At 37.3% G+C, this 72,089-nt stretch overlaps 1 protein-coding gene across 1 annotated transcript; it reads right to left on the bottom strand.

Annotated features, from left to right (window-relative positions):
- Positions 1 to 34,979: 34,979 nt before the first annotated feature.
- Positions 34,980 to 38,613, bottom strand: LOC149210608 (FCS-Like Zinc finger 8-like). Its single transcript, XM_089396742.1, has 2 exons — positions 36,102 to 38,613; positions 34,980 to 35,796 (listed from the first exon to the last, which is right to left on the bottom strand). Exons 1-2 carry the CDS (start codon positions 37,067 to 37,069, stop codon positions 35,652 to 35,654), a joined length of 1,113 nt encoding a protein of 370 aa, XP_089252868.1. The 5' UTR covers positions 37,070 to 38,613; the 3' UTR covers positions 34,980 to 35,651.
- Positions 38,614 to 72,089: the final 33,476 nt, after the last annotated feature.

The raw sequence follows: 72,089 nt of genomic DNA, 5'->3' as shown, positions 1-72,089 counted from the left end.
CGCTGACAGGGGGAGGCCTTCAGCAACTTTGCGACGTCAGCGCGGAAAGTCAGGGAAAAAGCGCGCTGCCCTAGGACAAACGAGGTCAGCGCGGATATAAGGCACACAGACGCGATGACCGAAATCGCAAAGAAGAGGGGGCGCGATGTCAGCGCGGAAGAACACGAATAAAGCGCGCTGCCCTTGAAAACGAGGTCAGCGCGGCTGTTAGACGTACAGGCGCGATGAAGAGAAAACCAAAAGAACAGAGTCGCGATGTCAGCGCGACTGTTCCGAAATAAAACGCGCTGGGAGTAAAAAACAAGGAAAGCCAAAATAAAAACTTCCCAAACCAAAGGCAGGAGCTTTTTAATAATAAAGACGCTTTCCAGAAACACCCAGAAAGTTCATAAGCAACAAAAGACAATCCCAAAAACCCACAAAGAGATCAATCAAAGCCAAACACAAAAGTGGACTCAAGAGACAAAAAGGCTTCTCCCCAGCGGAGTCGCCAAATTGTTGAGAAGGTAAATCCCCTCTACGGATAGAGGCGATCCCTACTAGCCCAATAGGGGTCTAGCAACAATCACACAATGCTGCCACGCATGTTCCTAGTTACAATTAAACAAGAAGTAAAGAGCACCTACTTGGATTCCTGCGCTGTCGTGTGACGAAGAGATGTTTCCTTCGCTCCTTCGCTTCAGCTGGTCACAGTCCTCCGCGATCCCCGCGAACGGACACCTGCACACACGAAGAGAAGGCAAATGCAAGCGTAAAATCTAGTAAAAGTAACTATATGCCAGTCAGAAAAGACATAATTCACATTTATCCATTGCATAAACAAACGAGAATGGAACAATAATAGCAGTCATCTATTATTAATCAGAATAGAGAAGAGTACAACCAAATGTTCTGACGTCGGTAAACTCCTCAGGAGGGATCAGTCAGCATGTATCTCAAGCATTCACCTTTGAGGATGGTTCTCCCAAGACAAACAACTCTCTCTCTCTCACACAAATGTCACAAACAAACTTCCCAAAGCAATCAATCACTTCCACTCCTAACACACCACACCTATAGCAGCAATCTGAGCACTACAAGCTCTGGACAATCCAAGCTAAGTCTAGCTAGTTTCTAACCAGCTGCTCATGGTAATGGTGGAAGTTTATATAGGAGAATGAGTCTCCTAAAAAGGTGGAAGGATGAGCTTATCTTCAAGGGGAGTAGTTGCAAAGGGTCGAACAGACATGCCACAGAAGGGAGTCGATATTCACAAAGCTAACAACCAAACCTGGAGAGATCTGGAAGGCTGGTTGTTTGAACAAATTCGCCCAAACTGGATCAGCGCGGATTATATGGAGACTGCCGCGCTGTCAGCACATAACAATAACTGAACAAGTCATGTCAGCGCGGAAGGACACGCGAAAGCCGCGCTGTGCGTCATCGCGGAAAAGTGATGTTCTTCCGCGATGGCAGCGCACGAAATACACTGTGGGGCGCTGGTCATCGCGGTTATTTTAGGAACAGACGCGCTGATGCACAAAACTTTGGAAAAATGGGTTTTAAGCCAGTTCAGGGATCAAACACTTAGTGATTGTGACTTCTTGGACACAGCAGGGCGACTGACAGGAAGGCAGTGATAAATTACTGTGTAACACTAGTTGTAGTACATTTCGTAAATAAATTCAGACATTACATCATAGGCTATCAAACCTTTCTACACACTGATCATACTACAATTAGGTATTTAATGAACAAACCAGATGTGAATGCTCGCATTATTAGGTGGTTGTTTTTATTTCAGCAGTTTGATCTAACCATTGTTGATAGCATGGTAAGGAAAATGTTGTTGCTGACTTTTTGTCTAGAATAAATCTACCTGCAGGTGAAGAAGGAATGGTGGATGATCAAATGCCAGATGAACACCTATTCACTATCTTAGTACTCTCTCCATGGTTTGCTGATATAGCGAATTACTTGGTTCAGCACAGTTCCCACCACACTTGTCCCCAAAAGAGAAGAGCAAGATTGTGAGAAAAAGTGCCCCTTTCACTTGGATTGGGGGCAATCTCTTCAAAATTGGCCCAGATCAAGTTTTGAGAAGATGTGTCAGGGAGGAGGAAGTTTTTGACATTCTTCTAACCTATCGTGATGGGCCTTGTGGAGGCCATTTTGTAGTAAAGAGGACTGCCTTCAAAATTCTGCAAGCAGGTTACTATTGGCCCACTCTTCATCAAGATGTGAGGAGATATATCAGCCAATGTGATCGGTGTCAAAGGATGGGGAAACCTACTCCAAAGGATGAGATGCCCTTGCACCCTCAAGTGACTTTTGAGCCATTTGAGAAGTGGGGCATGGACTTTGTGGGTCCTATCAACCGTCCTTAAAACTAGAAACAATACATCATTGTGTGCACCGACTATCTGACAAAATGGGTAGAGATAAAGGCAATCAAGGCAGCAACCGAAGAAAAAGTAGTTGAGTTTTAAGAGAGAACATATTCTATAAGTTCGGGTATCCAAAAGAACTGGTTACAGATCAAGGCAGTCAGTTCACCTCCAATCTGATTGAATACCTGCTCATCCATCATAAAATCAAGCATAGGACTTCCACCCCTACCATCCACAAGCCAATGGACAGGTGGAAGTCACCAACAAAGCTTTGGAGGAAATTTTGACTAAGGTAGTGAGCAGCAGCAGGAAAGATTGGGCAGATCAATTGGTTGAGGCCACCTGGGCCTACAACACCACATGAAAGACCACCACAGGGTTCACACCCTATGAGCTGGTCTATGGAAAGAATTTGAATACAATACACTAAGGATGGCAGCTCAGTTGGACCTAGATCTTAGCCATGCACAAAGGGAAAGGTTACTCCAGCTTAATGGATTGGATGAATAGATATTGCAGACCCTTCTCCACACAGAAGTAATCCAACTGCAGAAGAAGATATGGCATGACAGAAGCATCAAGGAGAAACAATTCCAAGAAGGAGATTAGGTGTTGTTGTATGACTCAAGGTACAAAGATTTCAAGGGCAAGCTAAGGACAAGATGGTTGGGACCATACATTATAGAAAAATGCAATGACAATGGCTCAATTCTGATCAGGACTATTGATGAGGAAGCCATCCCCATGCTTGTCAATGGCCATAGGTTGAAAATCTACAAGAAGCTCCTCTCCAAGCAAGAATTCATTGAAGCGCTGAGTAAAAAAGTGTTGGTAGTGGAGCAAACCTCTGCCTCCACTTCACCCACTCATATATATATATATATATATATATATATATATATATATATCTTAAATAAGGACTCCAGTGAAAACCTCTATGAGGCGCTTAAGTCCCATCCTAGGGCTGAAAACCTCTCTTGAGGCAACCCAGAGATGACAAAAAACAAAACAAAAAATGAGAATAAAGATCCCTGGGTGAAAACCTCCCCTTTGAGGCGCCCAGGGCAGGCAGGTAGGGTGAAAAGATCTTGGAGGCGCCCTAGTTGTCTCTTAAAAAAAAATAGAAAAAGAAAAATTAACTTCTTTTGAGTGCATTGCAGGTTGCAAGAGGACCACAAAAGGAAAGGGGACATGCCACAAGCCTATTACATCTCTTCTAGGCCCTCTTCCATCGTTTCTGTCTTTTTCCATCCCCTGGTATTGCTTTTTATGAAATCTATGCATCCTACAGGAAGCACTGTGTGTTCTACAGGAGGCTCCTGTAGAAATCACAGAGAGCTCAAAGTCAAGTCAAAGAAGGGATTAAAGAGCTGGAAACTTTCATAGAAGGCCTGTGGGCCATCCTACAGCCATCCGTCATCATAACCCTCCATTCCATACCTGCACCACCACATTTCTAATCATTTCTTTCCTCCCTGCAAATAAAACACAGAAATCCTGTTGTTTTTTTAAAGAGGAAATAAAAAACAGCACCCCTACCACTTACCTACAGCCTACCGACTACTTCTCCATGACCATCAGAATCTTCAATAGACTCCTCCCAAGTCTCTGCATAAACCTCAGCTAAAAGTTCTAAAGGGAGAAGCAGCTACAGGAACTCCTGTAGCAGCCGCTCCCCTTAAAAATAAAGCTCCAGAAGCAAAATCGGTGCAGCCACAGGTATGTAAAACACGTAAGAAGCCAGATCCTGATGAAGATCACCTGTACAAGGCAATGGAGCTACCTATCCAGAAGCCACGAGCATATGGCAGTAGAAATACACGGATATAGCACCAAAGTCTAGTCATGCAACAGCATTGTAGCACGCAGATTTCGACTTACAGGTAAGTGTCTAAACCCGTTCCTCTGTTGCATATGTATGATCCAAAACTGCATGACTCGGTGGCTTTTCTTCCTAGTTTAGGCTCTTATTACAACCTTCTGGAAGGAGGGAAAATCATCCCACAAAAGTTTGCAGTCCCTCTTTTCTTTGAGCTGGAAAAAGAAAGAGTAAGGAGCCACAGATGGATGCAAATTGCAAAGTCCAAAGGGGTGGAAGACATTGGCCACATGGAGAGCAAGCTGAGAGAGATGGGAAAAGAGCTAGACACTGTAAAACATGCAGAAGCAATCAAAAGATCTCACTTGGAAGCAAAGAATGAAATGTTAAGAAAATAGCTGCAAGAAAGGGGAACCCCGGTAGAAACTGAAATGTTAAGAAAACAACTGCAAGAAAGGGAAACCCTAGTAGAAACTGAGGTGTTGAGAAAACAGCTGCAAGAAAGGGAACCCCAAGCAAAAAATAAGATATTAATATTAAGGAGACAGCTACAGGAAAGAGAAGCCCAATTAGCCTGCACGGCCAGCTAGGCTATGGAGGCACTACAGTGCAGAAAGCCAGCCAAATCATATGCAGTATACCTCAAAGATCAGTGGCTCCAGTTCCAAATCAAGACTCTGGCCCAGAGAGGCACCATACCTTTTCAAGATTATGGCCAATTCATGGATCTATGTGACCACAGTTCAGTAGAGGATAAGGCGAAGCTGGCATAGTTTTATTTACATAACATGGCCCTTACTGATATGAACCTATGGGACCCCAATGCTGTGTTAGGAGACTTGCAGCTAATGGCCATGGCATCTTGGATGAGCCATGAGGAGAATAGGGCAACAAAAATCAAGACGTTAATGGAAAAAGAGCTAAATGAACCCTTAATGATCTGAGCTGAGCCAGTAGACCCCATGGCTCTCATCAGTGCCCACCACCACCTTGCAGATAATCCTCAAAGTGTTGCTAAGTATATCAATGAGGAGGCCTAGGCTATTGCACATTTTGAGGACATGGAGAGATTGTTTGGAGATGACTGCATTCATCCCTGCATGACAAGGTGGAACACATTTCCACACAACCTACAGATTAGAGAGTATCACTCCCCAAAAAGGATGAGATAAGATTTGAGGAGAGTGCCACTATATAAGCACTCTATGCAAAGTTTGAAGGCCAATTGGATTGGCCTCAAATTCAGTCCTTCACTATTGCTAGGACTACTGGAAGGTGTAAAAGAAGAAGAAGAACAAAAACAATGTAAGAGGTGGATAGAAAGGCAGGATTCCATGATAAAGAGGAGGATATCACATCAGAAGCATGGGCTGTCAAGGAATCCATCAGAGCCATCAAGGATTAAGAGATAGACTAGTTGCTCAGAGGATGAGCAACCCATTCAGTAGGGAGGTGATGATAAGCCCCAAAAATGGGTAATTAAATGGGCTCATTTGGCCTCCTAACTCAGATTAATCCACCATTCTCATTAGTTTATTGCATTTTTTTTACTATATTTATGCTAATAGAGTGAATTGGGTTAGTCATTATGCCATGAAGTTTAATGTGTGCTTTATGCAAATTTTTGGTCAATTTTAGGACAAAGTCAAAGGATTAATGGGCATTTGGCAGCCAATATTTGAGGAAAACAAGGGAGAGGATTTTTAGGAGGGTGTCCCCATCATTTATGACTCCCTACCTCGAATCCTCCATCAGAAAATCGGAGCACAAACAGCCACATCGATGCATCCAAGGGGCAGCCGAGCAAGTTAAGAAGAACGGTTGTCTATCTCTAGTTCTTGGAAGCGGAGCCCCTTGATTTTAGGAGGGTTGTTGGGGGACTCCATTTGTATAAATAGGGGGGCTTAGAGACTGAGTATTTTAGCCAGTTATTAGTAGAATTTTCGCACTTTTGTGCAGCTCTTGTTCAACTCATTTTTGAGCTTACTTTTGTGAATAGTTCATGTAATGTGACTTTTATTTTGATAATGGAGATGACATATTTTCTGAGCCAGCACTGATTTCTTCCATAGGGCTGAAGCTCTTAGGTTAGGGCCCAACACCTCTTTCTTTGTACTTATATTTTTTTGCTTTAGTTCATGAATTAATTTATGTTAGATAGATTCTTTTTTCCTTGTTTAGAATAGGTTGCTTTTGATGGTTTGCATAGCTGCTTTTGTTTCAGTTGCTGAAGTAGGTTAATACAGTGATAGGCTAAGATTCAAAAATGCCAACAACAGGCCCTAATCTCCTTTCTCCCTTCCTGGGACCATGATTTAAGGTCAAGGCACCATTTATGCCACCAAAAACACAGTTTTGCTTCTTCCATGCAATCTCTAGTGTGATGATTTGATTTGAAAAGTTAAAGGGTTGCTTCAGTTCATTTTTCCAAAATTATTTCCTATTTCTATAATAAACCTATTTGCAAGCTTTTCTACTCATAGGGTACTCTTCAGCACTTCATGTTTCTAGTCAAAAATTAGGTTAACAAGAGACATGGTTCTGTGTTCTTGGTGCAACTAGTCCTTTTCTTGCTCAGTTTCGGTAGTTAGATGTGCAGATCTCTTACAACACACCTCAGCTCACAATACATCAATAAAGCAACCAACATCATCTCATTTCTCACAGGTTTCACAAGTCATTCACAGTCCTTCACGAATCTTCCCTAATTTTTGCACTTTTTCCATAAGCTTTCCTCTCGTCATTTGAACAAATCCAACCATCATTTTCTTTCTTGATCCTCCTTGTTAAGCCCCAGACACCTCAACACATCCCTCTAGTCTTCAGCTACCCTTTTCCACCATTTTTCCACTCTTAAAACCTCTAAAAATAGCTCTCGGCATCCTCTTGTAGATCCTCCTGTAGATCCTCCTATAGATCCCCTGCAGCCTCCTGTAGAATTTCCTGTGAGTGATTTTCGAAGTCCGATTGCAGGGGAAGTCTTCAGAAGGTTACCAGAGGCTTCTTAGGACCCCTCCACACCTTCTTACACCTCTGCAAAAACCAAATCCGCCCTCCATCACCACCAAACCTCTGCCACAGTCACAAACAGACAAAATCACATGCATAACAATTTCACATAAAACACATAAAAGCGCAAAAAGATGTTATTTTCTCATTTTCTTCTGGGAATAGCTTGAATAGATGTAATTTACCTTTTCAGTAGTCAATGGCACTCATTTCATCAGTTTTCATCTCTTTTTCTGCAAAAGTAGGGTTAGTTGGAAAAATTAGGGTTTGCTAGGGTTTGTTTTACACTCCAGTCTTCTTTCTCTTTCTGCAAGTAGAATAGTCATTGTAGAGTTAGCTTTCTTTCATCACAGTTAAAAGCTTCTTCTTGAAATTCATAGAAGTTGGCTTGAGCTCCTAGTGATCTTGCGCTAGCTGACCAAGTGACAGCGTGCAGTAAGAGCTAGTACTTGTGCATACAACACCGTCATTTCCAAGTTTGTTACAAACTACCGGGTTGATAAAAGTATAGGAAGCCCCAGGAGTTGCAGCATTATTGCTGCAATACTGGTGCTCACCAAAGGGTATAATAGGATATCATGAAGATTCCCCTTAATCCTGATGCAAAGTCGGTCAAACAAAGACCTTACAAGATAAACCCAAAGTATAAGGAGAAAGTAAAAGTAGAGCTTGATAAGATTATAGTAGCAGGAATTATTGAACATGCAGAAGAATCAGAATAGGTGATTCCTATGGTGGTGCAAGAGAAGAAGACTCAAGGAGAAATTAGGATCAGTGTTGATCTAAGAAATTTGAATGATGCATGTTTACACCCCTTTCACAGATGAAGTGCTAGACAATATAGGAGGTCATGAAGCTTACTCATTTACAGTTGGATTCTTAGGTTATCATCAGATTAGGATTCCACCTGAAGATCGGCATACGACCACATTTGCTACAGAATGGGGCTCATATCAGTACACAGTAATTCCTTTTGGATTAAAAAATGTCCCTACTATATTTCCTAGGGTGGTGGTTCCAGATTTTAAGGAATACATCCATAAGTTTTTAGAGGTATATTTTGATGATTGGAAGGTATTTGGATTCTTGAGAAAACATGTTGGAATTTTAAGACTTATGCTCGACACTTTTAGACAATATCAGATCTCTTTGAACCTAAATAAGTGCATATTGTGTGTGCCTTTCGACATATTGTTGGGACATATTGTCTGTAAGAAAGGAATAATGTTGGACCCTGCTAATATTGCTATCATTGTGAACTTGCCTCCACCTAAGACAGTAATACAGCTCCACACTACGTTGGGACATACCAGGTATTAAAGGAAGTTCATCAAGGGGTATGCTCAGATCACTATGCTTATGGAGAAAATTTTGAATAAGGATGTAACTTTTCAGTGGAATGAATAATGTCATAAGAGCCTCGACATATTGAAAGTAAAAATGGTACCATCACCTATACTAGTGTTCCCTGATTGGAATAAGGAATTCATGTACATGTGGATGCCTCTTGTATAGCTTTGGGAGTGGCACTAGCACAACCTAGTGCAAGAGAGATTGATCAGCAAGTAGAAATTTATCTAAAGCATAAATGAATTACACCACTACAACAAGATAAGGACAATCCATGGTATATGCTTTGCAGAAGTTTAGACACTATTTGCTCGGGTCACACTTTAAAATGTTTATAGATCATTTTGCACTGAAGTACTTGGTTAATAAGCCTATATTAGGAGGAACGATTTGCATATGGTGACTGTTATTCCAGGAATATGACTTTGAGATCATTGTTAAACCAGGGAGACTAAATGTAGGACCTAACCATCTGTCAAGACTAGAAATAGGGGAAGAACCAACCAGCATAGAGGATAATCTCCCTAATGCGTAGTTATTTGCAATCAGAGTGGCAGATTACCATTTCACAGATATCATCCAGATTTTTACCACAGTAATGGCTCCTTCAAATTATACTACATAACAAAAGAAAGAATTAGTGGTTAAGGCAGCTGACTTTTCATTAATAGAAGGACAGTTATATAAGATGGGACCAGATGAGATACTACGCAGATATGTTCCTAAACATGAAAGACAGATGATTCTAGCATAGGCTCATGGGGGTGCAACTGGTGGACACTATGTAGGAAAAGCTATTGCACAAAAGATTTTGAGAGCAGGATTGTGGTGGCCTACACTACATAAAGATGTGAAGGAGTACTGTCGAGCATGTGATGTGTGTCAAAGAACAGGGAAGCCTTCCAGAAGAGATGAGATGCCATTAGTACCACAAGTTACATTTCAAAACTTTGATAAGTGGGCCATTGATTTTGTTGGACCCGTCAACCCACCTGGAAAGAGGATTGGTGCAAGTTACATAGTTATAGCAACTGATTACTTGACAAGATGGGTTGAAGCAGAAACAGTAAGGGATTGCAGCACATAGACTATTGAGATGTTTATTTTTGAGTACATATTATCTAGATTTGTATGTCCAAAGATTTTGATGAGTGACCAAGGTTCACACTTCCTAAATAAGACTATTGAAGAATTGACTCAGGAATTCCAATTTTATCTCCAAAAGAGTACCCCTTATCACCCTCAGGCCAATGGAACAGTAGAAGCATATCATAAGATTTTGGAGAATGCACTTACTAAGTTAATCAATGTGAATAGAGATGATTGGGACCTTAGAATTCTAGCAGTTTTATGGGCTTATAGGACCACATATAAAAATTTGACAGGTCAGACACCCTTCAGGTTAGTTTATGGGTAAGAAGTTGTGATTCTCATGGAGTACATCGTACCTAGCTTGAGGATTGCAGATTTTATAGATATGGAAGACCTTAATATAATGGAGGAAAGGATGTCGCGGTTGCTTTCTTTGGAGGAATATATATTTATAGTAGGATTCCATCAGTAGGTATAGAAAGCAAGAGAAAAGGCCTGGCATGATAGACATATTAAGCAGAAGAAGTTCCAGGTAGGAGACCTTGTTCTCCTTTATGACAGTAAGTTTGTAAAATTTCCAAGAAAATTCAAGATGCATTGGTTGGGCCCATATATTATCAAGCATATTACTGATGGAGGCATAGTTCAATTAGAAAATTTAAATGGAGAATTGGTTCAAGGAAGAGTAAATGGTAGCAAGTTGAAGTTGTACAGGGACAACCCTGCCCCTACAGCTTCGCTCTGAAGAAAGGAGAAAAGTCTTAGTGCCACCTGTAATTGAAAGTGGGAACTGGACTATAAACTATGATGCAGAGAGAGCTTTGACGTAGGAATTTACTTCCCTAACTCGATGTAAGAAGGGTCGCTTCGTTACAATATGGTATGCGTCGAAGTTTTCTGAGAAAAATATGACCATTAAAAAGGAAATTTGTCATTGAAACACGCGGAAAGATGCATTTATGAGGATAGATTGCACGGATCTAGTTATAGATATGCAATCAACGAACACAATCTGAGCTAATGAAGGGGTTAGAAATTCATATTTGCTATAAAAATTTGTGTCACACATAGATTTGGCACTTTGTTGTCCTACAAGTACGAGTCTTTATATTGTGAAGAAGTTGCAGAACTTTTCGATGCCATATGACACCTCAAGAATTTATTCATATATTTAGTGAGAAGGGCTTATCCCAAGTCAGAGAAGCAATATCTAATATACCCGGAGCAACATCACCACCCGCAGTAACATCACCATGCACGCAACAGAGATCTCCACTAAAGAAAATGACCAAAGAGCAAAGAACAAAGAAGAAATAGGAAAAGAGACTTGTTGATCCTCAGAATGATCCCAAATAGGTGAGAGATAGTGAGGAAGAAATAAAGAAAGTGCAAATGGAAACAGATGGCATAATGTTTCCTTCACCTCTCCCACCATATAATCCACCAACAAAACCAGATGCAAAACCAGTGACAAAGTCGGAGGACACAAAGTATGGCACCTTCACACCTTTATTGTCGGAGTCAATGTGATTTACTAGAGAAACCCTTGGGAAGATTTTGCAGCTGAAGTTCGTGGACATTGATTTCAATGACAAAAATCAATATACATGATTCACACCAGAAAAGTATTCAAAACAAGCACACTACCCTAAGAGTGGTGTGACAAGGTTAGAACTGCAACAATGGACGGCTAGATTAGCGCAGTCGGGCTTGTTGAATGTGCAACACTTCAGCAAAAGTCCAAGAAACACAGCTTGTGTGAGACAATTACTCGTGTTGGTGCACGATGGATGCCTGTGGATGGGGAAGAGGATCCCTATCAACCCAATGTTAATATGGAGAATCACAAGACTACCTTATCAAGGGTTGAACCCCGTAGAGGATTTTATTAGGAAAGATCACGACAGAGCCATATCATGCAACATGAATAAGAGGTTTGGAGTGATGAAAGGGAAGCGAGGTTTGGACCAAGGAGTTTACTTCACAATGCATATATTGGCTAGAAAAATCATGAGGAAGTGTTGGGCTAATGAAGTCCCTACACCAGTGGTTTAATTAGCTGCATAGTGTGTTAACGAGGTTCAATACAACTGGGCCACATATCTATGCCAAGAGTTTTTGGACAACTGTTGTGAGGCTCAGGAGAAAGGTACTCCATTTCACTACGCATGGTTAATTCTTATAATTGTGATGTTTGCATGGACAGAGCCGTAAGACTCGCAGTTCCCTCTACTACCCTCAAATGTTTGTGAATTCACGCGATATGCCTCACTATGGTATACCACTGAACTGACGCAAGCACAGGATAACACAATGTTTTTCATTTTACCATATGGACTTACACATGTTGGTAAACCAGCACTCTCACCTTTCACCAACACTATACAATAAATATAGCTTTGTTGCAAAGTTTAAGGCTAATTTCCACAGAATTTACATATAGGATCACAGGGACACAAGGAAGACATGGCATCCCCTGCCATATTTAGTGACAGAAGATGATATCCTAGAATAGATATAGTAGTGGCCCACGGGGTGGATCACTGTGCTGGAGACACAAACAAAGGATACTTCGACAAAGGAGGACACTATGCAGTTCATGTAAGCGAGCGGGAAAGATAAGGACGAGCAAGATTCAAACCAAGAGTAGCAACATGACGAGGTCACCATGATCCTCCTAAAGGTGATGAGCAGAACAAAGAGTTGAAAAGAAAAAGACAGACCAAGTTGTCACAGAGAAGAGGAAGGCACGCACCAAAGCTACCACAAGAAGAAAAAGGAAGCAAAAGGTACACAAGAGAAAGGACGTAATGCCATTGGTCCTCACTGATGGGGACTTGGACCAAATTGGGGATAAAATTCAGGAAGCAACGAAAGAATCATGGAACAAGATAGAATATCGCTACGTCACACAACTAGCAAATGTCGTAGAGCACATTATAGAATTGAAGACATTGGCACAGACAACCAGTGTAGGCAGGGGAGAAGCTTGGAGAGGAAATACTATTAGAGCCTACACTTGCAGCATGATAGCACCGTCTCCTATTAGAGCCCTACAGTTTCACTCTGCCGAGGTAAAGCAACATGCCAAAGAGTGGAGGTACATGAACATGAACATCACAGTAGTGCCACTTCAAATATTACACAAGTTGCATCAAGAGATCCTCACTTCAAAGCTAAACATTCAGGTAGAGAGAGAGTGATCTTCGGTGAAGAAGAAGCTTGACCAGGTGATCCAAGAGAGGGATCAAGTAGTACAGCAGCAGAAAAAGCTGAAGGAGGTGGTCGAAGTAACATGCCACGAGATTCCGTACATTGAGGTCTAAGAAGAGGGACCAGTGGAGCACAAGGTCGCGAAGCTCAGTATTGCAGTAAAAGGATACAAGGATAAAATTGTGGATGTGTAATTTACATATGAGATGAAGATAAGTGAGCTACAAATGAATCTACCTCCAACCACACCAAAGGAAGTACGAGATCAGAGAGAGGCCGACCTGAAGGCTACAATGGTTAGCATCTCCGTAGCAGTGGAAATTTGTGGGATGCTATTGGATGAGAGATTACATATTTTCACTTCACTGCAGGAATATCCAAATGCGCAGAAACTACAAGAGGATATTTAGCAAAAGCAACAGTAGCTAGAGGAGATTTAGGCAACTGTGAAGACCTTACCAATTTCACATAAGCTCGCAAAGATTAATGAGGGAAATTCCCTCCAGAAGAAGATATAGGAGCTGGGGAAGGAAGGGCATACTCTAACATAGAGAATTTATCCATGACAGGATGAGGATCTCCAACTATCCCAAGAAGTGGATGAGAAGCTTCAAGAGCTTCGATAGAGAGAGACAGCAATGATGTAAAAGGCTACGAAACCAGTGATAGAAGCACTACTAGAGGAAGTGTGCAGTCAAGAGAAGCAAGTCATGTACATTCTAAAGCAATTCAACATCACCTACAACAACATTGCAGCGAATACCAGAGGCAAATTGGTTGAGTGACTCGAGACAAGTCATGTGAGTGTTGGGGTCTTGTTGGGCGCAACCCAACGTGGCTTAGATTTTGGCAAAGACTATGCATTTTGTGGGGTGGAGCGCGCAGTAGAGTGTGCAGTGGAGAAGTGGAGCGCATTCTTAGGAATTAAATATACTACGCGGTGTCGTAAGGGCTTCGGTGTGGGTGGAAACCCCTCCTTTTTATAAAATCATGCGATTTTGTAAGGGATCAATGGTTTTGGCACCATAGTTACTTGTTTTAGGGAGTCCATGGTATTTTGATGATGTAACCCTACAATGTAATAGTATATGTGGGTAAAATAATAAGAAGATAAAGAGAATCAATTAGTGTTATGGATTAATTATTGTGATCTGTAATTTGGTAACAAATGAGAGCCTCTACACCTAAGTGCGCAGAGGCCTAAAGAAGAGTCTGCAGTTGAGTACGCAAGCAGCCTGCAGCTTAGTGCACAGGACAAGAACTATTTGGTTTTCAAAGATTCATTACATTAAGTAAAAATTCTTGTGGAAGTAGACCTACACTGAGGTGAACCACATTACATTAGTATTTTGATGTGTATATTTTCTTATTATCTGTTGTAGAGTAGTAGTTATTAGAGTTCCATTTTACTCCAACACATTGATGGTTTATGGTTTTTTATGGAATGTTTAAGTGATTAATCTAATGCGACGAAGTGATTTACAAATGCTAAGAATAATATATCATAATAATACCACATCTCTTAGTCCCTCAAAGTTGCAAAAACCTGGTTCTGCATCCTCCCGTAGTCACTTCGGGTAAGACTGTGATATGCTTAAAGGTCGTTGCCGAAAGGGCCAGTGATCAAGGGTTTTGTTAGTGCAAAGTATAGATTGAACTCGGGTTGGCCCGAATAGAGCCAACAGGGATTTCTATACGCGGTTTTCAAGGAGTCGACCTGCGTACATGCAAAGGAAAAATTTAAAAGCAAAATTCCTACGGTAAAAATGGATTGAATTCCTTCAAAATACAAATAAATGGAAGAGATTACAGATTTAGAATTACTTGGAAGCCTTCGGTTGAAAAATTGGTTGAGGAAATCGTGAAATAGAGTTGCCCAAGGTTTCTCCCAAGCTCTCAAGCTCTCAACACTTGCAATCTAAAATGAATTATTGGTGAGTTGATATGTCTTTTTATATTAAAACTTTAATCCAACTTTTATAAAGTTCATAATTTTTAAACTTTATTATTTCATGAACTTTTTAACTTTTGGCTTGAAGTGTTGAGGGAGGTTGTTTTCCAGGGTAAATGAAGACTTTGTGACATTTTTTCAACACTTCGACTCCACGATCGCAGACCTATCATGGAAGGTATCGTTTTTGTCACTGTCATATAGGTTAGGACATATCACTTTTTCTGCTACATTATGCATCTTAACCTCATACTGCGATATTTTTCCATAGGGTCGACCCCATTATGTTGCGGTTTTCAAACCACTTTCACTCATCGTCTTATAAAATCATAACATAGTGGTAGAGCCATTCCTTACATGGGCTTCCTAGTTAGATCCTTGCTAGCATATGTTTCCCATGCTGCAAGAATTGCTTAGGCTCAGGAGTCCTCTTTAGTCCTGCCATGACTTTGCGATGAAGCCTCATTCCTCTTCTTCTTCGCTATCATTCTGGATTTATACCCTAGAGGCTCCCATGTGTTAAGTTGTACTATTGTATTGCATATTGACTACTTGTACCCTTTTGGCCTTAAGTCGACTTCACTTGGACTCGTGTATAAGCTAATTTTGACCATGACCTTTCTTCAAGTTCAAACCATGCACTCATTAACCTCATATTTGACGGTAACAAGAGTCATTTATGTCGCCCTTGAACAAAGCACTCAAAATAAGTCTTTCCTCCATTGGGATGGGACATAGTTTGATCTTAGGTGAGCCATAACCTTGTCCTTGAGTCATTCCTCCTCCAATTGGTTATCTCTTCCAATCATATGGAGAGTTTGTCAATGCCTCCTGCATTGCAAACTTATACAAAGATATTTTATCTTGCCATAGAGTCACATATGAGTCGTTCTTTTGTTCAAGTGAAGTAAACCTGTGTCGGCCATTCTGTGGTGTCCCTTGACTCATTTTTCAATCGGACATACCCATTCTGTCAAGTTATCTTCAGTATCACATCAATTATTTGGTCCTTCACTCGTGTTGGTTAAGAAGGTCTCCATTAACTTCTTGTTGGTGAGTCTGCTCTTATCGACTCTGACAAATTGCTCTAAGGGTAGGCCTAGAGCCACACCATGGCGCTATTTACATCATTGATAGGTGACATTGTTCTCAACATCAATCAGTGTCATGGGTCTTTGACTGAGCGGTTTTCCTTGTGTTCGACATTAGATTACATTACCACACATTGGGATTCATGCAATACCTTGGTTTCCATTTGACCTTATTAGTGGATTCCTAGTCTCTGTGTCAACTCCCATTATTGGTTAGTTCAGAGGGATTCTGTCGTGCGCTAGCTACATCTTGTGTACACCATAAACTTACTTAGGAATGGTTACTACATATATTTTCGTCTGAGTTCTTCAAAATTATTAGCCTACATGTTAAACCCACGTTGGTTGATGTGGTATTCCTTAATGCCATCCTTCCAACAGATATTTTCCCATTGAATCCAACTCATTGCTCTCAGAATAAGATCTAGACTCCTTTTTTGAGTACCTTAGGGTTTGCAGTCATCAGTGGCAGACTCCTTCACTATCGACAGCGGGAATACATAAATGTCTCTTGATTGATAGATTCTCTCAAGTGTTCGACTTCAACACATTTACTCTCACTTGTTAGATTGTACTAGGGTACCTTAACTTTCATTATCATTATTGGTGATTTGTCTCACGTTTGTTAACAGTATACATCAATGACCGGTAATCAAGCAATTTCTCACATGGTCGACTTCAGCTCATTTATTCCCATAGTGTAGAAATGTACCATCTACGGTCAGTGAATACCTCGAGTTGTGTGAGAATCTTGGTTCACTTGTCAGTCCTTTAGATTTCTGATAGTTGTTATCACTTAGGTAAAACCTTGGCTTTGGGAAAAACCATAAGGTAACCTCAAACCTATTTTAGTTTGAAATCTATCCCTTCAACCCTGAGAGGGATCTCTTCGTAAAACTCAACTCTGGTCATCGTAGTAGTAGGTTTCTGCAATTGAGTTCAGTGGCTAGATTTAGATCATAGGATGAAATTGGTTGGGTAGTTTACAAACATACCATTGGGCGTGGAGTCCAGTTCTAAACTACAAATCTAATGAGAAAGCTATAAAAGACATGATAGCAGCAAATCCTTGATTATTTGAGAAATTGGAAGAAAGAGAAACTGGAATGAAATAAAGTTTATAACTCACTGAGACAACCAATTCTAATGATTCATAATATAAGAAAGCAACATAAATGAAATTCAATCTTAGATACTAACATTTTCATACATGAGAGAAAGTTTGCATAACAAAGAGGAAACTGACAAGGAACTCCAACACATGATTTTCCTACAAAATGTTCATTAAAAACTGTAAATATATTCAAGATTGCTCAAATATACCAACATGAAAATATGTTTTCCAATAAAATTTTGAACCCTTCTTCCTTATTCATAAACTTTTTTATAGAACTTACATAAATTTTTTGCAAAATAATAGTCTCCATACTAATTGCAATAATCTGAGATATCTAAAATATCTTCAAGTTCATGCATGTAAAATATAAAACTTAGATACATTATGTTTTTCCTAAAATAGCTACAAGAAAATATGATGATATGAAGGAGAAGTAAAATATCTCTCAAAATGTCTCCCTTAGAAAAAGAAATAGGTCCCTAACTAATAGTTCAGCATCTTAGCTGGAAAAATAGGTCCCTCTGTAAAACAAGTCAAAAACTCCTCCAAAACCACTTTCCTGTTCATCCTTCTTTCCTTCAAACCTCCTGAAAAAACATTGATACTATTGCTATCAACTTCACTAGTTTTCTATTTATAGCTTTCGCTAACAGGCTGACTGTCAGTATTTTCACTTCCCCTTGATTTCAAAATTGGTGATGATGGGAATGTCGGAATTTTCACCTATCTGAATATCACTGACAACGGAGATGTCAACGCTCCCTGTTTTCTCCCAAAATCATTAATAGACATATTGTCGCCTTTTGTCCCTCTATCATTTTATATCAACCAACAAACATAGTTTTCGCCTCAAAATAGCTGACAGTAGCTCTGTCAACTTATTAAAAATGTTGACAATGGGAATGTCAGCTTTCTCGATTGTTTTGTTGCATATAAAAACTATCAGGCCGACTGTCAACGATGAAATTGAAAACCCTGTTTCATGAAATAGATAGGAAAAAATATAAGTTTAATACCCCAAGCATCTTAGGTGAGGGTACTAGCAACCCTGTGCAACACATCTACCTTCTCCAATATTTGTATTTTGCTTTTCCTTATCTCCATGGGTCCCTTTTTAACAGTTTCTATGCCTTTTCTCTTCTTAGAGTCTGTAGCCTTCTTCCTGTTAATAATGAGGTCCTTCAGTGGCATGTTGTCAACATCAATCACCTCCTTGGAAAATCTGGGTTATTTCTGAGTTTGATCTTGTATCTTCACTTGTTATTTGGTCTTGTATGTCTATTTCCACCCTTCAAGACTTCAAACAGTGTCTCCTCCTCTTTGCTTTCAACCTCTAGTTCTTTGCCTTTAGAAACCTTTGTTTTAGCTGTGTCTACAGGGGAAGTTTTGGAAGGTGGATTCACAACCTGGGAAGATTCGATATCAATAGGTGGGTTCACGGGGGATACAATTTCTAGCTTATGAAGTCAGGCTCTTTTCCTCTAGTAAAATTTAGGGATCTTTGGACCAAAATGATGTAGATGGAATTGCTAGGTTTTCTTGTCTATAAGGGGGCTCAATAGAAGCTTGATTTTAGATTTCTTATCTTTTTTGCAGTCTTTGGTCTGCCTCTTCTTCTCTTAAGCAATTGAGGCTAAAAACCTCCCCAAAAAAGAAAACAATTCAAGTTCCTTCTTCTTTGGCTAACTGGTTTTCTATTATCAGTTTTATCATGGCTTTGTGGTATATAAAATGAGAGGAGGGATTTGTGTGGGCCCTGAACCTAGATGCCATATGTTTAAGGCTCTCTAACAATTAAAAACATGGATTAATTCTTATCTGACCAACAATATGTGCGAAAAAATAAAAATGGTAGAGGTTTACCTGATTAAACTGTCCTTCACAAGTAAAATATTGTTGACAAAGGCGTAAAGGGACATGTCATTTGTCCTGCAACCACTCCTTTCGAACTTCAGACCCACAATTCTACCCTCTGAATTCTTCTTTGAAGAAGAAAGGGACATTGATCCCTGCCAACACATCATTGTGGAAAATCATCTCACCGTCCACTGGTAAGGTTGTGGCCTCACCAATGGTTTTCTCTGTAAGTGAAAATGATAAGCCTCCCACCACCCTCACACGATTTCCATCAAACCCCTGCGCAAAAGATCGAGCCACTACATCGTGGTATTTGGTACAGCAGTGGAAGAATTTGTTCCAACCGTCTTGTTGGAATAACTGGTGAATTTCGGGGTATATGTCCAGCAAATATGGCGCCTTGGGTTCAAACCAATTCACATTACCTCCTTTCCCCATCTCGTTGTGTGGTCTTCCCGAGATTCGATCTTGAATCCATATGAAAAAAATGGTTTACAATGCCAGGTGTAAATGACTCTAAACTAACAACAAACAGTTTATTGACAAGACAAGATAAAACAAGTTGATATGTGGATAAGATAATACAGATGACAAGTGAATAATCACAGTGTTTCACGTTATGATTATGAATAAAGTCTGTATCATATGGTAAGATCATGTTAAATGATATCCATTCATTGCAATGGAGGAAAAATGATTAACCAATACTTTTACCCTCTCAAAACATATGGAGACACGTTTAAATGAAAACGTTGACGCCGATGTGGTCAGCGCATTCATCACTTTTTGAATTTAAAATTTGGTTTTGGCGCTAACAATTGGCCTATCAGCCAAAATGAACAATGTTGATACACTCGTTGTCGGTGAATTCCTTTGCAAGGACATATCGAATTTCTAAAAAAATTGATGGCCCCACTATCAGTAATTTTCCTTTTTTATTACAATTAAGATGTTGTCACTACAACTGTGAGCATTTTCTAAAAAAATCAAAAACAAAGTTTATTGTGATAACACCGGTGTTACCAGCGACCCTTATATGTTGCATTTCATTACAGAAGCATCCTATATGTTGACACCCGAGTTTTATGCAGTACCATTATTCCACCTATATGACATGGTACTATTATGAGGATCAGTTATGCAACATCAGTGATCACGCATTCTTCGAGCATCATTGATCAAATTTTCTTCTATATGTGATATTGAGACATAGCTCTGTTGTGTTCCTTTACAGCTATGATCAAATGATCCACTATGTATTCTTCAGTCTTCTTTTTACACTTATGTATACAAGATGGATCCGCTCTATACTTGATCAGTTTCAGACCCCACAACTGTTGTACTTAATGCACCTTTTTATTCATATGATGCCCTACTTATTCTAATGTTTTACTAGTTTATGAACTCTTTCTACGTTCTTTTAATGCAATAGTGAATATTTTCACTTGGGTATTATTTCATATAAAAATACCTTTGTTATATGCATTTTCAAGATTAAGGCTCATTAAAATGTTGTTAATGTAGATTGTCTTGTTCTTGGATCGTATAGGGATCCTGCACCAAGTATATGTGGACCATTTCATCATTCAAGATTTCCACGAAGGAAAATGCTAGGTAGTAGTACAAACACGTGCTTAGAATGATCTTGGATCATTTTTTACAGTCATAGGTGGACTTATCTTTCATTGATTTGTTCCTGCACTGAAAAGCAGCATCCCTGCACTAAAGAGCAACCAATTTGGGGCTTTAATACATCAGGATATTTTCGAGAGAATACGGGAAAGGTTTTTATCCAAAATGATGTTTTAACACCTCCACATCATTCAAAAAGTACCCGGTTCGTACAGATCAATTTTTAGAAAATAATTAATAATTCAGCGCAAAATTCGACAGTTTTCAAATTGTCAAAGTTTGCCTAGATTTCATGCATATGAAGAAGTATATCGGAAATCTGGAACACGACTTTTTCTCCTAGTATAGAAAATTGAATTATCCTCAAATGGTTTTCTAATATTCATCACGGTTTTGAAGATATGAATGGGTCCTTGAGGCAGATTTGTAGACAAATCAAGTAAAATGCATAATTGCAAAAGTATCCAAACAGTCAACTTTGCACACGATTTATGAGGCAATGGAGTTGAATGAGAAAATTACAAGAGAGGTGTTTGTTTCCAAAATGAAAAATATGTTTCCCCCAAACCGTTCTCAAAAATTAGTCATGGTTAGGAAGATATGAAAAGATCTTTGAGGCCAATTTGTTAAAAATATATAATTTTCCAGAATTAAAATAAATGCTTGTTAGAGCCAAAATTCACCTTGTAAATTTATAATAAGCTTAGCCATGGCACATGTGAGGAAGGAGATGTTAGCCTATAGCCTCATATTTCTAGTTTGCAGCTTGAGGATTTGGCTTGGGATATAAAACACCGAATTTTCTAATACAAAGTTTTTAATGCGAGGTTCCTCTTTTATTTCTTGTGCATTTGATTATCATTGTATCTCTCTAGCTTAATTTCGTATTTAAAAAGGGTGAGATATGGAAAGGTAGGGCCCACCAGACCAACTCAACATCCCTCTAGTCATTTATTTCATGTGTGTTTTGCAAATTTTTTAAGTTGGTGTGTATTTTATTCTTGCAATGGTGTGTTAATAACGATTTTTTTTGGTTGGTTTGATAGATCTATTGATGCATATTTTACGTTTGTTTTCTTCACACGTGAATGGAATTTTGACTTATGTTTGATTGAGCACTCAGATCTGAAGAATTTATGTTAAAAAGAGTGAGATTCTTTTCAGACTTTGCACTTCTTTAAACTATGTGATCAAGGAAATTTCTATGTTGTAGTGATACCATGTTTTCACATGAAAAATAGATTTGGGTCATTTCATTATGAGTATGGAAACCTATTCAACTCTAATATCCCCTACCATTATACATATGCAAGTACTTAGTCCATGAGATTTTGAAATCATACTGTTGTTGTGAGAAGTCGAACAAGATCTTAATGATGTTTAACAAGTTGACAAAACTGTTAAGGTTGACTACATTGGAACTCGATCTATAATTACCTGGAGCTTACACATATTGTTAACGCCTTAGTCACAACAGAATTTGGAATAAATTTGGGATTGTGTAGTGTTAAATTTGATATTTGTTGGTGTGCGGTAGAAAATAGTCATAACTCTTAAAGATCTTTGTTGATAGTTAAGTGGAGGTTTTCCTCAATCTTGGAAACCCTCTGTTATCATATCAATGTATTAATTTGTGAGCCTGGAAAACTTTGTTTCTTGGATTACAACTACTGTTTCTAAATTATATGAAAAGGATTTTAAAGTCTGGCGGTATGTTGGTTGTTTAATGTGTGATAAGGTTTGATCTATATTCATTTGAATTGAAACCTATCATAAACATAATAACCCTAAACATTCAAGATAGTTGTTGCTTAGGTTGGGTTGACCCAGGTTAGGACTTTACTGCGCACCAACAAAACCCTCAATCACTGGCCCTTTCGGCAACGACCTACAAGCAAGTCGTAGTCTCACCCGAAGTGACTATGGGCGGTTGCAGAACCAGGTTTCTGCAGCCTGAGGGATGTTGCGATGTGGCACTTTTGCATTTTCTTTATACTTTAACACTTATAACTACTTCACATTACTTTGCCACATTATAAACATTATTGTGTTGTGAATACATGTAACTGCAATAAATTGTTATACTACACAGGCTAATTTTCATTCCTGAACTAATTCACACTTATATATTACTTCACAAAATTACATTCACTACTTAAACATTCATAAGCTTCATAGTATTGAAATAAAGTGCAGGGAATAAGAAAATCAACACATGACGACACACATTTTATCGTGGTTCATCCCAAAGTAGGACTACGTCCACAACAACTGTTGCTTATAATATAGAATTTTTACAACAAACAGTTATTGAACTGCGCACTCAGCGACAGGTCATTCATGCACTCAACGGCAGACGTAGGCCTTCGCGCACTTAGTTGCAGAGCCTTTCTTTTGCCACAAAACCTGATCACAAAGATTCAACCATTCAATACATGATATGATCCTAAGATGATCCTCTTCTTTATTGTTGATCCTATATATACTATTACATTGATGGATTATATCACTACATTACCATGGACCCGATACCATGGTTTCCAAAATAAAAGGGACTATGGTCCAAAACCATCAACTTTTACAATATTTTATGTTTTTTACAAGAGGGGAAGGGCTTCACCATGAAGCCCCTATGCTACGTGGTGACTTTGTTTTGTGATCTTCGTTGTGCTCTGCTACTCCACTGCATGGTCCACTTCGTACTCCATGGCATCATTTCTACTGCGTGCTCCACAAACTTACCCAAAATATGACCAAGTTGGGTTGTGCCCAATAGGCCCCCAACACTCACATGTGACTTGTCCCGAGTCACTTAGTTGTTGTGCCTCTGATCTTTTCTGCAATGCCATTGTAGGCCTTGTTGAACTGTTGGAGCACTTCTATCATATATTTATCCTTGTTGTGTGCTTCCTCCAACAATGCTTCTTTTACATTATTTGTATCCTTCTGTAGCAATGATGCCTCCTTCTATCGAAGCTCTTGAAGATTCTCATCCACTGTCTACGAGAGCTAAAGAGAAAAGTATTGAAGAGAACTATCCAACAATACCATCTATGGATTCATTTTAACAACATATCTTCAATAAGATATCAATAAAATTCAAGCCACTTTGATGTCTTTTGATGTGATCTTGTCAAGCCAATGGACTATCATACTATCATTGGACTATTATATTGCTTCCTTTGACTTACCTTTCGACATCAATGACACTTGTTTTCATTAATGACAACACTATATCCAACATAAAACATTTTTATGCAATGTATTTAAAATGCAAAGTTTAGAAAACATTTATGAGCTCCTCAAAATCACAAAAAGTATTTTTGTAAACACAGTTATAACAAAGAAAAGTTTCTTTTGTGCTACAAGAATCCATGCACTCAATGCACCAAGCATATGTACCATCATGATTCATAATATGAGTGTCATGACCAAATCATACCATAGTAACGCATGGATGCACCACAAAGATTTTAGTTGTATTTACACACTAATGCCTTCTTTTCTTTGTTGTAACCCACTAGGTATTAATGACAAACTTGTCTTTATATATCAAAAAGTCCACACAGATTTCACATTAACTAGGAAAAACCAATCCTTCAATTACACGTTCATTACCATAAACTCAACATTATATGATAGAATCACTTTGTCTCAATCTTAGAAACTAATGGGCCAATACTCATGGACTCATGTACACAATTCCAGTGTCTAGAATAACTTCATACATCCCACATTTTCATGCACTCTCTTTATGCATTAACAAACATATTTTATCTCATGATTATATTATTCGTTTATTTAATCTTTGCTCAACATTGTCGCTCAATGCATGCACACATTATTAAGATTTAACTAAATCTTTCTGTGCTAATAATTTTTTCCTTAACCATAATCTGTCTTGAGCATCCATGCAATACATGCATTAATTTGAAAAAAATATATATATATATCAAATTCACCTGAAAAGAATTATTACCCAATTCCTTTACATTTTTTAAGCTTTTCTTGCTACTTCCCTACCTACTTAGCTACCATCACATGTATTCTCAGCTAAGATCTTTTCAAGGAGTTCAGTTGGCTTCTTAGCATACTTGATGTTGCAACATTTTGTGGCCCCTAGAATTATCGCAACCTCACATATTAGTCACAACTCTATCATTTCATCTGCCTACACACAAGTTTCAATGAATATTCATAAAGGGAATTTGCATTATGCATTTATGCAAACAATACCTCCAATCACATACCCAAACATGTCCATATACATCTTGTCATGCATGTGTCATACTTGCACATATTCTATGTTATTCATACACATTTGTTTTCAAATTTAATTCTCAGCCTCTCTTGTTTTCAATCATCCACATGACAAGTCTCATAAGTATAAGCACGCTACTTTCTTTCATGTGGTAGTTAACAACAAGAGATCACTCTTGCACATTTGTCATATAAACACTCCATATGATATGGAATTCATTAGGTAGCCTACTTTATTACCAAAAACATAGAAAGTATCAATTTCTATTTGCTTACCATTCACACACTCATATTATTTTCATAGATAAGATATATTATCCAAGCTCAATTTTCAGTTAATGAAAACTCTCTTCTTAATCCATTTTCATAGTTGTGACTTCATTGTCCATATAGTTCATATTGACCCAGTCAAGACTTCATTAACCGGTCCTTTATCCACATCTGCCCTCTAATGCAACTCTGCAAGGCGGGCTTGCAAGCTCATTAGGAATTTCATCACATGAATAAACATAGCGATTTTATTGACAAAGAAATAGATTTTCTCAAATTCCTAGCAAGTTCACAACCCAAGTTTCTTCCTTGTAACAGCTACAGAGTCCCTCCCCCTTGCAGTCACATGCATATTATCTGTCTAAACACATTATATCAATATAGTTATCTTAGAACATGACCATTCCTTCATGCAATCTCATAAGCATATACTCATATCATGCACTTAATTAGGCATTCAAACAATGTTTTAAGTGTACATTAAAGTCAAGAGTCATAATCAATAATTCTTAGAACACTTATCTATAGAAATCCACTCACTAGAAACAAACCTCTTATTTTCTCTTAGCCATAGGCTCTGTTGCTCATGTTATATTCAACAATGGATCATTCTTAATTTGAGCCATGACTCTATAAAGACATTGGCTTACCAGAGCCAAGTATGATACATAACCAATATTGAAAACAAACAAGATCAAGGTATCAACCATGGCAGCGTCCAACCAACAATATCACATCTCCCCAACAGCCCACTCAACCCAAGGTAGTGCACCCCGCCTTTTTCAAGAGTCTCCAACTTTAGGTTGGACAAGGATGTTTCAGAGCCCTTTGGCTTATAGAAGTTTCATCTACCTTCGAGGCTCCAGGTACTCTCCAGACCCCACACACAAACACTTGTCCCTATACTCCTTCCTCTAAGGCCCCATTCTTCCATAAGAAAACCCAAAGAGAAGTGCACTTGCAGCACTATTACAACATGCATATCAACATACATAGGTACCACTTGTACCATTCTCTCGCCATTACATTATCTTCCATAGCCGTGTTTCCACGAGACTATATACAACACCTTTATTGACTTCTCAATCATGTTGTCAACCTGTTTCTGGTTACATGTCCACTATTAACCATTATTAGTCAATTGAACCATGTTATGGCAACAAACTACTCCAAGTCTTTATGCATGCACATCCATTACTATATGAACTTAGCATATCTTCATGCATCTAGAATATCATTATTTAATATCTATTCAACGGACATGCATCTTTGAACTATTTCATCTCTGGAATTTTTATCATGCTTATGCTATTATTCATCATCATATGAGAATTTCTCAAAACATTAAAGTATTAAAACTAGCAAGAGATAAGTTAAGAGATTTCCTCTTATAGTTACGGATGCATCATTCGTCCATAAACTTTTGCAATTATGTTGGGTTGCTCTAAGGAATCTAGTTAGCATTTTGCACATTTATCTTACTTGTTTATCTAGTTGCATCAAACTCAAGTTAATCGTCAAACAACATTAGTATATTCATATATACAATAAAATACTTTCACATAAGTACACATGCATACATAGATATTAATTTAAAACGTAAATTATTTCTTATACTCTAGCACATCCAAGTTCAATGTTGAACCTTAGCTCTGATATCACTCCATCACATACCTAGTGCCCTCAATTACTTATAGAGATTATGGGGTACCTAGAATTTACATTTCCTTTCTACTAGCTTGGAAATAACCTCTAATACAACTTTGTTACATACCCCTACTAAATTTATCCTAACCACACTTGCAAAAACTTAATTTTCCTCTCTTATACATTTTGTCAAACGCTTTACATGTATTTTTTTTTTCAAAAACTTGGTATACAACCAATCAATTAGTCTTTTCCTTGTAGACATTTTGTCAGATATTTTACATGAAATCAAATAAGAAACATTGTTTTGATTCCACTTGTAACATACTAATTGAAATATACCACTCAATCATGCAACTTTTGATTTTTGTCTTTGAGATATTTTATCAAATAGTTTATATGCAAATGGTAATATAACACATTTAACACATGTCTTCAAATTGTTTGCATGCAAATAGACATAGATCAGCTACAGCGATATTATCATACAACAATATTATCCCCATCCAAAAAACAACATTTTCATTGGGGTATTGCATCACACAATTTATATGCAATGAATCATTAAACTATTTAGGCATTTATTCAAACAATTTGTTGCAAACTAATATAGCAACTTCCTCAAGGCATATCCCCTAAATTATAGCATTTCAAATTCTAAAAACTAAACCAGATGATTAATGGGAGTTCCCATCACTATAGTCCAAGTTTCAGCGTCTAGAACCTTCCAAATAAAAATTTATAACATAAATGCCAACATTACATGCTTAAAGCATAATTTTAGGAACATCCAGGAAGCTCGACTTCCTCTGATCATATCTCCTAAAATATCATGACCCAAGTTTTGAAAGTTGAATCAAATGATCAATAGGATTTCTCATCACTATGGTCCAAATTTCAGCTTTAGGAACCTCTCATAGGAAAATCTATATCAGAAATTCCAACATGACATGTTTGATGCAAGATTTTAGGACCATTCACTAAACTCGACTTTCTCTAATCATATCTCCTAAAATATTGTGACTCAAAAACTGAAAGTTGGACTAAGCGATCAACAAAATTTCCCCTCACTGTGGTCCAAGTTTCGGCTTCTAGAACCTCCCAGAAGAAAAGTTATTGGAGAAATGCCAACATTACATGTTTAAAAAAGAATTCAGGAGTCCAACTTCATTTGATCATATTTCTTAAAATTTTGCAACCTAAGATCTGAAAATTGGACCAAAGTATCAACGAGATTTCCTCTCACTATGGTCCAAGTTTCAGTTTCTTAAACCTACTAGAAGAAAATTTATAACATAAATTCCACAATAACATGTTTAAAGAAGAATTTAGGAAACCTATCTTCCTCAACTAGTGTTGTTACAAAATTTAATACATATAAAAAACTATAGCCAAATAATATAACAACTACAACCATGATAAATTTGTTGAAGGGTAAATGCATGTACATATAAACTTGCTGAAAAGAGAAATTAAATAATCATGCATAAGAGATACTTATCTTGAGTTAAATATTTTACAATTTGGAATTAGAAAAGAGTGAGCCACTCTTCACCCAACCATAGGCTTAGTTATGTAGCAGTTTTTCTATCGCTGGCCACCCCTAAGCTAGATATTGATGCCTTGAAGGAAAATCTAAACTAAGAGGTTTAGCACACAATTTTTAGACAAGATTTAACATCAAAATGGGAATGCCACTCTCCTCTACACACAGGAAAGAATATCATTGTTTAGCCTTTCCATTCCTTGACCAGGCCCATAGACATTCACAAATGACAATGTAGGTCTACGCAGCACAAGGGAGTTTTTTTCTGATCTCTGCAATTCCTCGTTCCTCCCTTCTTCAGTGGTCTTTGTGCCACACACAAACAGGACAGCTCCTAGTCCTTAAAGTCATATAGCCCAAAGAGAAAGCACTAGAACACATTCAATTCATGTTACACAAGTCATCAATTTTCATGTTAATTTGATTTTTTGAGTGAGATGCAAAAAAATGAGTGGATGAGAAGAATAATGAAGTAATGCTCAGAACAAAAGACAAAAAAATCCTTCTCAATGGTTTTTCCCTTTCATTTTTATAAACACACCTTAACCTTTTATTTTTCCAATCTTTCATCTTCTTGTGAAGACTAATCATCACATCAAGGGGAAACATTCACCCAAGGTATATTTCTCCTCTTAAGTGAAATCCCCCTCACCCCCCTCCAAGCCATCATAATCTGTTGGTTTTCCCCTTTCTTCAACTCCAACATTTTTATTACATCATATAATAGAGTTTGACATCATAGCATCAGTGTTGGCACCCTTACATTATATGTTCTTAATTACATTACAAAATTTTGGGTAATAAAAGGGTTGTCACAATATGGTACATAACCAATATCGAACACAATGAAAGCCAAGGTACCAAATGCTAGTAGCCTCTAACCAATAGTCTCTCATCCCCGATCAATACACACAACCCAAGGTAGTACGCCCCATTCTTTGCACCTACAACGCATTGGCTTATGTCGCTACTCTTCCAAAGTTCCAAATTCAAGCCAACCAAAGATGTCTCAGAGCCTTGTCGCTTTCGAGAATTCCCACTGTCCTCAGGGTTCTCCAAGCACCCTCCAAGCCCCACATAGGGATACCTATCCCCATACCCAAATCCACCTACGACTAACTAGGTAACAAAATCGCAAGGTCATACCCTTCTTTCCCCATCAAAAAATTCAATAGTTTGCCAAGTTCCTTCTGTGAATGGAATCCCCAAGAAAAACAACATTAATACTCACCCTTTTGCATGCATGTGCTCTTTTTGACAAGTGAATCTTCATGAAGTCATTTTATGAAGTTAGGATTAAAAAATGTCACTTTTGACTTTAAGCATAATTTAACAATGAGTTGGATCTCTAAGCTAAAGCCCCTCATCTCTTAGCACTTAACCCCCCTTTTCAACTCGTGGAATCTTACCCCACCATACTCTCGTCTCACTTGGTCTATAGTAGTGGTTTATTTTATTGCATTTACAGAGCTAGGCTATATGGTCTTTTAGCACATAGGTTCACCAGCATAGAATCACATAGGAACTTCGGCCTCATAACATAGGAAAACTGGACTAAACACATATATACATAGCACACAAGCCCCAGAATATTTTTTGACTCACCAACCTAAACATGATATACAAAATACAACAACGATAATCCTTGGGGGTACTACATATTTTCCTTCATCTCTTCCAACTCCCTTTGAAGATTGGCCTATATATTTTTCTTGACCCCACATCTTGTCATAGTCTATCTACAACTAGCTGACATTTCTCCTCAACAAGTTGCACAATGATTTACCAGATACCTTTATGGTGCTTCCTTCTCCTCCAACTACTAGAATATCTTAGTATTTCATTATTCTTGGATTTGTTGATTTATCTCATGCAATCCCTAAAGTCATTTTCTCTTAATGGCTTTTTCCATCACTAAAATTCGACAACTCACATACTCAATTTCTATGCTCTTGTACTGCATTGATCCATAACCCAGTGGGCAAGTCAAAATCTACTAATCACAATAAACTCTTATTTAAATCTAAACCAAAAAAAAGAAACAGCCTTGCACGAACTATTTTGGCCTAGATTCTACCCTTAAGCATTCAATCGTTGTAAAAAATAGACAACATACATAGAACATTCATATACAGGACAACAATGCTTTCAAGGAAGACCCTTATGCAAACTCAAATGCATTATTCAATCTAAACTATGTCGACTAGTAAGTTTTTACAAATACTATCTTGCATCACCTATGAGATTCCACATCCACAAGGTTGGGAATATAGAAGGACTTACACTTCCAATCTCTTATTGATGTTTGGTAGTCCATCATTATCAATTGAGACTCTATCATGCCCATGGTGCCTTCTAGCTTATAGGGCAACATTCACAATGTCTAACACAACCAACTTATGAATTGATGGTTCCCTTTCTACAAGGTCCTTCTCCACAACAAAATGTCCAATGTCTTGATCCGTCAATGGACATTTCCATAGTGAGAGTGCTCAATCTCCGACCTAGCTTATGGCTTCTTATGGTGGCTCCTCCTTGAATTCCACAAGCACACCAAAAGATCCGTCAATGGACTTTTCCATAGTGAGAGTGCTCAATCTCCAACCTAGCTTATGGCTTCTTATGGTGGCTCCTCCTTGAATTTCACAAGCACACCAAAAGATCATTAGTTTGGTTACAAAATCTTCTCAACTTCCATCTACTACCACTTTGCAAACCTATATAAATTGCACAACACTTCTACAATGTTTTCTCCAACCAACTTAGTCAACCCTTTATCTCTAGCAAAGATCATTGGTTTGGTTACAAAATCTACTACTACCACTTTGCAAACCTATATAAATTGCACAACACTTTTACAATGTTTTCTCCAACCAACTTAGTCAACCCTTTATCTCTAGCAAATCATCTTCTTGTGAACCTTCTCTAAAGGAAAACTAATGTCATTCCTCTTATCTCTATTAGTGGAACAATGGATTTGTCTTGCACAAGGCATTCAATGCCAATTGTGCAATGACAATGAATTTATTTGACAGTGATTATTAATGTGATATACACATAGCATACATGCATTGTTTCAAATCTAATTATCACCCATCCACTTTTCATCATATATAGGTTCAAATATTTGTCCCAAAAACCATTATGCTCGGCAATTTCCATGGTAACTATCAATCACATAGTCAACCTTACTCCACCAACAACTTATAAATACACATTTCTAGAATCTATCAAGTTTTTTGTCAGTATGCATTAATTGCTACAATAATTGCTACAATGTCTTGACGATCAACATTTTCTCCCACTGAACTCTATTTTAATGGAGTAACCCTATTAGCTCTCTCTCAAGTCAATGACTGCCTAATTGATTGTCTCAACTAACCTAGGCTTCAGTGAAACTCTAAACTTAGCGAACTATCCTTCTCTTTAGAAAATGACTTATCCCAGACATTGTTCACTTTCTTTATTCAACTTCCTTCGATATCAATGTCCATTTTTCTTACAAGGAATAGCCTTCAATCTGTAGCTGACGTACCTGATTCCCTCTATTACAATTCTTCATTTTAATATAAAATATCATTAATGATATTTAATATCATAAAAAGCTTCCAATCAGTCTATTGTAAATTCACTAGATTAAAACTTTCAATCCAGCTGTTATAAATTCGAATACGAATATGGATCCCGAGTAAGATTTCCAATCCATTAATATAATTCCTAATACAATTCTTGATCTCAGGAAAAACTTTCAATCCATCTACTGCGATTCTGATCTGCCATTGTGGCTAAAGCATGGATACCTACACATCCAATTTCATGTTTCTATACATTAACCCTTAACGAAACCTCAACTGTGAAAATTTCATAAAATATTCCTACAGACGCCGAGAGGCAGAACATCGTATAGATAGAATTTTTTGTATGAAGCTTTGGTAGAAAATAAAAAGGAATTGAGCTGCCATTCTCAAGATTGTTAGCCTTTCTATTGAGTGAAACCCTGATTTCTGTTCAATTTGGTGTTCAAGGTACACAGCTTTGCTTGAAAATCAATATGTAGGCCTAAAATGATGTGACATCAATGAGGAAAGAATTTGTCAACCACCATTAAAAGAAGATATCTGACCCAATAATTTCAGGGTGATCTTTCTCGAAGTCACCCAATTAAATTCCTTACCGTGTTTGCAGCTTTCTGATAGGCCCAGGTAATGCCTTGAAAAATCACAAATATCAAAAATATCAGCCTAGGTGTAGGGGACGTTGATTAGGTCAATGGTACTATGGTTAGTTTCACTCTAATGAGAAATCCTTCCATGGATAGCTAACCTAAATGGTGGGTTTACAAATGATTCAACATGAGGGCCAAATTAAGACACATATTGTAACTGTACCTCCCAAATCTCCCTTCTCCCTCTAACTGCTACCACTATTGTTTACATCGTGTTTCAAGCTGCATTACTAGCTGCAACAACTCCATGATGGTGTTGCTCACTCGAATCCTGTCAATGTGTAAAACATGGAGCCTGCATTGGGATCATATTGGATCTAGTTTTCCTGCTGCGTGGTACTGTTAGATAGCTCTTAGAAGGGGTAATGGCAAAAAACCGCATATTTTCAACTCTGCAAGAGGCAGAATGTGTAATGGTCAAACTTTGGTGTATCAGTTAATGGATATTGGATCCATGTCATGTGATGTTAGCTGGAAAAGGGACTTGATAGATGTGCAGAGATGAGATGCTACCTATTAGTTCACTGCATATATGCAACAACCACCGATGTTGAAGTGACATAATGTAGAAGCTGGATAGGTTCAAATGATACAGCTTGAATTCTTTTTTTAGGACACTCCACACATGCATCTGATAGACATGTGCATCAAAGCTATTAGAATTCAGGGGCTGAATTAAGAGCTTGATCTGAGGTGTTACTAGTTTATTTTATTTTTGAAACAAATTCTTCATTGATTTGCATCGAGTAATGAGTCTTTGGTATAGATTGAAGCATGAACTTCAAATCAATTTTAACGGCTTCTTTTGTACTTCTGATCTAATTTGGATATGAACAGTTAGGATAGTATGATTTTCAGCGGTTGTATACTGTCACTTTTACCTGATTTAATAAAATTTGCCTTCACAGGACATTCTCATACAATGTTTGAGAGTTCCAGATGAACGAACTGATTGCGCTGAACTTAACTCGATTGCCAATTCCAGGAATATAACGGAATCAGACAGAAGGGAGAGGTCAATTTGACATTCTCATACAATGTTTGTGAGTTTCAGATGAACATGAATGATTGCATTGAACATAACTCGATTGCTGATTCCGGGAATATTCTAGAATTGGAGGGACAGGAGTGAGGTCAAAAAATTCATCCGATTCCAAAATATTACCAGAATCGGCAATCGAGATAAGGATAGATAAATGATTGCACATCACTGCCAATTTTCCCAGTTACCCTCAATTTCACTGATACAATCCAACAGGCAGCATTTCAACAAGGAGAACAAAACTTCAAATTCAACCCCAGAGGCCTAGAATGTCTGGATTGATACAAGGTAAGATGTGAATACGCTGTAAGAAATGCATAAACTGGTAGTACATCAAAATTGCTTTCATATACCATACTCATCTATGTTTCTAGTAACTTATCAAGTGGCGGCATAACCAGGGCAGTTTCCTATCCAACGTGCTATATTAGTCAAATTCATGACTTGGTTGCTTATTTGACAGAACATGTATATAAAAGTTGAGAATCACATAGAAGTCCTATGTGGCACTTAGCATAAGCAAACAAAGATCTCTGAAATACTCTTCATTCTCAAAACAAACCTTACAAACCACGTACAAGAAAAGAAAAACCCCATTTTCCAATTTGTGTACGAGATTCAGTGATATACACGAGGGTTTGCAGTTATAATGGTTGCCATGTGAAAATGCAATAACAACAGGATAAAACTTTCACAAAAACAGCATACACTTCAAGGGATGAGAGCTTGCTAAACTCAGATAAAGTAGCAATCTTTAAGGATCTGTTTAAATGGGTGTCCCAATAAGTAGCCCGGAAGGATTGGAGATAGAAATTCGACAAGACTAATGTCATGTTTGAAACTTGCCAATTGTATCGTATCAAGCCATCTACTCTAGAAGCCTTATTTCCACCAGTTTTTAATCAAAGGTGAGCTGTTAAAGATACGAAATAAGGTTGAATACTGGCGCTTAAAAAAAAGTCTTTTAAGTGTAGGGAAACCAAAAATATTTGGAAGTGGCTATTTACTAGGTTCTTCATTATGTTTCTTGATCAGATCCATTGGAAAGCTGCACTGTGAGGTAAGTGCATTTTTATCATCAAAAGTCACTTATTGGGAACGCACCAGGCTGCCGTGACCCTACTTACTCTTTGCAAAGCCATGTGTGACTCACGTTTTTAATGAACCCCCATTTTGTTTAATGACTTGTCAAAAAACAGTACCGCCAATATTATCAAGCATAGTTATGGCCAATTTTAGGAGTTTTAGCCTTCAGGTAAGATGCAGGTCTTGATATTGTATTGCAATCAAACCTGTTATTTCTTTTGTCTGCCCTGAGTAAGGGATCTGAATCATACTGATGTAACATGCTTTGCTTATGTATAATATCAGTAGCATTTAAAAAAATATCATCCTCTGGGACAAAACTAAGAGAACACATGTAAAGTCTCAATATTTCAGTACTTTGAAACAAAACATCATCCTTGCAATATAATGTGCAGCGATAGCATAAACAAAAGATATCATTCTCCAATTTACTATTCATCCTCAAACAAAACTCAGAGAACACATATAATAAGCTCAAGTTCTCAGCATTTAGTGCTATGTTCTAATCACAATATGTGGAAAATGCGTCAGAAATCTACAATATCCCTACCTATTCTGCTCTTAGTCATCATGACTATACTTGGCCATTATACCGAATATAAGAGTATGGCCTTCTACTGTAATCAGCATTTTCAGCCATCATAACAAAGCAGAAGAGCATATGCCTTAAATATGTCTACCTCCCCTTCAAGATTGCTTCAGCTCTTTTGGCCTACTATATTTCTCTGCCATTAACTGCAGTAAGTGTCTTATTAAGAAACTCATGTACGTTGGGAAGCTTTTGGGCTCCATCCCTGTACATAGCCTGTGAAAATTTACAGGGGGATTGAACTTAAAATATTGTGTCAATATGCACAAAACAAAGCTCGTCCCAAAACAATATGCCTCATAAAAACCCTCCCATTCCATCCCTTTACCTCAGCACAAAGCATACATGTATAAAAATATATATAAATATGTATATATATTATCTGCGGCCGCGTATTTTCCTACAGCTCGTCAGATGCAAACAATAGATACATTGAGACGCCTTTCCTTACTTGCAGTAAGGATGATGGACAGTTCTCATGCCTCTCTATGCAGCAGCAGCAGTACTGGTTGAGAAAATTTTGCCACCATAAGAAGCAATAAATGGAGATGGTGGAGAAAATGTTTCCATTTGTTCATCCATCAAAATCTGTTCGCAACGACATTCCACGCTGCAGAATGCTTTGTCTCCTCTGCAATAATCAGGAAGCAGAGAATGAGACTATCTCTCGAAAGCATAGATTCTATAAAACCTCAAACCCAAGTTTTACATATTGGCACAAACAAAACCTCGAGGAACTTTTGAAAACATAGTCCATTCAACTAGCTTATCCAGACTCTAGATGAACTGAATAGGCTTTTTGGATACAACAGAGCAAAGTATAAAAAGAACCATTGACCTGGCACACTAAGGGAAACTATAATCAATTCAATGTGATTTTCCAAGCTTTAAAGCAATCTCTAAGAGAAAAGCCATGGTATGATCATTATAACAGACCTGTACATGTAGATGTCCTTTCCATGGCTCAACTGCCGTTTGCAGAGATAGCAAGCACTGAGAAAATCAGCAAGAGGAAACACTGGAACATTTACATAGCTCCGAGGTGGTGATGCAACATTCCATATTGCCTGTTCATGTTTTCGAACAGGGCATTCCACAGTTTCACTCTCCATACCACTGTGAGTGTATATGTGTTTTGTGATTGATTTCGGACCATGAGAAGTGACACAAGTATAGCTTTCTGAATGCTCCATTCCAGTCTGAGAGGTGGGTTTTGCAAATCCATGTGGAGAACCAATCGGTATTGGTTCGCTTTGCTTCTGGGGAGAACTCAACTGGGCATTTGGAGAATCAGAGTGCTTATAAGGTGACTTCAGTTGGGCGTGAAGAGAACTCATCTGGGTTTGAGAATACAAATGGGCATGGGGAGAACTCACATGAGCACGAGGAGATTGTGTCTGAGCTTTGGGAGAACCTAAATGATTGTGCACAGAAAACAGTGCTTGATTGGAACCTACCAGGATTTTCAGCTGTGATCCAAGCAAAGGTCCTCTGCTACTAGAAATGGCACCGCCGTTGGTCTCACTGTTGTTGTTGCTGTTGTTGTGGAGTGCTGCAAGGATTCCGAGGCCAATGCCCTCGGAGTCCCTTTTCTCCCAAGGCCTGGGAGATCCACACTGTGAACCATCGAACCCAGACCGTGGGGATCTAACCTGTTTTTCATGCCAATGACTGATCCCAACTCCAGAAAATGTTTTGATATCCAGTGGAGAAGTTGGGCTTTTAGCCCCCTCTGAATCTGAGGACCCCTTTGGATTGAAACCTATGAAGATCGTAGGAGCATTGAAGAACGTCTGCTTGTCTTCAGGCCAGTCTCTGGTGGGTGATGAATCGGATGGGTAATCAGGCATCAGATGAAATTTGCTTGGGGTTTTCTGGACAGGCCTAGAGCGTTTACCAAGCATCCTTTCTTCTCCTCCTACTCTCCTCCCCGATTCCGCTGAGGTCTTACCCTTCACTCCTTGTACTCACGGTTGCTCAGCACAGTTTCTTCAATTGGGAAATAAAATGACGTTCAAACCCAAAAACTCCTTGTACACCCACTCTTCATCCACGATAGCCTATAACTTCGGGTACACACTACCACAAAAAGTGCAGAGCTCCTTGGAACTTGTGATGGATATACTGCACCACAGAGGATCTCACACTAGAAGCCCTGGACTACGCCTCCTTGGACCTAGTGATACATACATTGATCCTAGCGTAAACCCACAGTTAACCCCCAAAACTTAAAAATCCTTCGGACCTTCAAGTGTTCAACAGACACAAGAACTCCCTTGGACTTTGTGACATATACAGTGCTCCACAAAGACTAATATACTATGTACCTCGAGATATATATATATATATACAGTATATATATCCTTCTCAGGGACTGGATTTGTACATACCTTATCACAAGCCAACTTTCTGAACTTTGCTATGCATACAATAGCTCTTCGGAGATTGTATGCTATCCAGTTCTCCTCGACTCCAAGTCTAACCAATCAACAGTTCTTCTTCCGCAACAATAAGTACATTTCAACTCGACACTCAATAAATATGTGTTTCATATGTCACTTGCTACGGATGCAAGCCAGTACCCAATAGCATCAAGCATGTCATGGCCCCAATCTTGCCCAATGCAGGATTTTCTTTGCTGGGTTTCATAAAATACCCAAAAAATCAGAATCTTTTTATGTCTCGTCAATGAAATGGAAACCTTAAATGGGTGTTTTTAAGATACAAAATTGGCTGCAAAACCAGGATCAAAACTCATCGAAATTTCTGCCTTCTCCCTCACTTCAAACAGGCATTTTCAAAACTCGTTATTGACCAGGCATAAATTTCTTCCACACCTTCACAAGCTTGTGTCTGATCATCGACACTGAAAAATTGACAGAGAATCAAAGCAAATGACAGATAATCTTTACCGATATTAATTTACCCCGAAAACAGTACAGCAACAAGAATATCAACAATCCTCCGCTCTACCCCCAAAACTAGCATACCACCACCAATGTTTTCTCCCTAAAACAATCCCAAAACTTTGAGAACTTCCTTCCCAATTATACAAACCCCCTCTTCAATCAATGTTACAGGTCTTACCCCGTTGCTAAAACGGCAGGAACTCCTCTCTGAGCATTCTAATCAATCCTACACAAGTTCTGCACTATTTTAACAACAGGAACCTCTCCTAGACTGTCAGAACAATGAGTAGCCTGCCCTTCTGTGCAGGTACATATACCCACTAACATACAGCAAGAATCTTGCTGAATCTGGAGGTACCCAAATGCAGTAAACAGGATTTGAGCAACAACCAAATACCCAAATTATTTCTGCAATTTCCCAAACTCATTCAAACCCCACTTGCCACTAGGCTAACACCCACCCAGATACAATACTACAGAAAAACCAATAATAATAATAACATATTCCTGCAATACAACTTTGTCTATAGTTACTTGCTCCAATTTGTACAACCAAACCCTTCACCTATTTGTATTTAGGTAGACGGATTATTCGTAAACGTATATACAAATAATATATATCTATACATATGCTTCACAAACTCCACTGCAACTAACGCCAACAGTTCGCAACCCTTGGCAGTTGGTTCATCTGAATCAGAGTTCGAATTATTAAATCCCACATTGAGTCAAAGAAATTCGAGGTTGACGTCAACGGCATGCGCGTGCGGTAAAATGCCATGGGGATCGTACAATGAATTCAAATAGTTTAAGTGACTTTTATCCCATTTTTTCACCTGGCCGGCCAAGCGGGGGTAGAAGGGTAAAAAAATGAGGTCATGATGGCCCCACTATGAATAATGGGACCCACATGACTTGATGTTTGAGCCATACTTTACAGGGTTGGGAGAGTATTAATTTGGTATTAAATTTTAATATACGGATATGTTATTTAGTCCCCCAGACTCTTAATTATTCTTGGATAAAATTAAAGGATATTTTTGTAAAAAGAAATATTTTGATTTAATTATTAATGGATAGTGAGAACATTTATCGTTAGGTATTAGTTGAGATTATAGTTAATTCAAAATTATTATCGAAGGAAAGTTATATAAGGGTTTAGCTTTTTTTATTTTTCATAAGGTTTTAGGTTATATGAGAGGTTAGTTTTTTCACTGGTTCGATGTCATTACGTTTTGGGTTGTTAATTTTCTTTCTTTATGTTTAAGGAAGAGTTGTAGGTCTTATTTCAAGAACATAAGGAAATTTCAACTTAAAAAGTATTTTCAAGAAAGTTAATCTCTTTCATGGTCATCATTAAGGTTATCTTTGTTGACACCTAATCATAGGGATTGGGTGAACAACTGTAATTAAAGTAAATAAATAATAGAGAAGATGGAGAGTTATTGGGAGATGAACTCAACAGTCTCTCCCTCTTATATATAATAATGAACAACCTGAATGAATAATATGCTTTGATTTGAGGAGTTACCTCCTGGCCTGACATGGTATCAGAGCCAGCGCCATTTTTGGCTTCCCTCTGCTTTGTAACTCCCTATTCTTCCTATGTTATGCATCTTGTGCAGGCTGACATCTCTGTCAAATCCCTGTGAAATCTCATTCATTGTTTAATACATTCGTTGAAGTGAGTTACTACATGTCATATTCAACAGTAATGTTATTGTTGAAGGAGTCGAATGGTGCATTGAAGCCGAAAGTGTTGTGGTGTAATTGTTGCTTGGAGGTGCTGTGGTGACTTGGATTTCCTCCTACGTGAATGGTATTATGTTAGAACCCTGTTATTTTCGAGCACCGAATAGAGTTTTATGTGTGATTAAATTACGCAGTGGTATATACCCTTTCGCTGTGAGTTCCATCCACTCTCCATACCATTTAATCCTGATCACGCATCGTTGCTCCTACGTTGCTCATACGTTGTAACGATATTCAGGTTGTAATGCTATCCATTGGACTGCGCACAGCCTCCTCCCACGGCCACGCATACCTTGCTCCCATACAACTCCACGGCCCTCCTCCACGGTGAACGTTGCTCCTATACGACTCCACGCCCCTCCTCCCACAGTGTTGCTCTTCACTACTCGGCTTCCAAAGGCTGCATACGCAGAACGTTGTCACAATAATGTTGTCCACATACTTTATCTGCATATATTTATGTTGCCACACCGACTTCCTACATATACTCCATACTTTAACATTGTCTGATTTAATGTGTATTGAAATTTGAATTTTTTGTGGTATTTATATCACTGTTTGTTATGGTATAAAGTCTTCCGACAGTCATAACCATGCGGCCTCCCTCCCCCACATAAAAAAACATGTCTTCATATAGCAAAATCAGATTTTTTTTTTTTAGGAGTAAAATTTTGCAGCTGAATTATTGTTTCCCACAGTACACAGATTTTACAATGCATTCAATCATATCTATTGTGGGAGTAGTTCTCACTGGCAAGGAGAACTATCCTGAGTGGTCCCGGAAGATAAAACACACCCTCATTTTCAATGAGTTGTGGAAAGGAGTGTGTGTTGGAGACAGAGACAAAGAGCCAAAACAGCCTACCTCAGATAAGGAGTTCGCCATTTGGGAAAATAAGAACAACAAGGCCTATGCATTGATTGCAGCATCAGTAAATGAAGAGGTGAGTCGCCATATTTTATCATTTTCAAATGATTTCAAAGCCTTACAAAAACTGAAGGAACTATATAACTCACACTCTGCACTTGAAGTTGTTCAACTCATGATTAAACTCTTCCCCCTTGAATTACAAAATAATGATCCTCTTGCTCTTGCATCAGACGTAAAATCTATAATGCATGATATCAAAGTCACTAATGTTGAACTGGATATTCCTTTGATAGCTTTTCTCAAGGCACTTTATCCCACTTACTCAAATTATCTTGAGTCATTGCAAGCAAATGGAAACCTCAAAGATATTACCTTTGACTCCCTTCTAAAAAAAATTGTTGAAAGAGAGAAAGCTTTTGGGAAGAAGACAGCTCCTAAGTCTTCTGAAGAGGTTGTGTGCCTTGCTCATAGAGAAAAGAATCTTCCTCAAGATTCTTCTAGAGGAAGAGGTGGTCGAAGAGGAAGAGGAAGAAATTTCAGAGGCAGGGGGGCAGACACTCTCAAGGAGAAAAGTCAGATTTGCACTGCATACACTGCAAAAGAGATGGATCACATGATGCATCCACATGCAAGTTACCTTGGGACAGAATTGAGCAGGAAAGAAACCAACCCAAAGGTAAAACTAATGACAAAGACAAAGGTAAAGCACCTGAATCTGCTCACTATGTTGTGGCACACTGTAATATTGGAGTAAATGAAGACTTATTTAATGCTTCACTTTCATTTTGGAAAAATGATTGGTTGCTTGATTCAGGAGCAACTTGCCACATGCCTTTTAGAAGAGATTTTTTTGAAGAATTTACTGACAATGTTGATGGAGAAGTATACTTTGCAGACAAATCAAAACTCAAGCCATCAGGGCTTGGCACAATCAGGCTTAAATTGGATAGTCTTCCAGACTTTCTTCTACATCATGTTCTATATCTCCCACAGCTGAGGAGAAACTTGTTATCCTTGGTCCACAGATTCTGCCAGCAAGGACACTCCATTCATATGTTTGATGGCAAGCTTGAGATGAGAAAAGCTTCAGACCACTCACTTGTCATGATGGGGATAGAAGAAGAAAGGCTTCTCAAGTTGCAGGGTACCTTTGCTCATGCACAAAATTTCTCATATAAATCTCATTATTAAGAAGGTACATTTCCATCAAGTTTATTATGGCATGCTAGATTTGGACACTTGAACTATGACAGCCTCCGCTTGTTGAAGAAAAATGGTGTTACTGGTTTGCCTACAATTCCTAGGAAACTTAAGCAATGTGATGCTTGCATTCTAGGAAAGCATAGCAAACAATCTTTTCATGATTCACATTCAAGAGCACATAGAAAACTTGAACTCATTCATTCAGATTTATGTGGTCCAATGCTTGTTCCTTCTGTAAATGGAAATAAATATATGATGACATTTATTGATGACTACACCAGAATGTGTTGGGTTTATTTATTGAAGAACAAATCTGATGCTTTTCAAACATTCAAGAACTTTCATACATGGATTGAAAATGATGCACAATCTCATATTGGCTCTATTCGCACTGATAATGGAAAAGAATACACTTCAAATGAATTTGAAAACTATCTTCGCCAACATGGGATCAAACATCAAACAACTGTGCCTTATAATCCCCAACAAAATGGTGTAGCTGAAAGAATGAATAGGACAATCTTAAATATGGTGCACTCCATGATGTTTTCCAAAAATGTAAAATTGATGTTTTGGGCTGAAGCAGTTCTATGTGCTGTATATGTAAAGAATAGATGTCCATATAATGCTATTAGAAACAAGACTCCTTATGAAATGCGGTATGGGCACATTCCTTTGGTAAAGCATCTTAGAGTCTTTTGTTCCACATGTTATGCCTTGATACCAAAGGTACATAGAAACAAACTTGGTGTAAGAAGTCGTAAGTGTATCTTCCTGGGGTATTCAAACACCTCCAAAGCATATTGTCTCTATGATGAAGTTAATAAAAAGTTTGTTGTATCTAGAGATGTAATCTTTCTTGAATCATCCAAAACTAACAATGTTGTTGAGCGACAACTTGATCGCTTGGATAGATTTGCAATGCAAAATCATTTCAAGAATTTGATAATCAGATTCCACATCTTGAAGGGGGGATTCCTATACTAGATCAACCTTTGGAATCTTCTTCTGAAGCACTCTCTCCCCCGCATGAAACTCCAACAACGGATGATACTTTTAGTGATGTGATTGACAAAATTGGGAGACTCAATCTTGATTCGGTCCCAACTCGGTCAACGGAGCAGCCTGGACCATCTGAGAAAGGTCCCCCAAAGTGGCTGACAAAGACACTTGAAAGTGTTCATCATGATCAGGCTTGTGGCAAAAGGTTTTGCACAGAAGGAAGGGGTCGATTATGAGGAGACTTTTTCCTCCACAGCAAAATGGGCTACCATCTGGACACTCTTTGCCCTATCAGCTTAGAACGGTTGGAAAGTCCATCAAATGGATGTAAAAAAATGCTTTCTTGAATGGAGATCTAAAAGAGAATGTTTTTATGTCCCAACCTGAAGGATTTGCTGTGAAAGGACATGAACATAAAGTATCCAAACTTGTGAAATCCTTGTATGGCCTCAAACAAGCACCGCGAGCCTGGCATGAAAAACTAACTGAGCATCATCTGAAACTCAATTTCAAACATTATGATCTTGATGATGCAACTTTGTTTGTTAAAAAGTTGGAAAATTATTTGTATATCTTGTGGTATATGTAGATGATCTTTTGATGACAGGGAACAATGAAAGCTACATTACATCCATAAAGAAGGAATTGAGGAAAGGTTTTGAAATGACTGATTTGGGCTATGTTCATTACTATCTTGGTATTGAAGTAACTCCGAAGTCCATGTTCCTTTCTCAAAAGAAGTACATTGGAGATCTGTTGAACAGGTTTGGCATGACTGAATGCAATCCTCCAATGGAACAAAACTTAAACCTCACATCCATTGAAGGAAAATAATTTGAGGATGCAACAATGTATAGACAGCTTGTAGGAAGTCTCAACTACCTAACTACTACCAGACCAAACATTTCGTTTGCTGTTGGAATCCTCTCCAGGTTTATGCAAAAGCCTTGTGAGGGACATTGGTTTGCTGCAAAAAGAGTTCTAAAGTACTTGAAGGGAACTCAAGACTTTGGAAACAAGTATACATAGGTGGGCGACTTCAGTTTGATTGGATACTTTGATTCAGACTTCGATGTAGACAAAGAAACTGGGGTATCTACTTCAGGTTATGCTATGGGTCTTGGATCCGGAGTTGTCTTTTGGAGATCACATAAACAATCAGTTCCAGCAGATTCCACAACAGAGGCAGAATATGTGGCAGCAGTTGAGGCAACAAAATAAATTGTGTGGCTCAGGAAAATTCTTTAAGATTTGCAGGTAAAACAAGTACAATCGACTCCACTCATGATTGACAATACCTCGGCGATAAAGTTGGCCAAGAACCCAAAGTTCCATGATCGAATGAAGCACATCAATACTAAATATCATTTGATTCAACATCATGTTGCGGCCAAAACAATCCATCTCCGCCATTGTTCCACTAATGAGCAAGTTGCAAACATATTCACCAAAGCGCTTGGAAGAGAAAAGCTTGAAAGATTCAGAATGATGCTTGGACTCACCAACATCCCTTCAGATTAAGGGGGGAATGTTGACACCAAATCATAGGGATTGGGTGAACAACTATAATTAATGTAAATAAATAATAGAGAAGATGGAGAGTCATCGGGAGATGAACTGAATAGTCTCTCCCTCTTGTATATAATAATGAACAACCTGAATAAATAATATGATTTGATTTGAGGAGTTACCTCCTGGCCTGACAACCTTTAGTCGAGTCATGTGCTTTCAAATAACATTTAGCCTTATGGGGTGGTAGGTGTTGAAGGGGTTCTCACTAGTCTTAGAGGAACATTGGTTTATACATATGCATGGAGTCTAGAACTCACTTCCAATAGCGAAGTCAAAGTTTACATCCTTCTGAAAGGATTGAACTTAGCATGCACCCATTGCATGCAGATGTTAATTATAGCGGGGACTCTATGAACATCATAAGAGATGATTTTGGGCATCATACCTCTGGGTTAAAAACTTATCTCAATCCTCAACAAAATAAAACATGTGGTGCAATCCTTTCCTTTTGTTGATTTCTACCATGTGTTCAAGAAAAACAACATGAAGGTCAATTCATATGCAAATAAAGCAATTCATGAAAAAGAAAGTGTCATCATCATCAATGCCAAATTTTAACATCAACCTATTCTGTAGTGTCATTTGTCATTTCAATAGGGCATTTAGACATGGGGTACTTGGTTGGCATACATGGTGGTAGTTTCCTAGGAATGGCATGGTTGTTCATGTATTTCACACCTCAATATCATTTCACTTCTCATTATGAAACTTCAATTTCCATCTTGCAACCTCCCAGTGGGATTAATCTCCATGCAATGGATTCATCTGTGCACGATATTAATCATTCTCGTAGATGGAATTGGATCACGGTTGTTTTTTATATATTTGGGATAATGGTTCTTTAACTTTTGGTGGTGTTTCGTATGTCTTATATTCTTTGTACAAATAGCCTCATGCATGACATGTATGCATTGGGCATAGCAAGGGTGTCACAAAAGTGCAATACACACCTTGCCCGACACCCAAAGAAAAACTTTTTGGCAGTTTTTCATCCTTTTTTGGTGGTTTTTAGCACATGGTTTTCACTTTTAGCAGTTTTGTAGTGCATGGTGGTTCAACCCATGGTTTTGTAATTCTAGTTAATGAACTAAAACTATATTCTAATCCAAGTTTAATGGATTGGTGATTTACAGATACACATATTGTATTTTAACATTGTAAAGACATAAGATACTAAAAAATCTTTTCGGTTTTCTTGGTTTTGGGTTTTCAAGGTAAAATTTTGTGTTAAATGTGTGTCATTTCATCTTTTATGTTTTTGTTAAGAATTTGGTTGAAATAATTAACTATAAATGGTTAAAAACAACATTTGGTATCATAACAGTTTGGCTTCAAAAGGATGCATTTATGGCTCAGGGTTTTGGTTGATGCTTGTGGAAAACCTTGTTATAGTGGGAGATCCATATTATTGATTCTTGTGGTGAAGGAAAAGGGCAAGCATTTCAAAGATAGAGATTAAAAAAATTCAATGGGAAAAGTTTTCAGTTGCAGAAGCTCAAAATGGAAGATATTTTGGTGGAAAAAGATCAATGGATCAGTATGGATCCAAGTACTGCACTAATGAGTCCATGTCACCAAAATATTGGACCAAATGGGATCAAAAGGAAATATGCATGATACAATTGTGTCTATTAGATTCAATATTACACAATGTTTTAGGAGAAGCTACAATGAAGCCATTGTGGAACAAGTTAGGGACTTTGTATCAGTTTAAGTCTCAAATGAACAAATTGTTCTTGCTAAGGAAGTTTTATAACCTAAGGATAAAGGATGATGACTTGGAGATAGAGCCTCTTAATGCCTTCAGTACTATGGTAAGTCATATATTATCTATTAATATTAAGGTTTCAAATGAATATAAGTGTATTAGTTTGTTGTTTCTCTAACAAACTCATGGAATAGTCTGGTTGTTGCCCTTGGTAGTAATGAAACTACTTTATGTTTTCATAAAATAGTTGCATTCTGGTTATCTAAGGAGTTGAGACAGAATAGGAGGATGATCCCAAGATAGAAATAAAAATAAGTTCTCAAGTGGGAGATTTAAATGTAGAGGAAGATCTAAATCTCTAGGAAATTTTGTAAAGGTATATTTGAGATGTGTTAAAGAAGGGCATCACAAAAAACACTATAGATCCAAAAGTGTTGAGAAAGGGAAGGGATTTGATTATGGTCCTTCTATAGAAGAAAAAAACTCCTTAGATAAAAGAGGCTATATGTACTTGACTTCTTTAAGAAAACATGTAGATCATGAGACATCGCCAGTCAAATTAGGTGCATCTTTTCATATGACTCCTCACAAGAAGTGGTTTTACGAGTATGAAAGATATGATGGTGGTGATGTTTTCCTAGAAGATGACACAACAACCAAAAACATAAGATGAAGAAAATTCAAGTTGAAGCTCATGGATGGAAGGATTAGAGCATTCCTTTGTGTTTGTTGCATCCCAAGACTTGCCAAAATTTTATTCTTATAAGCAAAATGAGCAATGTAGGTGTAAAAATAATGTTTGAAAAGGAAACTTGCAAGGTGGTTTGAGGAGAAATGGTATTGCTAAGGGGAGGTTGAATTGGTATTTTGTACAAACTACTAAGAAGCATTATTAATGACAGATGCAAAAGTTCCATTATTCTTCAGAGTGGAGTTGAAGAAGGAAAAACTCCTATAGTCTCTGGAGAAAAGATTATCTTGTGGCATCAAAGTCTATGACATATCAGAAGAAGGGCCTTCGAGTACTACATAGTAAATATATGGTTGAAGGTATGTCTAACTACTCTTTGGATTTTGATTTCTATGAACGTTTCTTATATGGAAAGTAGAATCAAGTGAGATTCATTTTTGGTGCTACGAAGGCATAGGGAATATTACAGTTGGTGCACAATAATGTAATTGGAGATGTGTTAATTCCATAATTGAGTAAATGTGTGTATTGTGTCTCATTTATAGATGACTTCTTGAGGAATACAATGATTCATTTTCTTGGGAAGAAATTTGAAGTCTTAGACAAATTTAAAGAGTTTAAGGCTCTTGTGGAAAATCAAATAGAGAATAAAATTAAGGTGTTAAGGATGAATAATGATGGAGAATTCTATGGGAATGAATTTGAGGAATTATGTAAGAAGTCTAATATAGCAAGGTAAATGACTACTCTATATGCACCTTTGTTGAATAGAGTTGTAAATAGGATAAACATGATTGTTGATGGAAAAAGCAAGGAGCATGTTCAATGGTGTTCGATTATGATAGGAATTCTAGGTGAAGGTAGAGGGTGTTGCATGTTACTTGGTAAATAGATCACCCTCATTAGTGTGTTGGCATTATGGTATAGGTGTTGTCCTTGATGGAAACTCACATATATGATACCCACAAATGATTCAGTGATGTATGACAGTGCAACAGGTCAATTCAGAGGTAACACAAAAGATTACATATCGGACTCCAAAGGTTGAAGAAAGAGAATGTTTTAAGAAGTATACACTAGTTCACCTAGTTGAAGTCACATATACAAGTAGGTACAAAGAACAAAAGGAGCGTATACGTATGCACGCACTTTCACAAAAGGAAAAGCGTGTATGGGATGGAAAAATAAGATTAAAGAATACTAGGGATTCCTACCATGGTATTGACCCATGGTAATGAGCACAACAAAGAATATTGATACCATCAAAGAATACCAACAATGTAACTATGGTTTTGGCCTGAGGTATTGAAAAAGGCTCTAAGTATATAAGAAGGAGAAGATCAAAGGGATATGGGTGCAAGTAATGAATATCTTATGAAGAGTTAGATCAAAAGCAAATATGCATGTTATGGGTTTTTGATGCTTTGCTTGATCTGAACTAAGTATGCACCTGAGTGTTTGATGATGGATGAGATCCAATGATGGATCAGAATCATGAGATCTAAAATGATTTATCTGATAATGGATGGGCTAGATATGAATACTAACGTATGCTTTATCCTTTATATGTCATGATCTGTGTATGTCTGAAGTCTAGAATAGATGTGAAGTTATGAGTTAGCATTTGCATATATTTACACTAGTTCGCCTCGGTTAAGGCGCGTATACACGCTGGTTCGACACTTCCAAGTAGCATATGAAGAAGAAAAGATTGATGTTCAGAGATGACTGATCTATCTAATCAGTGTTGTTGTTTCACTGTTGTCTGTTAATGATGTCTTCATTAAATCTAAAAATAAAACCGATTGTATAAGGAGATTGAGTATGGTTGATTCAGAGATTGATGATTGAGTTGAAGAGTTGAAGAGTTTCAGTTATTGGTTGACGTAGTTGTGTTTCATGGTTCTAATGCAATTGTGATTGATTTTGAGCTTCAATGTTACTAATGGGTCCATTATGAAAATTGGATGAAATGTGGCCTTCATATTGTGTTGTTGTGTACTAGGAGTATCTAATCTGACAATTTATGAAACGTAGTCCCTGGAGGAAGAGAGGAGGTAGTAGCCTTATGTAGGTCAGTGCCTACGTACTGGTAAACATATCGGCCAGTGCAAGAGCCAGGGCGTTGGAGCTCCCTTAAAGTAGCATCTGGAGAATGAGTGAAGATTGGAGCCTTCTGTAGGTTGGTGTCTACGTATTGGTAAACATATCAGCTAGTACAAGAGATAGGTGGTTGTAGCTCCCTTCCAGTAGTAGTTTGAGAACGAGAGAAGGTTGTAGCCTTCTGTAGGTGGGTGCCTGTTATGAAACCGCGCAAGAAAATATAGAAAAGATAGATCAACGCCTTAGAATTCAACCTCTTCGAGGGGACAACCTCCTTTACATTACATAAATGAACAATTCTTGGATGATACAAATGAAAAGACCTCCTTTCTATATATAGGAGTCTAAGGGGTCATAACATAATCAGAGCCAACATAACAATAATAATGTAAGGGCACAATAATAACAATAGTGGGCTTCTATGGGGCACAATAGTAACAATATGGGCACTACATGGGTACATCAATATAATAAGTGGGTTGTACTAATAACAATAAGGGGTTACACTATTAGTATAGGGGCTTAACATGTCCCTCTCCTTCAAAAAGCGTTGTCCTCAATGCTTGAGTAGTTCTTGATGATTTTGTATAAAATTCTTGTCCTCCCATGTGGAATCTTCAACGGGTAAGTTCTTCCACTCGATGAGATACTTTGAAATTGATCGATTTCGTAGCTGTCGGGTTCTTGTTTCTGTGACTGCTCCAGGTTCTAATATGATTTTTCCTTCCTCTTCAATTTCTAGCAATATTGTTTGAATTGGGATCTTTTGCAACTTTTGAATAAGTGGCCATACTACTTCATCCTTCTTCCATTCATCCCTTGCTTCATTTATCCAATCTAGTTGGATAATAGAAATAGCACAAAACAATGCTTCCACATCCTCATCCTTGAAGATTCTTCCCCTTCGGTAAGGTCGCCTTTTTTTAAGTGCATGTAGTATTTCCAACATTTCCTTCTCATAAATAGATTGCTTGAGATGTAGATGTAAAAATACCCAAGCACGTACATCAAAACATTTTTCACTACAATGTTGATCTACCTGGTGTTTCGTTTGATTTTGCACCGAAGTGGCGTTATCCTTTAAAATTTGGAGAACTTGTTGTTGATGCTCGATGTGATCTTTCACTGCTTGAACCTTTTTCTTCTTGATATGTCCTTCTATCTCTAGAGTTTGAGGAGTGGTAATTTCTTCCAATCCTTTACAAGATATGGTTAGATTCATTTCTTGATGCTCAATGTGATCTTTCACTTCTTGAACATTTTTCTTCTTGATATGTCCTTCTATCTTGATAGTTTGAGGAGTGGTAATTTCGACCAATGAATTACAAGATATGGTTGGATTCATTTCTTCTTTCTCGATATGATCTTTCACTTCTTGCACCTTTTTCTTCTTGATATGTCCTTTTATCTTGAGAGTTTGAGGAGTGGTAATTCTTGCCAATGCTTTACAAGATATGGTCTAATTCATTTCTTCTTTCTCTGGGGTGGGGTCCTGGCGTATATCTTCTTCTTTTGATGTTTCTTGATCCTTTTCTTCCTCCTCTTCATATTCTATGTAAAATAATTTCTTCTCAGCACACTTATGACCTTTAGTGCATTTGCTATCACAATTGTAACAAAGCCATTTTTCTCTTTTTTCTTCCAATTGTTGTGGTGTAACACTTGTAGGTTGTGGAAGGCTAGGAGAAACAACACTTCCATCTTTATAGTTGTGAGGGGTATGCTTCCTAGTTTCCATACTTTTTCTTTCCACTATGTCACAAAGCCCTTTTACTCTTTCCAATTGTTGTGGTGTCGCTCTAAAGAAGGTGTTGCTCTTTGTATCCTCATAATGTGCTATCATTTCCTCCGTGAAAATTGACCACGTAACAAGTTTTTTACGAGAACAAAGCCCTTCATACCATAAAAATTGATCTGGTTCTAAATATGAAGATGCAATACATACCTTTTGTAATAGTGGTACACCATGTAGATCAAAATATTGCTCCATCTGAAGTATCCAATTTACCGGATCCTTGCCATCAAACTTCCTCATCTTGCTTTTTCTTGATTTTAGGAGCTTGATCTTGAAACGACTGTAACTCTGTACTTTCGGATCCTTAAGTTCTGAAATTACGACCTGTAGTAGCCATCTGTGTCCTCTTTCCAATGCCACTAGTCTGATCCAAATTGGATTCTCCAAGAAAGAGTTATGCACAATCTCCCGCAGTGACTTGATTATAGACTAGTTCAGTAGAGCGAACTTGTATGAAGTGCCACGTGTCACTGTTTCGACCTTTGACTCTGAAAAATATATATAAAAAAATTGCAGTCCGTCCTCTTTCTGTACCTTCTTACGAAATTTCAATCCGATGCTCAGAAAGAAAGTTATGACGATTTTCCCCAGGTCACCTGTTTGGAATGTAATTCAGGAGTCTGCAAAAAGACCAACTTCCTCAGATCATATCTCCGCAAATATAGCGCGAAAAGCTCTGAAATTCGGACCTGAGGTTCAACGCAATTTCTTCTCAAATGGATTTTTTTTGCAACTTCTGAAACGTCGCAGAAAAAAAATTATAGCGAAAATGCCATGATGACCTGTTTGGAGCAGCAAAACCCTAGAATCCAAAATCTCTGAAACCAAATGTTATGAAACCAACTCAAGAAAAGATAGAAAAGATAGATCAATGCCTTAGAATTCAACCTCTTCGAGGAGGAAACCTCCTTTACATTACATAAATGAACAATTCTTGGATGATACAAATGAAAAGACCTCCTTTCTATATATATGAGTCTAAGGGGTCATAACATAATCAGAGCCAACATAACAATAATAATGTAAGGGCACAATAATAACAATAGTGGGCTTCTATGGGGCACAATAGTAACAATATGGGCACTACATGGGTACATCAATATAATAAGTGGGTTGTACTAATAACAATAAGGGGTTACACTAGTAGTATAGGGGCCTAACAGTGCCTACATAGTGGTATGAGTCTGCGCAAGTACAAGATTGCAAACATGGTTTTCTTATATTAAAAGAAGACAAAGATGACAACAGCAGGTGGTTTTTCTCCCGCATTGGGTTTCCACCTTAAATCTTGGTGTTCATGTGTGTTTCTTATGTGTGATGGTTTATTTTGTTATTACTGCACATGGTTACTATTTAATAAAGCACTGATGCATTGATTAAAGATCAACATATGATGAATTAACTAAATCATAAGTTCACTGGATATACGTTGGTTTCCTTAAGAACAATTGTGTGCACACTCAAGTTCCCTTCACTGAAGTAGCCTATATAAATTTGAATGTGAAATGGAAGAAGTTATTGATTTGTAAATACTGATTCACCCCCCCAACCCCCCCCCCCCCGCCCCAGTATTTTTCCCAACAATTGGTATCAGAGCGAGTCCTTTGGAAGAATCTTGATCGCTTGAGGGAGATACATAGAGATAATGGGAAAGAAGCAAAAGAAGAAATCAAATCAAAAGAAGAAGACAACTCAAAGCAACAGTGACAATGTTAAAGATGATTCACTATTAGGTGGAGGAAAATATTCAGATTCAAAAGCACCTCAAAATGAAGATGAAAAAGCAAAAGAACTATCAGGTACTGATTCTTTGTCCTCTGGTGATCCCTTTCTCTATTATATTGGAGATAGTGAATGTGTGAGAAATCTAATGAAGGCAGAAGTTAAAAGGCTCACAGATAAAGTTAGAGATCAACAGGATCTATTTGATAAAAGGGAATGTTCCTACAAGGAAGAGATTACCAGGTTAAAAACTCAGTTGGAGGAAGGAAACAAAATAAGGAATCATTTCAAGGAAAAGGAAGATCAATGTCAAAGGTTGCAGGATGAAGTGACATCATTGAGAAATGAAGAGAATGAAAAGGATACAACAACCAAGGAACTTAAAGAAAGAACCAGTTACTGTGAAGGTCTTGAAGTTGAGGTCGTCTCTATAAAAGAAGATCTTGAAAATTCAAAAAATAGGAATGAAGAATTGCTTCAAGCATTTGAAGAAAAGTAAAATGAGATTCTCAAATTAAGACAACAAGTGGAAGAAGGAAGAAAAGTTGAAGAAATCATGAAGAAGCAGTATTTGGAAAAGGAAGAGCAATATCAGGTTGAGGTAAATATCTTAAAAGGTAAATTAGAAGAAAAGGATAAACTATTACGATTTCAAGATAGTACTAAGATTTTGAATAATATTCTTAGTAGTCAAAGGTCTCCTACCATCAAATATGGTCTTGGTTTTCATGAAACTGTTGAAGGTGAATCTAGCTCACAAGATGAGGCAAGGAACTCTAATGCAAAATCTGAAATGCTCAACAAGGAGATAAGAGGTCAACCCCATCAACAACCAAGGAAATAAAGTCTTCAAAGAAAATCATTTAATTCTAATTATGGAAGTGATAATCAGTTCTTTCCTGTGATGAATAATGTTGAATGTCATATCCGTCATAATTTTGGACATGTTGCAACCAGGTGTAGAAGTAGAATGTTTCAAGCTAATAACTGCCACACAGAAATATCATCAACTTCTAGGTACTTTAAGGGACATTGTTTTTCTTGCAATATGTTTGGTCACAAAGCCATTGATTTCTATAGATGGAATATGAAACATATAATATATTAGGCTTGTAACAAGTTTGGGCATATATCAAAAGAATGTAGGAGAAAATTTCGGCCAACATACCAAAAGGAGAAAACATCATCACACTCCAAGGTATGGAAGAAGAAGGAAGTACAGTCAGAAAGATGTGGCATAATTCAGTATACAGACATAACAGACTCAGGAGGAACTGAAAGTATGAAATTTCAGTGTTCTAATTCTCATACGCAATTATCATGACGACAAGTCGCATGCATACACAAGTTAGAAGCTGCACAGACGTGCATATGTTGGTTTGATGAAGAAGTAATGGGACAGACTTAGGAAAAGGGGTCTAATATGGTTCTGTCACTTATCAATTATCTTTTATGTTCTACTTGATGATGATTACAGTTTGTTGATGATAAGTACAAGTGTGTTTGGCCCTCATAAGTTGTTGATAACTTGATGAATAACTGGTTGATGATGATGCCTTGATAATTCTCACTGACAAATGCAACAATAAGATCTGTCAGTGAACAGTTGGCACAGGTTCAGGGGGAGCATATGATATGCTTCTAATAATGCATTGTTGACCTTATGTGTTTCTTTAGAAGACCTTGGTACATAATGATGCATATGTTGTTGAAAAAATACTATGCTGCAGACATAGGTGGCCTAATATGAAAGCTCATATGATACTTATATTGCTTGATCCACATAGTTGTTTTGATTAAGATGACTCTTTTGATGATGGACATGTACAGGTTGTTATTCTTGATGTTGCTAACAGATGCTTATGGAGCAGATCATATATGATGTATGATAGTTACTGATAACTATCATGGTCTTGTCTAAATCCTTGGGTTTTGATGTCATGAATATTATTTGATGTAAAGGTCATGTAAAGACCTATGATGTAATTTGTAACCCCACTATGCGTGGGAAGGATGTTGTAATAATTTCAATTTTTCAGTCATGTATGAACATTTGGAAAATCCCCACTTGGTTGGGTGATTGATGTATGTATGAGTCATTGGTGATAGGAAGGTCATACTCACATAGTTTAGTTATAGAGTCATGTTATTCTTTGAAAAATATGTCTATAGACTCTGCATGTGCTCAGGGGGAGCATGGACATCATAGTGCATCTCTAAGGGGGAGAATATCATGGTCCACCCTTTGCCCTTGATGTCAAAGGGGGAGATTATCTTGGTGTTGTTTGATATATCTAACAAGTTCTACAACTTGACATAATAAACACCAATAGCCATCAAGTCCAAAGGGGGAGATTGTTGGCATTATGGTATAGATGTTGTCCTTGATGGCAACTCACATATATGATACCACAAATGATTTAGTGATGTATGACAATGCAACAGGTCAATTCAAAGGTAACAACAAAGGATTACAGATCAGACTCCAAAGATTGAAGAAAGAGAATGTTTTAAGAAGTATACGTTGGTTCACCTAGTCAAAGTCGCATATACAAGTGGGTACACAGAACAAAAGGAGCGTATACGTATGCACACACTTTCATAGAAGGAAAATCATGTCTGGGATGAAAAAATAAGATTAAAGAATACCAGGGGTTCCTACCATGGTATTGACCCATGGTAATGAGTGCGACAAAGAATATTGATACCATCAAAGAATACCAGCAACTAACTATGGTTTTGTTCCGAGGTATTGAAAAAGGCTCTAAGTATATAAGAAGGAGAAGATCACAGGGTTATGGGTGCAAGTAATGAATATCTTATGAAGAGTTAGATCAAAAGAAAATATGCATGTTATGGGCTTTTGATTCTTTGCTTGATCTGAAATAAGTATGCACCTGAATGTTTGATGATGGATGAGATACAATGAGGGATCAGGATCATGAGATCTGAAATGACTTATCTGATAATGGATGGTCTAGATCTAAATATTAACGTATGTTTTATGCTTTATATGTCATGATCTGGGTATGTCTGAAGTCTGGAATAGATGCAAAGTTATGAGTTAGCATTTGTAGATATATATGCTGGTTCGTCTCGGTTAAGGTGCATATACACGTTGGTTCGGCACTTCCAAGTAGCGTATGAAGAAGAAAAGATTGATGTTCAGAGATGACTGATCTATCTGGGCAGTGTTGTTGTTTTATTGTTGTCTGTCAATGATGTCTTCATTAGATCTAAAAATAAAACTGATTGTATAAGGAGATTGAGTATGGTTGATTTAGATATTGATGATTGAGTTTCAGAGTTGATGAGTTTCAGTGATTGGTTGATGCAGTTGTGTTTCATGGTTCTAATGCAGTTGTGATTTATTTTGAGATTCAATGTTACTAATGGGTCCAGTATGAAAATTGGATGAAATGTGGCCTTCATATTGTGTTGTTGTGTACCAGGAGTATCTAGACTGAAAATTTATGAAACATGGTCCCTGGAGGAAGAGAGAATGTAGTAGCCTTCTATAGGCCAATGCCTACATACTGGGAAACATATCAGCCAGTGCAAGAGCCAGGGGGTTGGATCTCCCTTCCAATAGCATCTAGAGAACGAGTGAAGGTTGGAGCCTTATGTAGGTTGGCGCCTACGTACTGGCAAACATATCAGATTGTACAAGAGCTAGGGGGTTGTAGCTCCCTTCCAGTAGAAGCTGGAGAATGAGAGAAGGTTGTATCCTTTTGCAGGTGGGTGCATGCATACTGGTATGAGTCTGTGGCAGTACAAGATTGTAAATAGGTTTTTCTTATATTAAAAGAAGACAGAGAAGACAACAGCATGTGGTTTTTCTCCCGCATTGAGTTTCCACCTTAAATCTTGGTGTTCATATGTGATGGTTTATTCTATTATTACTACACATGGTTACTGTTTAATGTTTAATAAAGTACGGATGCATTGGTTAAAGATCAACATATGTTGAATTAACTGAATCATAAGTTCACTGGATATACGTTGGTTTCCTTAAGAACAGTTGCATGCACACGTGAGTTCCCTTCACTAAAATAGCGCATATAAATCTGAGTGTGAAATGGAAGAAGTTATTGATTTGTAAATACTGATTCACCGCCCCGCCCACCCGCCCCCCTTCCCCCCCCACCACCCTCTCAGTATTTTTCCCAACATAGTGTTGGATGGAAAGACTCAATACAATGTATGGAGTGGTAAGAAACTATCCCTTAAACATCTTAGGGTATTTGGTTGTGATTCTTATGCACGTGTTCCAAAGGAAAATAAGAGTAAGTTGGATAAAAGGATGGAAAGTATATCTTGTTTGGCTATGAAGATGGTTTAAAAGGTTATAAGTTTTAGAACCTAAAAACTATGAAGATTTTCTATAGTTGAGATATGGTATTTAGAGAAATCAATGATGAATTCAAACAAAAATTCTTAATAAGGGAGAAATAACTAAAGAAGATAGAGTTTCAATTGAAATACAATGAATTAGACCCTGTTGAACCTCTGAATTGTCCTCATTTTGACAACCCTTTTCCCTTTATTTCATCCATTTTGTACACAATTTTGCTTCATCCATGAATTATAAGGTCATCCAGGTCATGCACAACTACAATAAAAGGTATCACTCACTCACATCTCATAATTCTATGAATTATTTGTGAAATTGGTTCAACATTGTTATAGCTACTGAAAGATGCATATTTCGCAGCTAACTAGCATTTCTGTAGCTAAATCCAAGGTTGAACAAGTTCATGTGAGTTTGAGGATAGGAAAGACAATGGAAAAATGTCAAATGCCAGCCACATGAGTATCCACCTATTGGGCTCAATTAGAATTTTATAAAGTACAAAAAATACTACTAGTCAAACCAAGAATCAAACATGGCTTTAGAAGGATGTTTTCACACGGAATTTCAAGGAATCAATCTTATCATCAGGCAGGCGTGGAGAAGTCAAGTGAGCAAGAATTGGAATTTATAATTTCTAGTGGATGACGTGTCAATCAAAAATCCCGCTCATGATTCGCTCTTCCAGTAGCGAATCATGAAAGTAAACTTCCTATTTTGATTTTAAAACCTAGTTGGCGAATGAAGGACTTACTTCTCGACATTTATATCCTAAAGTTGTTAGATCATGAACCATTATAAATTTCTTCGATCTAGAAGCGAGTTCATCAATTGTTAAGTCTTGAATTATTGTTATTCTCTGAAGAAGACTTTATTTTAGTTAATTCAATTACTCTATTTCATGGTGCAATTGTGAAATGTGTTGGTGAATTAATCCAGTGATGTAAGTTTCCATTTCCTTGCGCTCACTAGGAGGGTCCCTTGTGGATTTGTGAGATAGCATAGTTTTTCTTTCAATTTCATTATTTTTAACATTCATTTCAATTCAGCTTTTGAATGGTTAGATGTTTAATGCTATGTTTTCAATCACAGTTTACTTATTTTCCATTTTTCTATAATAGGTTGAGCACTCGATAGTAAACCAAAAACTCCAAAAACATTTATTTCATGCTTAGTCTCATATTTATCTTGGATGTTAAGTTTAGTTCTAATTAGGGTGCAAACACTAGTAATCTATAAAGGCTCTTTTATTTCAAGTTTCATTTAGTTTATTCCCTTTAATCTAGTTTCATGTTAAATATCGATAACTAGATTTCCTTTCATGTTCTTAGATAGAATTGATAGAATAAACTTATCTCTTTCTTGTCAATCAGATCATGCTTTCATTTCTTGTTCTATAGTCAAGAATTAGAATATAATTTATTTTAAAAGCTTTCAAGAATAACTATTCATTTCAAGTCAATTAAATTATATTTCTTTTTATTGTCTAATAGAATAATATTTCCATTTCCTGTCAGCTGGAATAGATTTCAATTATTGCTCAAATAAAATAGATTTCATTTCTTGTAGAATAGTTTGTTTATAAGTTGATTTAAGTTAGAATTCCTTCATAGACAGAACATGTGTGTACACTTAATAAGAATTAGTCATAGATAAATTGAATTTACATTTTGTATCCATTCTCTTTGATTGAAAATAGATTCCTAGCATATACAGTGCACATACACTTCACAAGTTCACAAACTCTAGTCGATAATTTAATGAAGTGATTTTTTAACAATTAAATTACCCAATAGACCCTATAGAGGAATAAGAAGAAGAAGAATAAGAAGAAGAACCACATAATTTGATATTGAGGAGATCAGTTCATGAAAGAAGGAAACTAGAAAAGTATATTCCACATGATTTTCCATTCTAATTTTGTTATGTTTCTTATTGACGGTGATCCTAGAACTATTAGGAAAGCAATGGATTCTTATGGAGGTAGTGGATGCAGAGGGTGAAAAACCCTAGAAAAATGTCATGGTTGAATAAATAACTCTTAGATAAGAACACGACTTAGGATCTAATGGAGTTGTCAACTGAAAAAATGTCCATTAAAAAAATGGGTGTTTAAGAAGAAGTTAAATGTAGAAGGAAAAATAGAGAAATACAAAGCTCGATTAGTAGCAAAAGGTTATTCTTAGGTAGAGGGAATTGACTTTGGTGAGATTTTTTCTCTTGTTGCCAAGTTAAATTCTATTATATTTCTTTTATCTATTATTGCTGCTTTTTATTTTGAAGTAAAATAGATGGACATGAAGATAGCATTCCTACATGAAGATCTGGAAGAAAAAATCTACATGACGTAACCATAAGGCTTTGAAATGAAGGGAAAGAAAGAGTTGGTATGCAATATGAAAAAGATCCTTTATGGGATAAAACAATAACCAAGGATGTACTATAAAAAATTTGATACTTATATATTGGGACTTTGATTCAAAAGAAGTAAAGAGGATAACTGTGTGTATTTAAAATTAGTTGATGATTATTTTATTTATTTGGTCTTGTATGTGGTTGATATGTAATTGATTGGAAAATAATAATGAAATCATACATAATGTGAAAACTTTGTTTCCCTCTAAATTTTAAATTAAGGATATTGGTGTTATAAATTTCATTTTGGGCATGGAAATTAAAAGAGATTGGGCGAACATGAAACTCCGGTTAAATACGAAGAAATATGCCAAGACAATATTGTAGAGGTCTAATATGTAGGAATGTAAACTGGTATAGGTCCCTATTCCTACAAATGTAAATTTATTTGTAGATCATTGTCCCAAGACATAAGAAGAGGAATAGGGCATGTCCCATGTTCCATACGCCAATGCGGTTGAAATTTTAATGTATGCAATGATCTGTACTACATTATACATTGCATATTCAATGAGAGTTTTGAGCATGCATATGCAAAAATCGGGGAAGGAGAGGGTTTTTAGATATTTGTGTGGAACTACTAGTTATAAATTATTCTACCAAGGCCAAGATTTTAAGAGTATTGTATATTTGTGGCCTTTTTTGTAGAAATTCCTTGTAGATTCAAACTGCTAATTGTAATATACTAAAACAATAGACTTGAATTTACTCTACTCATCAGCAAAAGCAATTAAATGATCACAAAATCATGAATAATGCAACAAAAAGAATTCAATCAACACATTGCACAATGATTTCCTGGGGAAATCCATAGCTAAAAACCCTTGCTATCTGTATATTGCATTCATCAGAAATTATGAGAAGATTATAATGCTTTCCTCAAGCCTAAGCAACCTTTACACTATCTCTATCTTTCTCACAACTTCCTAGACAAGCCCAGGCCAATACTTAACCAATTTCTTGCTTGCCAAGTCCTTATTTCCTTGGGAATTAGCCCCTATTAACTAGGAACATTCCTCAAAGGAATTGTGCAATCCATCACAGGCCTTCCTCTTACTGCATGCACCACCTGTACAATTTAGATGATTATACAACTGACAGTACATTGTCCCTGAACTCCAATCTCAATTGGGTAACTCTTATACCTGACATGCATGAGCTATTTATGAGTGAATCGTCAGTTTACTATTTGATCACTGCAGGCAACACCACACTACTAGACCTCCTGCTAGTTCCTCCAACAGTTGGAACTAGTTTAACTGACTTTAACTCAATTAAACTGAATTAATTAGTTACAACTCAAAATAAAATCATCCAAGGCTCCTATAATGTAGGAGACACTCTACATGACTCAAGTTAGACCCTCAACTCGAATTAATTGAGCCAACTAAGTCAAATTAACTTATTTAACTAATACAAGTTGTCATGAGATGTGGAATTACAATTTTATTCCCAATTTAATTGAAGGACAAAATTAAATTAGGAATTTCTTGTTGCATTTTCAACACTCCCTCTCAACAAGAAAGGGATTCACATCTATCCCGATCCAATACCTTTGGAATGTTTTGAATGCAACACTTGTCAATGTTGTTGTTGCTACTGCAACTGAAAAGCATAAAAAAACAAAATCAACTAAAGCAACTTTGTCTGCAACTGTCTACTAGGAAATTTGTGTTGTTGTTGACTCTGATACTAAGCCTCTTGCTCTGTTGTCAACACTTCTCTATAGTCCTCGGTATTTTACTAACATTGATCCTCCTACTACTAAATATTTTGGGACCCTGTAGCAAGGTAATGATTCATGAGACAAACACACCTCAATGGACCCTGCCCAATTTCTGAAACTCTTGGAACCATGGATTCACATCACCCCACCTCACACCTAGAGGTATGGTTGCATGAGCTCCCTCTACCCACTTAGCTTGAAATTACCCCCTTACTCGAGGTCTCTGCTTGAGTGGATGTCTCCACTAATCCTCCTCTTTGCTTCTTCGATCGTGGCTACTCCATAACTTGCTAAGGTTGCTTTTGAGGCAGCATGTTGAGAGGTAATTCATCCTCCCTCTCATCATCAAGTCTCTAACCTTTTCATTGCTCCTCAAGGATTTGCATGCATCTTGTACCTCAAGTGCATACAGGTTCTTGACTCACACACTGATTTGTTTCGCCTATCATGTGGCAATGTGTCTAAGGAAAACCTTTCCTTTACTAAATAAGTCATCGTAGCCACGGTCTTCCAATACCGTGATGAAAACAATATTAGTCTTTAGTCCTGGAACATATATCACATTTGTGAGTCTGAGAGGGGAACTGACTCCCTCTAAAAAGTAATTGTATCGATATCAATAGCGATATACCTCCCATCATCTCCAAACTCTATGTTCTGCTTGAGGTTTTTCTCCTCCAAGTTAACGAAGAGATATTTATTCCCTGTCATATGGAATGAGGCACCAATATTGAGATACCACATGCTTCCCGTTATTGTGCTTGTCATGCATGTAATGAGAGTAAAACCAAGCTCAAATTGTGAAGCTAGAACTTCACCTGTCGTTGTTATTGTAGGCTCCTTCTTGCTTGCCTTCTTTTATGGACATTTCGTGGCATAGTGCCCGAACTCGTGATAGTGAAAGCACTTGATGATGGACAAGTCTTTCTTCTTTCCATCCTCTCCTTGGGACTTATTTCCTTCTGATTTATTTGCTTTGCTGACTAATGCAAAATCCTCTTCTACTTGTTTGGATGAGGTCCCATCTCTGGTGTTCCGCCGAATCTCTTCTTGCACCAAGTCGAACCAGAAACACTCCCTCTAGTAGCTTCTCCCTCCCATTTACCAAATCCTGGTAGTTGTGCCAGCTCTTAATAAGGCCTAGAAATGCTAGGATGATGAGATCATCTTTAACAACTATAATATTAACACTTCCAAGCTTGCGTCGACATTGGGTGAACTTGGTCAAGTACTTTGGTATTATGTCGCTCTTATCCATCTTGATTTTTCTGAGCTTATCCTTCATTTCCATCTTCCTATGGTCATTGTTGTTTTTAAATAGGCTTGCCAAGTCCTTCCACATTGCATATGGAGTTTGCTTACCATAGAGGTTCGAGACAATACGATCACAAACTCTTTCTAGGATAATCCTTCTCGCCTTTGCAACATATTTTCTCCATTATGCCAAATCTTGAGCATCAGTTGCTGGAGGCTTAGGAATATCTTTGTCTATGAATTCGTTAATCCTGTTGTCTTCCAGCACTGCCTCCATCATGGCCTTCCAAGCAATATAGTTCGAACTACCCTCAAGGGCATTTTCAAGTCTCAATCCATAGAACGACATTCTGTTGGCTTTGATGTATGATACTACAAATTAAATTTCACCTGCAAAAGAAAAACTCGTATTCTCCTCTTCTAGAGTGATTTCTGCTCTTATACCATCTAGAAATTCCTTGTAGATTCAAATACTAATTGTAATATGATAATACAATAGACTTGAATCTACTCTAGTCAACAACGGAAACAATTAAACGATCGCAAAATCATGAAGCATGCAAGAGAAAGAGCAATCAACACATTACACAATGACTTCCTGGGGAAACCCACTACTAAAAACCCCTACTATATGTATATTGCATTAGTTAGAAAATATGAGAAGATTACAATTATTTTCTCAAGCCCGAACAACTTTTGCACTATCTCTATCTGTCTCTTAGCTTCCTAGACAAGCCCAGACCAATACTTAACCAATTTCTCGCTTACCCAAGTCATTATTTCCTTGCACTGTTTCCTTGGGAATTAGCCCCTATTAATTAGGGAAATTGCTCATAGGAATTTTGCAATACATCATAGGTCTTCCTTTGACTGCATGCACCACCTGTACAATTCGGATGATTATACAATTGATAGCACACTTTCCCTGTACTCCAATCTCAACTGGGTAACTCTCAGATCTGACATGCATGAGTTATTTATGAGTGAATCATCAATTTACTGGTTGATCACTGCAGGTAGCACCACACTACACTGCAAGCAACACCACACTACTAGACCTCCCACTAGTTCCTCCAACAATTGGAATTAGTTAACTAACTTTAACTCAGTTAAACTGAATTAATTAATTAGTTACAACTCAAAATAAACTCAACCAGGGCTCCTATAATGTAGGATACACTCCATATGAGTCAAGTTAGACCCTCAGCTCGAATTAATTGAGCCAACTAAGTCAAATTAAATTAGTTAACTAATACAAGTTGTCATGACATGTGGAATTACAATTTTATTCCCAATTTAATTCAAGGACAAAATTAAATTAGGATTTTCTTATTGCATTTTCAACATTTCTTATTGCCATTCTCAACACTCCCTCTCAACAAAAATCGATTCACATATACCCCAAACCAATACCTTTGGAATGTTCTGCATGCAACACTTGTCACTATTGTTGTTGCTACTACAACATCTGCAACCGAAAAGCATAAAAAAAAAAAAAACAAAAAACAAAATAAACTAAATCAACGGTATCTAGAACTGTCTATTAGGAAAATTGTGTTGTTGCTGACTCTGCTACTAAGCCTCCTACTCTATTGTCAACACTTCTCTGCACTCCTTAGTATCTTATTAACAATGATCCTCCTACCACTGAATATTTTGGGCCCCCGTAGCAAGGTAATGATCCTTGAGACAAACACACCTCAGTGGACCCTACCCAATTTCTGAAACTCTTGGACTAAGGTTTCATATCACCCCACCTCACACCTGGAGGTATGGATGCATGAGCTCCCTTTGCCCACTTAGCTTGAAATTACCCCCTACAAGAGGTCTATGCTTGAGTGGATGTCTCCACTAGTCCTCCTCCCTGCTTCTCCAATTGTGGCTACTCCACAACTTGTTGAGAGGTAATTCATGTTCCCTCTCAACCACCAAGTCTCTAACCTTTTCCTTGCTCCTCAAGGCTTTGCATGCATCTTGTACCTCAAGTGCATACAAGTTCTTGACTCACACACCGATCTGTTTCACCTATCCTGTGGCGATGTGTCTAAGGAAAACCTTTCCTTTGCTAAATAACAAACCATAGCCACAGTCTTCCAATACCATGACAAAAACAAGATTCTTCTTTAGTCCTGGAACATACATCACATCTATGAGTATGAGAGGGGAGCCAGAATCCCTCTGAAAAATAATTGTACTGATATTAGTCGCGCTATACCTCCCATCATCTCCAAACTCTATGTTTTGCTTGAGGCCTTTCTCCTCCAAGTCATCGAAGAGATATCTATTCCCCGTCATATGGAATTAGGCAACTGCTATCGAGATACCACATGCTTCCCATTATTGTGCTTGTCATGAATGCAATGAGAGTAAAGTCAAGCTCAAATTGTGAAGTTATAACTTCACCTAATGTTGCTACTATAGGCTCCTTCATGCTTGCCTTCTTTTGTGGACATTTCATGGCATAGTGCCCGAACTCATGACAATGAAAACACTTGATGTTGGAAAAGTATTTTTTCTTTCCCTCCTCTCCTTGGGACTTTTTTCCGTTGGATTTATTTTCTTTACTGACTAATATAAAATCCTCTTCCACTTCTTTAGACGAGGTCCCATATTTGGTGTTCCACCGAATCTCTTCTTACCCCAAGTTAGACAAAAAATGCTCCCATGTTGGTAGCTTCTCCCTCTCATTTACCAAATCCTGGTAGATGTGCCAACTCTTGGGAAGGCCTAGAAGTGCTAGGATGACTAGATCATCTTCAACAACTGTAACACAAACACTTCCAAGCTCATGCTGACATTGGGTGAACTTGGTCAAGTACCTTGGTATTTTTTCTCTTGTCCATCTTGATTTTTCTGAGCTTTTCCTTCAATGCCAGCTTCCTGCGGTCACTGTTGTTTTGAAACGGGTCCATCAAGGCCTTCCACATTTCATATGGAGTCTCCTTACTATGGAGGTTCAAGACAATATGATCTCAAACTCCTTCTAGGATAATCCTTCTCGCCTTTGCAACACATTTTCTCCATTATGCCATATATTTAACATCAGATGTTGGAGGCTTAGGAATATCTATGTCTATGAATTCCTTAAGCTCGTTGTCTTCCAAAACTACCTCCATCTTGTCCTTCCAGGAAATATATTTCGAACTACCCTCAAGGGCATTTTCGAGTCTTAATCTGTAGAACGACATCCTACTGGATCTGATGTATGATACTACAAATTCAATTTCACCTGCAAAAGAAAAACTTGTATTCTCCTCTTCTAGAGTGATTTCTGCTCTGATACCATGTAGAAAATTCCTTGTAGATTCAAACTGCTAATTGTAATATGCTAAAAAAATAGACTTGAATCTACTCTAGTCATCAACGAAAACAATTAAACGATCGTGAAATCACGAAGCATACAAGAGAAAGAATTCAATCAACACATTACACAATGATTTCCAGGGGAAAGCCACAATTAAAAACCCCTGATATCTGTATATTGCATTAGTCAGAAAACAATGCTTTTCTCAAGCCCGAGCAACCTCTGCACTATCTCTATCGGTCTCACAACTTCCTAGACAAGCCCAGGCCAATATTTAACCAATTTCTCGCTTGTTGAAGTCCCTATTTCCTTGATTTTTTTCCTTGGGAATTAACCCACTATTAATTAGGGAAATTCCTCAAAGGAATTGCATAATCCATCATAGGTTTTCCTTTGACTGCATGCACCACATATACAATTCAGATGATTATACAACTGATAGTACATTGTCCCTGAACTCCAATCTCAATTAGGTAACTCTCAGATCTAACATGCATGAGTTATTTATGAGTGAATCATTAGTTTACTAGTTGATCACTGTAGGCAGCACCACACTACAATGCAGGCAACAGTACACTATTAGACCTCCCACTAGTTCCTCCAATAGTTGAAACTAGTTTAACTACCTTTAACTTAGTTTAACTGAATTAATTAATTATAACTCAAAATAAACTCAACCAGGGCTCCTATATTGTAGGAGACACTCTACATGACTCAAGTTAGACCCTCAACTCGAATTAACTAAGCCAACTAAGTCAAATCAACTTAGTTAACTAATACAAGTTGCATGAGATGTGGAATTTACATTTTTATTCCCAATTTATTTCAAGGACAAAATTAAATTAGGATTTTCTTGTTGCATTTTCAACATTTCTTGTTGCCGTTTTCAACGATACAAATTGGGCTAGAGATCTAGATCGCAAAATATTTACATGTAGGTATATGTTTGACCTATTTGGAGATGCAATCAATTGGATGAGAAAGAGACAATATGTAGTAGCAATCTCAACTACATAAGCTAAATATATGGAAGTCACTCACGCAAGTAAGGAAGTGATATTGCTATAATGATCACATTCATGCATTGGGTTGGTACAACAAGTTGTAAGGATAGATTGTGGTTGTTAGAGTGTAATATTCCTAGTGAGGAATTCAATGTATCATTCTAAGACAAAGCATATTGTTGTTTAATATCAATTTGTGAAACACACGGTTGAAGAAAAGAAGGTGTTGCTAGTGATAATGGACACCTTAAAGAATGTTGCAAATTCATTGACAAAGTTTGTGAGCAATTACAAGTTATTTTGGTGTAAAGAAACAATGGGCATTGGTGACCTAGATTGTTGATCACGTACTCATGTGACTCCTTCTATGCAAAGGAAACAATAAATGATAAAATATTGTGTATGTGTTGTATTCTTTGTATGAATATTCATATGCACGATTTGTATGCACTTGGGTTTTTGCATCCATTTTTCATATTTTTTAGTGCACAGTTTTCACTTTAGTGATATTGTAGTGCATGATAGTTTAGTCTATGGTTTTGTAATTTTGCTAAAGTAACTATGGTTGTATTTCAATCTAGGTTTAATGGATTGAGGGTTTTATGGATGCTGCAAAATATACATATTATATTGCGACATTGTAAAAACATAATATACTGAAAAATATTTTTGGTTTTCTCATTTTTTGGTTTCCACGATAAAATATCCTCTTAAATATTTGTATGTACCATTGCATCTTTTCTATTTTTATTAAGAATCGGTTTGCAACAATTAACTATAAAGGGTTACAAAGAACAAATTGTTCTTGGCAAGATATCATCTTCTTTTCTCTCCTTCCTGCACATTGACATGTGTTTAGGGAGGTTGGTGATATTCCAATTTTTGCTTAATGTGTCATATTTCTCTTTATGGATTTTGTTTCATGACTTGAGTTCCCCCTCTTCTCATTGGGTTCACTTTCCCTAAACTTCCCTAAGTCTTTCACTTAAGAAGCAGTCTTATTATTTCTATCCCTTTTATAGAATATCAAGAACTTTAAGAGTTGCACAAAATGTTGAGGTGGCATGAAGGGTTTGATAGAAGAAAATTCTCAAAGTGTTCCAACTCTTTCTTATGAAATTCAAATTAAGGACACAAATTTCTCAACACAATTGGAGGCAATAAGTGCGATTCTCATCCAACATAGGTAAATACTAAAGGTGGTCAAAGGTGAGTGTATGACGCTATGAAACAAATTCACAAGATTCTCTCATGGGCATTAAACTAGGCTTTAAAATCAAATCCTCTTAGCAAATTTTGCACTGGACCAAACATAGGCCAATTAGTACATTAAATTCTAGATTTAAATCTAAAGGTGCTCAAGACTAAAAATGAAGTAGGAAAGTAGTTGGCATCAAAATTTACTCTGGTTAACTTCAAGTTTTGTTTTAGATATTTATATTCTCAACATTTAAAATAGAATTTATACTATAAGGTTTTTTTTTTTTTTACTTTGTGTCTAAAATTGTGTGAATTGGTTATATATAAGTCCAATTTCTCTATTTTTTTTAGTGTGTTGAATTTACTTCAAAACTTTGTCTGTGTTGTATTATCACATTAATTACTTTTCAAAAAATGAAAAAAGAAAAGAAAAAGAATTAATCACAATCTAATTGCAATTTATTTTATATAATGAAAAAAATTAATAGTAAATTTAATTTGATTCGATTAAATGAAAATTTTGATACAAATTTTGTTTTTAAATTTTTTAATTAATTAATTTATTTGCTAGTTTAATCATGACATGCAAAATGAACCTTTACTTAAGAAACTTGCAACTTTATAGGTTTGTTTTAAAATTTTCATTTTACTTGAAATACCCAATAAATTATCTATAAAAATTAAATCAACATAGCAAGGATACTCCAACTAAATCCAATTAATATATATAATATTTTGATATGGAACACTTACATTAAAGTGAAATTAGTAATTTTTAAAATTATATTCTATTATAAATTTGGAAATTTGGTGAGTCAATTTTAGACAATTTTTTTTTGTTAATTACGTCGCAAGGCGTTACCCTTTGAAATGAATGCCCTTAGCTGCCACTCTTTACTGTCGGATGTAGTGTTAGACGATTGGAAAAATATTAACCATTGGATCCTGCTTTAGTTATGAGTGAATACTTGTGTCAGTTATCAACCAACTGATTAGCTTGAACGAATGCTTGTGTCAGTTATCAACCAACTGATTAGCTTGTGTTTAACCGTTATCAACCAACTTTGTGCTCCTCTCTCTTTTCGTGCTTGGAATCGGCCAATTGAGCTCTCACAAGACTTGTTCTTTGGCGCTGGTTTTTTTAAGGCCAAGCAGGGATCATTGGAGGTGTAGATAGCGAACCAAACCTTTGCACTCTCCCATCGTTTCTGACCATTCTATGGGTTGCTTAGTCGATGTTTGTTCTGTCGGCGGAAGAGAGTGGAGACAGAGACCTGTCTGGGGTCGAAATCGTCCATCCACTCCAGAGTCTGCAGAGTGCCTCTCCCTATGATCGTGATTTCGTGTCGCCTGTATTGAGTTTTCTCGGCGTTAGTAACGTTGGCAACATAACCCACCCAGACTCGCAGCTCCAGGACTGGCGGGAGAGTGATTTCAGAAGAAAAAGCTCTCGACACATGGATGGTATTGTCTAGCCCTTGTTTAGCTAGATTATCCAAGAAAAATCTATCTTATCTCTTGATTTCTTTGCGCTTAATTTTTATTATTTTTAATATAACAAAAATATATTGAAGTGTCCATTTGACAGCTGCCATTAGTTGTCTGGACACCGCCCTCACGCCCCCCGTCGGCAAGAGCCTCTCCGTCCCTAAGAAATCTGATTCTCTGGTCAAGCCGAAGGAGCTGGAACTTGAAACCTCCAATTCCAAGCGCTGTTGCCTGGAGGCCGCCCTGGACGACCTGAAGGCCGTTGTTGGGTTCAATGCATGGAATTTCAAAGCTCTTTGTTTGTTGGGGACATGTTATGAGAAGAATGGGTGCTCGTCAATGCCCGGAAAGCATTCCAGGAAGCGTTGGAGGTAAATCTGTCGTCGCAGGAGGCGAAAGAAAGCATGGATTGCCTTTCTTGATTAAGAGATCTAGCAGCATCTGTGAGATCGTATGCTATATTTATTTGTGTATGAGATGCCTTGGATGAAGAATAATCTCATGAGCATAGTGAAGGGATTTTTGTTTTTAAAAATGATTGGCAATGTAGTAGGGTGCTCCTAGTAGGAAACAAAAAAAAACAAAAAAAGCGTGACCCATTTACATGACCAAAACACCATATTCTTGCATGTGACGGCGGAGAAGATTCTATACTGGGAATGTGTTAAAAACCTCGCTGATTTTTTTGGGAAGCAAAATGCAGAAGGTATATATAACATACTGATTTTCGTACTGAATTAGGATTCAAAATGTGAAAGTCCAGGGATATGTGTGGACTGGTCTTGCAAAGTCCAACGATACGTATGGACTGATCTTGCATCATTATAAAACAGTAGTTATTGGGATTTTTTTGAATCCAGAGTGAAAAATGTGAAAATCTATGAATAGTCGTATTTTACTTGTGTTATTTTTTGGAAGGCTTTTTTAGGTATTTGAATTGATGTTATTAGTCCCAGTTTTATTTGAACATATCAATAACGAAAAAAATAAAATATATAATTTCCATAAAATAATAATAATAAAATAATTATTACAAAATTATATAAAAATTAAAATTTAACTTAATTAAATTATGAAATTAATGGTAACAATGGGAAGTGCAAAATATCATTGTAATTGAACTAAAGTTTTAAATTTTATTTTGAAAATTAATTAATTCTAAATCATAAAAATAATAACCATTTAAAATATGTAATAAATGAAAATTACTCTAATTTGTTTTTGAGGCTTTTTTTGGTATTTGAATTGATGTTATTAGTCCCAGTTTTATTTGAACATATCAATAACGAAAAAAATAAAATATATAATTTCCATAAAATAATAATAATAAAATAATTATTACAAAATTATATAAAAATTAAAATTTAACTTAATTAAATTATGAAATTAATGGTAACAATGGGAAGTGCAAAATATCATTGTAATTGAACTAAAGTTTTAAATTTTATTTTGAAAATTCATTAATTCTAAATCATAAAAATAACAACCATTTAAAATATGTAATAAATGAAAATTACTCTAATTTGTTTTTGAGATTAATAAATAAATAAAACAACTTTTTTACTATTTATTAATATTAAAAAATAAAATTAAAAAATTAAACAAAATTATGTAACAGTTAAGTACAATTCATATATATATTAATTTTACACTGATGAAAATATATCATTATGCAAATGCCGAAGTTTAAAAATATAAATGAAAATGAATTAATTTTAAGTAATAAAAATATTAAAATTAAAATTATCAGTGAACTTCAATGGGGAAAGGGGAATTTTCAAAAGTGAACTTCAATGGGGAAAGGGGAATTTTCAAAGTAAACTGGTCAGGAGGATATGGAATTTAGCGATTGGTTTTGTAATATGGGAAGTGTGGAAAGAACGAAATCGCAGAGTCTTTCGAGATAGAAGCGGCCACGAATCAAAAGTTTGGGATGAAGTATGTCGATCGATTAAGGAAACGGTCTTATCTGAAGCCTGGAGTGAAGACGATTGGAAATTAAACCCGGAAGAACAGCGAATACTCTCCAAATTGAATATTGACTTTACAATGTTATATCCCAATACTGACAGGAGTAATAGGTATCGCATGCAGAGCCCAAATCGTTTTCGATTTCCCGGAGAAAGTAGTATTAAATTGACCTTCGATGGGGCGTCGAAGGGTAACCCTGGGCAAGCAGGATGGGGAGGTATTTTTAGAGATAGTAGAGGAATTTCAAGGTGGGTATATGTTGAATGGGGAGGGGAAATGTCGAACAATGAAGCAGAGTTATGGGGGGTTTTTAATGGACTTCGAATTGTAGCACGAAATGGGTATAGAAACCTTGAAATTGAAGGCGACTCCCAACTCATGATTGATATGCTAAGGAAATTGAGAGGTGGCAAAAGTTGGGACCATGTGGCCAAGAGCTGGCGGACAGCAGGGATCCTACAGGACATCGAAGGTTTGATGCGGACGATTGACTATATTACGATCAATCATGTTATGAGGCGAGGTAATAGAGCAGCCGATTTCTTAGCCAATTGGGCATGTGGAGAACCGAACAGGGAAATGGACGGCAGTTGGTTATCGTTCCAGGAGGATCCACGGTGGAATGATTTAAAACTCATCTTAACCCAAGATAATGATGAAGCGATTGAGTATGAAAGAATGGATTAGCTGCCTCCTCATAGCCGATTGGAGGGGAAAAGACAAGATCATTGATGAATGCACAGGGTTTATGCAGGCGAGAGTAACGCGAATTAAAATCTAGCATGGTGTGTATACTCGAACATTGGGAGGAATGATCATCCCGAGAAGGCATGAGGGTAAGGTACTGCGGTGGAGAGGTGGCTGCGGCAGGCGGACAGGGACC

This window comes from Pinus tabuliformis, chromosome 1_2, assembly GCF_031772625.1.
Source record: "Pinus tabuliformis cultivar Carrire ecotype Pingquan chromosome 1_2, CPIR1, whole genome shotgun sequence".
NCBI lineage: Eukaryota > Viridiplantae > Streptophyta > Pinopsida > Pinales > Pinaceae > Pinus > Pinus tabuliformis.
Note: the sequence above shows the minus strand (reverse complement) of the source record. Positions and strands in the feature narration are given on the sequence as shown.

Excerpts from the sequence above, each read along its gene's own strand:
- LOC149210608 (XM_089396742.1), bottom strand. The coding sequence starts at position 37,069 with ATGCTTGGTAAACGCTCTAGGCCTGTCCAGAAAACCCCAAGCAAATTT. Across the intron at positions 35,797-36,101 it reads AAGGACATCTACATGTACAG|AGGAGACAAAGCATTCTGCA; the intron begins GTCTGTTATAAT and ends TGATTATTGCAG.